The sequence below is a fragment of the Acanthaster planci genome, unplaced genomic scaffold (genome assembly GCF_054643075.1).
Source record: "Acanthaster planci isolate LZ-2023a unplaced genomic scaffold, COTS_SCS Contig67, whole genome shotgun sequence".
In the NCBI taxonomy this organism is placed as follows: domain Eukaryota; kingdom Metazoa; phylum Echinodermata; class Asteroidea; order Valvatida; family Acanthasteridae; genus Acanthaster; species Acanthaster planci.
The window spans coordinates 1-71,885 of record NW_028257689.1 but is presented as its reverse complement, the minus strand read 5'-3'; the positions used below and the strand labels follow the sequence as shown (position 1 = coordinate 71,885).

Below are 71,885 nucleotides of genomic sequence, written 5' to 3'. Positions count from 1 at the left end.
TAGAAATGTGTGGGTTGCTTGGCAGCGCGTGTGGGCAGGTTGGTAGCAGAACTTGCAACCAACCACAAGAGTCCTTGAGGAGGAGCAGATAAATTCAGTGGCCAGTGACCCTTCACTCCACTTGGCTACTGGACTCCACAGAGACTGTTCTGTTGTCTCTGTGATCTCTCCTTGCATTGAACCTGCCACAATTACATATTCGTCCCTGTCCTGCTCTAGGTGAGTTTGATGATACTTTTGTCTTACTTTTATGCCTAGATTGAAGTGTCTATTCTTCAACGCTTAGACCAAGTCGTCATAGGTCAATATCATATTGCGTTTCTGAATTGCAGTCATTGTAATTTTGGCTGAGAGTGCTCTGAAAGAGTAAAAGAATGTGCACGTCTTGATTCAAGCCAAAAGTCTATTTTAGAAGTTCTATCCATGTTGACATCTGTTTAAGGTTATGTTGTTTCCAGATACAAACACCATTTCTTTTGCGATATCTTCCACGATCCGTCCAAACATTCTGACTTCCTAGTCCCAGAATACTGAATGAATTTAACTTGCTGTATGAGTTTCCATTGATTTGGAAGTTTACCATTTCCATGTAAAAGATCTCTGGCGACTTGTCTAAATAAAGTAAAACTTAATTTAGAAAGACGTGATTCCTAGGATTACTTGTATAATACTATTTTACTTAGGTTTTTATGATATATTTCTTCTAGCATACATTGAATAATCACATTCCCTTGACTAAAGTGAAGAGAGGGATATTTCCCTCTTGTACAAGTTAAGTCTTTGAATTTGCAACATTCTTCTGTGATTTATTACTTGATAAGTTTCAATCATTTGACTTGATTCACTTTTATCTAGTTTTTACCATAGTTCCATATATTCAATAGTTAGTTTTTCTTTATTCTATTTCAGTTCTTATATCCGTGTGTTTAATCTTTTGATGCGTATTCCTTTTGCTTTAAATCGATTTGATTGCCCAGAACTTTGACATTTTAATGTTTAATCTTAATTAACTTTTACCTCCTGATTATGATTCACTCGTATTTCCCGGACTTAGACTTCCAAAGTTTGACCGCAACATTTGTAACCTTGTAATTCCTAAGACACCGGTCTTGGTATAGTGTCCTTGTAGCACCTTAGTCATTTCTGTGTAGACCAACCCACACACACAAATGAGGTACCCAGGTGGACGAAGGCATTGACCGACACTGGTAACCATGACAACCTTACACACAGTGTAGTGTTTTAAAGGGACTTTCACTTTTGGTAGTCCATACAACTGTTTTACTTAGTATAGTTAGTATTTTACTCCACTTGGCTACTGGACTCCACAGAGACTGTTCTGTTGTCTCTGTGATCTCTCCTTGCATTGAACCTGCCACAATTACATATTCGTCCCTGTCCTGCTCTAGGCAAAGACACCACTAGTACTGAGGCACCAAGGTAACCTCAGTGAGCCTATCGAGCTGTATGTACTGCTGGACAGGGAGTGACTTGAAGCGGAGTCGCATGCATTGTGTTCCCCACACCTGATTTACGCAAGCCGGGGAAGGAGAGACTGTGCAATCGAGTCCTACACACCATCTTCACATAGCCAACGGCCCTCAGAGTTCATCCAAACCCCCCTTGAACCGCAAGTCCTTCAACTGCAGGCTCCCCAGCTTAGTGCCAAGTGAAGCTAGGGCCAGTCATCCCCAACTTCAACGGAACTTCAAGCTACGCCCTTCATTTAGTTTTATTGTTAATTAATTTCTTGTGTAAACAGAATCCCTGGGTTTTCCTTGTTGTTTTTAAATATATGTATCCTTTAGATTTAGGATATCTGTATTTTTGTACAGCGTGTTAAAACCTTTCGCTAACTTAGCCGGAAACGCACTTATCTCCACTGGTTGGCTGACAATAAAATGGCGTAAACTAGTAAACAAATAAATAATGTAAGCAGGTGTCATAATTTTCATATTATGCCCGCTACACATGAATAATCAAACATTTAGCCAATCAGCTAAACACTTCTAAGAATGTAACTTCTATTAGTACACAAACGAATTCTAGTACTAGACCAGGCATACCTTAAATAACACACAGGCGAAATCGCTTGCATATATTTTTGCGAAATGGCTTCAGTTCAAATTATGATGAATGCAGGATTGCAGAGGTGCATTCAATTTCGCGCAAAAATGAATGTCAATATACAAAACCAGTAATATATCAATATCAGGAAATTGAACACTGACTCTATACGACTGAATGCATCCTCCTTAAAATAGAATTTTTATATGTTAAATAGAAACAGGGATTTGAATGTTCGTTCTATTTCGCTCGAAAACAAATGCTGGTATTACTAATTCATTTACACATTTTCTGAAATTGGCTGGAAAAACCTGTAATATGGCCAATGACAGTTTTTTTTATATGTCTTTTAAAATTGAGTCACATGAATTTAATCGTGTGTTTAATTAAAGAACAAGTCTGGGGGCTTTACCAGCTTCTCTACATTATTTCCATGGTGTTATGTGTGTGAAAACGGGGATGTTCAAAACTAAGGTGTGAAGAGACTTCTATAAATCTACATTTTATATTCAAAGTTACTATATTTTTATTCAAAGTGCTACTTTAAGTATTACAGTTTGGTAGTATTTCTCTGTAGTAATCTAAAGACTAACATATTCAGGGGGATCTTTATATTCCTGAATATCTCTAAAATCATCTATTTATTCTCTACGCCGTGGGATTAAATTTTTCGTTGTTACCTTTGACCAATTCTTTCTTATCAGTCTGACAGATCATACTCGTTCAAATGTTTTGGATAACATAATGAAGCACGCACTATAGTAGATCATTTGTAATGCACAGTAACTCTTCGTGTGGCTTAATCGGTGAAAGTTCGAATAAGAATTTCGGATCGTTTCTGTGCCCTTGAGGTGGTGGAACATGATCAAATAGAAATCTGATTCATACATGAATAAGAGCATGTAAAAAACCGTTTCATGTAAAAAAAAATTAAGTTGATTTTTTTTCGTATAATCGGATTGTTTTCAGATAATCTTGAGTGATAAAATACAAATGAAAACTTGTGATTTGACAAAGTATTATCTTACAGGGTTGAAATCGTCAATAAACGTGTCTGTTTAATCGTGTCTGTTTAAAAATCCTTTAGACTCGTGGTCGTGATAATTACTGCGATTTAGATTAGAAACAAAGCAGTACAACCTCATGTTTAAACATACAACCCAAAATGCTTCACAAATTGATCAACTGAATGATAAATTGTATTCGCTGTTTTGTTATTGTTTACATGTATTTAAACTTACAACTGTTTCTGTTTATACTTGTAATTCAGTTATTTTCCTTATGTTCTACTTTCCTTGTTTAGCCTACATTTGCTTTGTTCTTTTCCATTGAAAATGGGGGCCCGGCCTGGCCAAGTACTCCCAACTGTTTTCTGTCAGACGTCACCATTCATCACTTGTATTGTATAAAATCTCTCTTTACCTAAATAAATTATACACCTTTATTGAGATTAATGGAAATAAAGAAATATCAAGCACATTAAAGGCTTTAATTTTTGAAAAGTATCTCCCCGTTGTTGATAACACAATTGTTTTGTTTTAGGCACGCCAGGTTCCTGTGTAGTGTTTAAAATTGGCTTAGAAGCCTTTCTGATAGGTTCTTTTTTTTAAGCTTGAACTATAGAGGCGTTTGCAGCCGAAAACCGGCGCTCTATATTTACCAAGGACTTGGGCAGGCGTTCCTCAAACCCTGCAGTATGGAACTTTTTGGACACGATCAACGTTGGCTCCCGACCACCGTAACGCGCCATAATAGTGCACGGTTGATGGACACGTTATTCGGCACACTTTCATTTCTTGATTCTAATCACTTCACAAATAACTTGGGTTCTGACACTGCTGGCGGAAATTATCCTAACCCTGCGTTCTGGCCTGCAGGTTATCTTGTGTCTTGGTCTGTTGCTGTTTTTCGGAAAAGCCTTCTTCTCGCCAACTGAAATTTGTGGGAACGTTCGTCAGTGGTATACATGGGCCACCGTGCGTTTTATTTGTTGATTCACGAATTGCGCTTGCGCAGTTACATGCACACTATTTGCTTTATACGTGTGTTATGTGGTTAATTTAGCATCGCGTTAGGATTGGCCGTTAACATTGCAAGGGATCGTTAGGGCTATTAAAATCATTGAATGATGACAGACATGAAAACAGAAGTAGGCACCGGACAGGACCCAAAAAATGTCCAGGACCTGACACAGTTTGTAAGTAATTACTAATGGCTGATAAATTTTTTTTTCAGCGAGTTCATTTCCAGACTTCCTACGTTGGCATCATACTGCATCAGTTTCGTGATTGGCTGATTGGATGTGCCGGGCTGACCCACATGTACCCACACGAAGGGTTGTGGTAGCTCTCTTTTAATTACAGGTTGTCTCGTACCTGTTGCCCACCACCACGGCATGTCTTAAATGCCTGAAATCCAAACTGCAGGATTGTCACAAACTTTGAGTCCAAACATGCCAAATAATATCTCTCGAAATGAGAATCACTTGACAATTTTACTTAAACCAGCATATTCCTCAGAAGTTGGACTTCATATGAGCACCCTAAAGCTTCCCAAACCATATATTTTTTGATGTATGGCACCTTAAAAACAGGGCCTGTAATATTTAAGTGCTAACCATGGGCATGGGATTTGCATTGCCGAAAACATATGAAAATTATGAACAATAGGCCTTAATGTCTTGAAAATATGTTCATGGGCAAAGTGTCAGTCAGTGTGAGGAAGAGTTACTTACATTGATCACTCTTCATTTTCTCCCCAAAGGTACAGCAGTTGCTGCAGCAGATGCAAGACAACTTTCAGAACATGTCCGACAGAATCATCGGAAGAAATATCCTTTTTTTTTAATGTGACTGAAATCATATTTGCCACTTTCCCTAATACTGTATATGGTCTAGTGCAAGTACCTTTATGCTGTCATAACACCATGCTGGATTTAAAATGCCTTGTGCTTGGTATTTTCAAATTTTACGTAACTTGGTCATTTAGATGACATTCTTCCTTGACCACATTTTCACTAGATGAGATGGGTACACGGATTGATGACCTTGAAAAGAACATTGCTGAACTCATGATGCAGGCCGGGGTGGATGAACCACAGGACAGTAAACAAGGGGACAAATAAGGAGCATAGTTGTAAATAGGTGACTACTTCATGACTCTTAATGTAAATGGTAGATATCCCTCACATTAAGAACAGAGATACACTAAAATAAGCCAGTGCGGTATTTCAAAAAGCCAGGGTCTCTCGGGAACAAAGCATGCGTGCGGGTCAGCGTATGGCTGCACAGACAGGACAGACTGTTGCATGTCACCCGCACATGTAGCTGTTCCCGAATTTGCCTCGTACTGAGCATGCGCTGTTGGAATACTGAACTGACTCAATTTGCAAACATTTTTCCCATTTGCTATAAATTCCATTCAAAGTTTTCCCGTGTATTTTCATTATCAGGACATGCTCTGCTTTTACTGAGTATTTCTTTCCAGTGAATGAAAGAGTGTTTCATTGCTACCCAGATGGGATTTGAACCCCTCGACGTAGTGCTTTTTAGTGCAGATGTGCTAACTACAAGTGCACGTACTCATGCGGCTGATGGTTTGAATCCACATTATCCAGCTGCTTGTAGCCCTTATGGATTCTTCAATTCAAATTCAAATTCGGTTTATCATAAAACACCACCAAAGAAGAAGTCCAAGGACGTATACTCTTCAGTTTACATAAAAAGTCAGAAAATTACTTTTAAAACATAAAATTAAATTAATTTAATAAATGAATCATTGACGCATAATAAACGATTTTTGTCACATCTATGTACAGCTCCGGACATGTAGCCAATTATTCTAGTCTGAGGCACAACAAACCTGTTCATCATTGGCAGGCAAAATATGTCAAAAGTTTTAGTCAATGTAATTCTTGTAACCACTATTGGCAAATGCAGAGCTGCCAAACAGTATGATTTTATCGTATTTCATACGATTTTTCAGTGACAATACCACACTACAGTTTTTCTCAGTAAAATACGATTTACCAAAAAAAGAAAAGCTTTGTAGTTATTTTAGATTTTTACCTATTGTTTTGCTTGAAATTGATGTTTCCATCAGAAATGCCATACAACACACATGATGTGGTGTGCATCCACAAGGCCCTCTATTGTCCGTTGCTGCTTCATTTGTGCAGTTCATCTGTGCACCGTATGTAAACTTTAGATGTATAAGGAAAATCAGTCTGGAGCTCAGACTGTGCAATCGCGCTCTCTCGATCATTCCTATACGAATCAAGCTCCAAATTACGTAACAGTGAAGAGTAGGATTTGTTTTTGGAAAATAGGACTTTTAAGGTAAAAACGTAGGATTTTGGTCAAGTGAGGTTGGCAACTGTGCAAATGGCAATCTGTGGATCAAAATATTGCAGGATGCCATGATTTCAGGAGTTTGTTTTCCACAATTGTGTGAAACTTACATGCATATTAATAATACCTTTGAGTTAAAGATGCATGCTTATTTCAAGGTCAGAGATCATTTAAATAAGATTTGAAGCTTTGCATGGTTAAGGTATGTGAGCTGTAAGTTTGTGGGTACACCATGGAAACTATCTGGAGAAGACGTATGGTTCTGAGAAGAACCAGTGATTGCTAACTCAACCTTTCGGCCAAGGTGCTCTGGCTGCCCTCAGGAGAGTGTGTGGGCCTCAGTGGTGGGCTTGCGGTGACGTTTGAAACGTGATCACTCCTCACTGCAGACCTCAAACCCATCCTATTGCTGTGCTGTGTTGACGACACATTCGTCATGTGGACCCATGGTCCAGATCACCTCCTCGATATATCAACCAGCATCACCCCACCATTAAGTTCACCATGGAGCAAGAACAAGACAGGCAGCTCTCCTTCTTGGATGTCCACCTGTCCAGGAACCCTAACAGTACCCTCAACCACTGTGTCCACCACAAGCTCACACACACTGATCGATACCTACGCTAGAGATCCTTCCACCACCCAGCCATCAAGTCGTCCGTCAACCGCACCCTTTTCCGCAGAGTCTTTGAGATCTGTGACCAGAATACCTGCACCAAGAGCTCCAGCACATCAGATGGGACAACACAGAACTCATCGCCCCCATCCGGTACTGGCTTCCAAGAAGAATCCGGAAAGAAATTGAGATTTTCCGGCACAAAGACATCACTTTCAAGCTCATCGACATATGATGCCCGCTACTGACACCCAAGACATCTCCCACCCCCAGGCAGTAGGGTCCCCTATACCTGAAACCAAAACCAACTCACCCCAAAGGCTTTAGGGTCTTCTCTACCCAAAGCCAACACCCCCCCTGCTGAAGTCAGTCTTCTTTGTTCCCCCGCCCATCCCCTTGACAAATGTTCCTGTGGATCCACCCCAGGGGCGAACACTAATGCCGTCTTTGGCCTGCTCCAAATGCAGATTGGACTCTAAGCATGTTTAAAGTCTGTTGCTTGTTCGCAGAGTTTTTGGGTGGATGTGTGAGGAAGATGCTTTCAATATTTGTTTCTCTTTCTGTTTTTCTTTGACTAGGCTTAAGATGGCTTGCTGTGTGTAGATCGCTCTGGAAAAAGACCCAGGACAGTACAGAGAAACACTTAATAAAGATTCCTAGGGTGACCTACGCTCACTGGAGGACAGTTGCCATTTGCATCTCTTTTATCCTAGGGAAGTACATATTACATGTATTTCAGAGATGCAAATTTCATGCACCATATTCTGTGAACCTTAAAATGAGATTTGGGGCAGAACTTCACCGACTTCCCAAGGTATTTTCCTTTTGAATATTTACCCTCCGTTTCACCCAATTTTTAATCATGATCACGATTTGATGAAGATAGGGGAAAATTTCACTTCCGGATTTAGTTTCCTTGTACTGTAGTTCATTGAAGTCACAGTATAGAGTCCACAATGCATAGTCTTTATGGATATGTATGTGTTAAAGCACTGGGTACATGACTATGTATTGTAGTCAGATGTCCCGTGATCCCGACTTTCTAGTGCTCTCCCGACCTTTCTCAAGTTTCCATTCAATATGTACACCTGCCATTTGCAATTTTGAAACTGTCTTACAATGAATACAGACAGCTTCAAAAGGCACTGTCGTAAACGTGTGTTTTTTTTCAGGGCCGTTATAAACAAAATTGGACAAAATGGAGCAAATCCTGTCAACATCCGAATCATATTCTCTCGATTTAAACATGCATGCTAACACCACACCACACAGTGAAGACTGTGATGGTTCATTTATTTTTCATATCTGTCCCAGGGTCTCTTATTGTAAAGTTCCAATCACGAAGGTGTCTTTTATAACAAGTTACAAAAGAGAGCCCTCAATAAATATATGTATGTGTGTAGACACACCAGCCTGCTACTCCATGCACCTTTCAACAATTTTGTTTATTCGGTGGTTTACCCCTCCAGAAAATTGTACAAAGTAATGTTACGATACTGTATTTATATTCAAATAATCAAGCAGGAATTCTAAATTAACAAATGAAGGACGTAACACCGAGCTGTAATAAGAGAACGTTTTGATAATTGGCCAACGTGGCGGTATACATGTACATGCGTTTCAGAACATTTTAGTGTACATTTTACATGTACCAACAAATCTTACTTTCCTGTTAAATTTATGAATGGGGGAGGGAGAAGTTCAGGTACGGTAGTTGTATGCACACGAGTAGATTATGTAAAGAGGATAAAATACATGCGCAGATATTGCGCTCAGCAGCCATCTGGGAGTGTAATCCAGTGACGGTTAATGCACACATCGTCTGCCCATGCCTGCCCCTACTGAACAGAACCATTGCCCCTCGAGATGGCCACTGCGCGCAAAGTCTGTTGTAGATATAACATTTTATAATAGTTTCAATATGTAGCCGCATGATTTAGGTTACAAAGGAAGTAATTTACTGTATTTTTTTCTGCGCACTCCACCATCATTGACATTTTACTTGAACTTTCCAATATCGAAACTGTGACCTATGCAACATCAACGTTAAAAATAATGTAGGGATACAATTTTCCGAATGTCAAAACCCCGGTTCTTAAAAAAAAAACAGTTTGAAGTTACGACTCATTGTCTACATATGGATGAACTGAATAAATGGAGAAGAAAATTATACAAAATGGAATAGTGTTTTTGTTTGGTTTCAAACACACTTTACTGTTTAGTGTTTATATATTCACGCATTGCAAGTTGTGACATTTAAATGGACATTTTGCTCCATTTATCCGTCTTCTCATGGACCCTTACATTTGTATTTTTGTCGGTAATTTCTTTTGTTCTTGTGTACTGAAAACGTGGCGTGTCCAGCGCAGTTTCCAAATTGCGCCCATTATTCTGAACCAGACAACCTTTCCTGGGTTGATATTTCGACCAAACGTAAAATACTTCATTTTGCGAGACGTAAATATTCCTTTGAAATTCCTCCTTTTTGAGTAAATTCCAAAAACCTCTTTCTTGAAAGTTTTGTTGGAGTACAGTTCAAGTGCCCCGTAAGGACAACGAATGTCCCTTATGGGGTACCTGTTATTGTCCTGGTACCCCACAAGGGCACCATAAACGCACGCTGATAAGCACTCATGCGCTATGTGAATATTGCTATACAAAGGAAAGGCGATTAACACGTTTCATCAACGACCTCCAGTCCGCTAGTAGCCAAAGAGAAGAGGGGAGGCGGGGTCAGGGTACTCCTCGTGTAGTCGAAGCAGCTACTTTAGAAGGAAGTGGACAGTGGCGTATCCGGGGGGGGACGGCTGCCTTTTTTTTCTATTTTACAAAGAATAGTTCATTGGTAACAAAGTAATCAGTATATTTTCTTTATCATATATTAGTACTACAACCCCAAGAAGACATCACCATGAAATAAAGGTATGTCGCCACCGTGAGTAAGGCTTTTGACATCATGGTGAATTAGCCCGAATTAGCAGGTCTGTTGAAACAGAAAAATTTAAATTGACAGTTTTCAGCTTAATTCTTTACTGAAATAATTACAAATCATTAATTCAATTCATTATGGTTATAGCGGCAATTTAAATATTTATGAGATGAGTTGAGATAACTTATTGGCAACCAATAACGGTTGGAATAAAAAAATATAAGTTACAACAGCTAAAATACATATTCTTAAAAGGAAGGAATTCAACAAATAATTTACTTTAAAGCAGCAAATCATGCAATAAAATCAAAATCTTAATATAAAAACGTAAAGTAAGATGACATTAAAAACAAAACACACATTATTGCTACAGGCCTACAATCCTGGACAAATCTCGTTGGGCCTCCAATCCCAGACCCCATTCAATGTTAGGTCTATCACTGTATGCGCGCGGTCTGCACTCCGGCTGGACAAAACAACATTGACCAGGGAGTGGGGAGAGGGGCTGCAGAGCGGAGTGTACCACAAATTTTGGTCCATGATTGCAGATTGAGCATCGAAACCCACCAACATAGCAAAAATTACTTATTAGACACAGACCAAAGAATAAACAAACAACTGAAATTTGTGGATGGCAGTGTGGGCTCAGACAGGAAGAAAATTGAATTATGGAAAAATCAAAATGTATCATAGATATCGAAAAAAATAAAACAAGATTAAAACATGGGTCAAAGGTCAGAACAAATAACGCAATGAAGGTATAAAAATATTATATAACATGAAAACCTGGAAGCAAATCATGTATTTAAGATAGGTATGCTTAGTAAAAAGTATATAATAAGCTTATATCAGCTACAGGACTTACTCATGAAACACATAACTAATTCAACCCGCAAGACCTCAAACAGATAAAAGAAACTGCTGATTAAACCGGCACCAGGGAATAAATGAAGTGTTGAACCTGTTTGCGAAGGGAAGGGAAGATATACGACACTGATCCAACTTCCACACGCTGGACTCCGTCCAACAAAAAAAAATTGCCACCCAGCGCACTGGATGTGGCTCAAGGCCAATGTTTTCAAGTTTCTTGATGATAATGTGGTGGTTAATATTATTGAACGCTTTGGGACTAATCCAGGAGCACATGGCACCTCAAACAAAGGCACTGGTTTTGTCATTAGCTTCATACAACTAGTGAACCATTTTCAATCAGCGCATCTGTAGTGTAGATCCCAGAGATACATCACAAACTTGTTCTTATCAAGTCTTTCCCTGACACTTCGGATAACCCCATCTATAACGAAAGACTCGAAGAAATTGGCGGCAGTGGGGGTCCGTGATATTGGTCTAATATCATTCTCTACTGCTCAAGCTGGATGTTTCTTGGGCAGTGGGATTAGGTCTGTAGTTTTCCAGAGCAGCCAGCGCGGCGGAATAACCCGTTCTCTCACAGAGCTCATGGAAATGGCAGTCAAAGGAGCAGCCAGCAATCCCGTAGAATCCAAGCTGGAACTCAGTCTGACCCTGTGGCTTTGGTGACTTTAATCTTACCAAGGGTCTTTTTGTCATGTCTACACTAATGAATAAGTCATCAGGTAAAGGATCCGATATCTGAAATATTGGGTGAGATTCATCCAGGCGAGGCAAATCGCGGCTAACAGATACCGGTACGAGAAAAGTTGTTGACATTGTTAGCAAGTGCTAGGTTGCCATCACCAACCGTGTTAGCCAAGCCTTGCAATCCGCCGTCACTTCTTGTTGTTAATCTCATCAGTGATTTCTTGTGCTTCCACCTGTCCTTGGAGGAATTCTTATCCAGTATCCAATCTTGGACTGGTAAAAGTTCTGCCTCAAACGCGATGCAGCACGGTTCACCTTGATACGGAGGGTTTTTTGCCAAGACTTCGTGTCCTACCATCTTCGCCCACTGGCGTCTCCTAATTACCGATAAGTTCCTGAATGCGTCAGGAACCCGAGGTTTGTTGTTGTATCTAACACATGATTCAGTCAGTGAGTTTATGCTATGTTGGGGTAAGTAAATTTCCTGTATTGACGCCATCAGAAATTGCTTAACTGCTCTCCTGCCTAAAAGGTGTGATAATTGTAGGTATAGGGCGAACTCTTTGGACACCGGCCCTGAAGCCTTTGAGAGATGATCTCACGATTCAAACCAAGGGAATTCTTTGTTATACGGTGACAGGGCGTTTGTTGCTTACAGATTGACCAATGTGTCTCAGATGTAACAATAAATACCTTTTCATGGTTCAATGACTTCGGACGAAATGGAATTGATGTATGATTGAATTTTCAGATGGACAATATAGGAACTTTACACTTAACTTTATGTTCGCCCATAGAGTTCTGTAGTTCATCCTTTAATCGCAGGCAACTGAAACGATTATAAGTACAGCTAAAAACAGAAGATAAAACGATGAACATACACAGAGCTATTCCAAGGTGCTAACACGTGGCGCAAAGCTCCGCTCCAATTATATCGTTTAAGGGGAGCACGAATCTTGCATTTTATCGAACCTTTCTTAAGCTCAGATTTAATTAATTACACATTTAACTGAAATAAAATTTTTACTCTGAACTGAGAGGCATTATTTTCAATTAGTTCAGAAAGCATTTTTTCTAAAACAATAAATAACTTTTTAAAATCGAAAATTTTTACACTGTTACCGGTTACCCTTCTAAAATCGAAGGGGGCAAATTAAGTTATGTCACCTGTAAGGCCGTAAGGCCAAAGGTACCAAAATGGTGAAATGTATCTCACATAATGATCAACTGATCCAATTGATTTTTCTGAAATGTGCTATCCTCTATGCTTCCTCAATGAGAAGATGAAAAATAAATGATTCAGTTTTTCCATCATGAAAATCTACCCATGTTACCTTTCCAAAAGACTCGTGCCTTTATGTACACAATTTCCAATGAGAAAATTAAAAGAGAAAGATTTAAAATGGATGTTCACGCGCACTAATTAGGTTGACCGACGCTCGTGTCAGAAAGATTTTGGCTCTTGACTTCAGAAAGTCAGGTCAAAATATGTCATAGCAGAATCAGAGTTATCGAAGGTGTGGTCTGCTCAGGAGCTAGTGGACAAGTGTCTAGGCCTAAAGCAGTGCTGTGCTGCAACTAGAAAGTCTTCCGTATGGGGCGTAATGCAGCTCTGGGGAATTTGCAACAATACACTGAAATGGCTGGTATGTTGGAAAGCCCGGATGATCAATGAGGCAATGCAAGCAGTAAGCGAGGGCCGAGTGTGACGCTATTTATGGAAATAATGGCGACTGCTTGTGTGTGGACTTCGAGCCGGACCATTTTCTCAGAAATGGAGGCTCCTTTGGTCGGAACTGAACTTTGTTGGTTCTTAAATGACAGTGAAATGCACGCGTTACGGTCGCATCGCCACCGACAAATGAACACTCCCGACCAATATGGCTCTTTCAACCTATGAGGGGTAATTCTGCTCGAGGCGGATACTGTCCACCTGAACAGGACGTCAACCGGGGTATTTACGACTTCCGCTGAAAGAGGAGACTCTTGGCTTGATGCCTTTTATTTCATTGTTTTTCCGTCTGGCAATCCAGGACAATTTCCGAGTAACTGGTAACACAAGCAATCAAACGAGTTTGTGCCACTTTATAATCTAGCCACAAGACCTATTGTCATAACAAAACGCGAATTTCGCCTTCACAGTTTGATTTCAAAGGAGATGGTGAGGGCGGTAGAAACATGCTGAGGAGAAGTCTCTTTATCTTAGAAAGTGGTACAACCTCAATCGTGAGTGTTTGTGTTCACGCGACTATGTCTCTCGAAATACACAAGCAAATGACACGAAAAACAAAGCATCATCAATCCAAGAGTGTCCTACATAAAATACGTATAGTTAGCTATAAAAACTTTTTATTCGCTTGCACTATGTTTGACATAAAATACTTTAATAATACTAAATTGCGCCATTTCAGTTCTATATGATTGGAATATCCCGCAAAATTTAAAGTAAGAGCAGATTTTCAGTATTTAAGGTCTTGGTGACCTTTTTAGAGACAGCGAGACCGTTTTATAGCATGAAACCCAGCCAAACATTTCGGGTTACGATGACTAGACTCATGATGTAAGGTAGAATCAAATCGACTGGTAACCCTGCCACTGTTTCCATAGTATCCGTGTCTGTTCTGGAGTTAGACCGTCAAACAAGTAGTACGACCGTAACCAATGCTGCGTATTTTTAGGGGCGAGAAGTATCGTTGCTCCCTTAAATAAACTCCTACCGTTGAAGTAGTAAAAGTTCTTGATGCCTCTAGGTAAGATGCCAATGTCTTTCAACATGATACCCACGTATACATCCTCCCATGGAAAGAGAGGTGTACGTACAGACTGAAGATACAATCTATGTACCATATCAATAGACATAATATACCCGAGACCCACGCAATAGTCTGGGTACGTCGATTTGGAGTAGATATGTCTTGGCATGTAGAATTTCTCCCGTTTATCGCGGAGCGCAGGGTAGGACTTCGCCAAGCGACCCGTGACTAGAGCTCGTCGAGGCGCCGTGTGTAGGTACGCCAGTATCTTCGGTATGTTAACAATCATATCGTCGTCGGTTTTCATGACGTAGTGCGCGTTAGGACAGAACCGACTGGCCCACTTGAGCCCCATTACAGTCTTGATGGTCAGGTTGAGGTAAGAATCCAGGAATTTCTCCACAATCAGGTCGTCGTGCTTGTCCGCTTCCCTCTGCAGATCGCTCGGTACGCCTACGCTTTGTCCACCAATGAGGGTCGTTACTCCGAGAAGAAAACGGACCTTTACAACGGCTGACGCTGCTGTGCTGCCACGTGGAGCTCCCCAAGTTTCACGGATGACCTTCCGTCGCTCAGAGTTCTCCGGGTGAGATGTCACAAGTACCAGCAAATCAACTCGATCGCTGGTCTGGCAAGTGGTCGAATTGGGGTTGATCAGATATCTGTAGTCGTGGGGATCAATGTAAGACAGCCAAGGTGCGTAATCCAGGATTCCTCGCTTAGAATGTTTCGGGCTTGAGGCTGGGGGGACCCGGTGTCCGCGCGGTTTCATCACACCCTGTCTTTTCTTGGTGATCCAGATGACCTTCCCGTCATCTGTGTTTACTCTCGAGATACCTCGAAGTTTGGGGGAATCACCGGATGCTAATTCTGGTTTTTTCGGTAAAATACTTAACGTGTGACTTCATGTGTGATTTGAACGGCGTGTTCTCTATTTTAAATCTGAATCTGTTGTGGGGAATCAAACCTTCAAATAGGAACTCCCAGACAGCAATATACACTGGCAGTAAGAGCGCCACCGTAAATAAATATCAACAGCGTTTTCCGCACTGGAGCCCACCATTGTTTTTCAGAGTCCCGAAGACACTCTACGTATATCCAAGAACCGTTGCATCCCACTCAGTCGTGCATTACAATAGCGTTGTTTTCTACAGAAAATTTTAAGACTCGTTCTCTGCCACTCAGCCAACAGTATCATGTGGAAATCAATGAGTGACGTCAGTTTTAACGAATAGCAAGAAGTTGTGGGAAGCACTCAGATAATAGCCATCCGACATACTAAACATAGGTTTGAAGGTACCTCGTTCTTTGCCGCCATTGTTTTAGACGTGGACGCATGTAGCGTTATATTGGTACACCAATTGTCTCCTTCGTATTCCAAGTTATTGGGCAGATATCTTGCCTCCACTAAGTCTTGTCCCACTGAAAATTAAGAAAGGGGGTGGGAAGAAAACAAGCAAAACCGTGTGAAATGGAATCTTAGAACTGCTGGGGGCGGGCTGACAGTACGTCTACATAAAAAATAGGGCCTAGATAGGATTAATCACATTAGCCAATAAAGCGAACATAAACTTTCTCTTAGGGCGGATAAAGTTATTCCTGAGTTCTGTGATTTGCAAAAATGCTGGCTCTTTAACATATCTGTATGGCTTCCTGGTGTGACGTAACACTAGTTTTAAAAAAAGGAATAAAAAGTCGCCACAAGGAATCCAAAGATGAAATACATGTTTATTCCCAAGTCACTGGGTATTTCATATATGCTTACGCGAAACAAATGTGTCGGTTTGACTTCTGAATACTTGTAGCAGCTAAATAAAGTACACATTAATTCTGTGTGATGGCGGAAACCGAATCTAAACAATCTACGACGTATTCACGGGCCAAAACAAAAAGACGGTAAATGATCACAACGCAGTTTCAGCTTTAAAGGTAATGAAACAATGCAATGTAAGTTTCTCCAAGTGCGTTGAATAAAGAAAAAATAGATATTTAATTTCTTTGGCACCCTGTATGATTTTTTCGGCACCCTTTTAGTGAAATAGGTATCCCTGAGAGCAAATCCTTAAGCAATACAAAGCGCTGATATATTGGTATGTGCATCAGCAGTTTGAACTGTCTAAATTAATTTTTGGATACCGGATCAAGCCCTTTTTTGCCAATTTTCTGTAAAACATCTCAAAAACGGATTAAATTTGATCAAGACCAAAGGTCAGATCGGTTAAATCTTGAAGAGTATATACTTAATGTATATTAGAGTGTGTATTCCCAACTGCATTTAAACGGATGCCTTGGAGCATTTCATTGTATCTCGGCCATTTACTTTATTATGCTCTCTGTAGCTCAAACTTGATGTGAAAGGTCACGGGAGACAGGGCCCATGCTAAGCACAGGTGAAGTAAGTAGCCATCATATCAGTAAACACGCACTTGTCGTACATCCCATTACATAAGAAACTGATGTATCTCTGACAGTGCACGAGAAAGTGGAAAAGGTAAATTGCCTGATGACGCACACTCGATCAATCTGTGTATGCAGCTGGTCTTAATTCAAAGACCTGCCTGTTTATTCCGCGACACGAACCATCACCAGACGAACGCAGCTGCCACGATACACCTCAAAAGTATATTGTTCTACAGCCGCCAAAAATGCGTCGCGTCATCCTGTCGACCCGACGGTACGACACGACACCACGAGGGGACGCTAGTCGAGTCGTGCCGTCGCGTCGTGGCGCCGCCTCCTGTCTCGTTATTTTACCTACGTATAATGCATTGCGTCGTGTCCTGCTGCCTTGCCGTCGCGTCGTATACTGTCTCGTCACGCTCCTTTTACAAAGGGTTGAATGTTGTTTTTAAATCAAATAGTATCGATTCTTGCTCTTAATACCAAAAACACAAATGACGTACAGTTTTACCTCAACTAAATATAGCTATGTTCTCATTGTTGCCTTTGGTATCAATACTAGCGATTACCAGTTGCACTATTATTCAATTACATGTAACTTACGGTGAACACGATTATGGGTGGTCTGTGCCTTGTGACGGCAACCTATACGTGTATAATTTAAGGTATACTATTTTAAGTAACCATTTCTTTAAATGTAAGTGCTACCAAAATGTTCCCCGGGGCTGGTATGAATAGCCTCCTTTGCCGTAACGGTAAGCGGTACCTAATTCAATCGAAAACGAGTCTCGAGACCTAATGGGAATAATGTTGAACTGTCGACAAATGTCTACAAACTCTCGATTGTCAGAATTGTTGTCCAACGCACCAAAAACGTGGCCGCCCGTTAAAGGATATTTAAAGATTAAAGATATTTCTAACGATAAAATGCAAGTGAAAAACAAATAATGTATGTCTTAACCGACTCCACACGCTGTCGATGCAAAAATACACAGAAAAGTTTGATTAATTTTGATAAAGGATCTGTGGCCCAACGACAGATGGATTCACCGGTTTTATCGAGCGAAGCTTTGTTCGGTGACGTCAAGTTGGGAAAATCGGCAACGGACGTGTTGATTCACATGCTTTGCTTTTAATATGAACGTATACATGTATTTTGAAAACAGATATGATCGAGCGCGTGAGTGTCACTCTTTTTTATTTGACCCAAACTTACCAGACGTTCACATTGCACGACTTCATGGATAACTTGGACGGCCACAAATGTATCAGAGTAACGAGAGAAGCGAGTGGCGGTACAGTGATTGGAACTATACAGAGAAGAGTTTGATTCCAGGGTTTTAAATCGGTTAATTTTATTGTACCGATGAACTAAGTATAGGAAGGTGGCATAACCTTATTTAATAACTTGATAAACGATTTGAGATGGTCGTGCAAAAATGAAAACCTGAAAAAAAATCAGTAAATACAATAAAAAAAATTGGAAACGATTGACGATTGTCGTAGAAGAGCCTTGCATTTTACCCCAGAAAGATTCAGCGAAAACAATTCGGGCGATAGAACGAGAACAATCAGAAATGCGCAAACTGAACCCTGAGATACTCTTTTCGGGGTTTGGGATTTAACGGGAGAGTCATGGAACGCCTCCACACGCGAAATACCAGTCAAACTTTACAAAGATGGTAGGGTAGTACAGTTGTTCCACCTGGATTTCATAACATCGGTTTGTTTGAATTTATTTCAAGTTTTAAAAGATCACCAAGACACTGCAGTTTCAAAAATGGTGATAGACGTAGATTTTAAATTGAGATTGGGTCGAGAAGTATCGAACTTGCTCAATACCGAAAGAGAGGCTAGTTCCAAATGTTATGTTATAAAGGGAAAATTAGCATGAACGCTTTCGAGAAGACGGACAAGCTTACATTTTCAATGCGAAATGAGCAAAATGAATAAACAACAAAGGCGCGGGAGTTTTGGAAATCGTTCCGTTCTTTTAAAAACGTGTATGTTAAAAGAACAAGAATGGCAACGATACAGAACTAACCAAAAGGTATCGACCCCAAACGAGTGAAGACATCAAGTCCCAAATCTGGAAAGGGGAAAACACGAAAGAACCTAAAAAAAATTAAGAGGTTAAGTGCAATTCACTATGTAGTGGGTGGGGGGAGCGTCTGGCGCAGTTGGAATACACACTATTTTGGGTGTTCTTAGTGTTCCCGTGAGATACGTTTTGTTGTAAAGGTCACTAAACGATTAACAATTAAGTCAAAGAAGCATGATTCAATTCAAGTTTGACAGACACTGATGCTACAAGATGGGGTATTTCTGAAAATGAATTTGTTTTAATTAAGTCAGTGCAAAAGAAGTGTATTGAGCTCAAAGAAAAAAATAGATTCCGAAGGTAAACCAAGCGTCGAAAATTCAAAAACAATGTGGACTTGGAAAGGGTGATAGAAGAGAAAGCTAACATTATGGGCCAGAAATCTTTTTGACGAAGAAAAAAGATCTTATGAGAAAACTTAGCAACTGTGCGTCACTGAATCAGAGACTAATAAAAACAACCTGCTGTGTATATTCGTGTGATGTGACCGCGTTGTAGCTCTCCTTGAGTAAATGTAATAGTTTTCTATAAGTGAAACCTGGTTGTGGAAGGTTTTCTAAAATTTCGGTTGTGTATTTCTTGTCTTGTTTCATTACAAAACGCCGGTTGTACTTACCGTTTATATTTTCCATAATAAAATCAAAGTAGATAAAAAATCAATTCCACAATTTTATACAAAACAAATTCGCTTTCTATGATTATCAAACGGCTGTAATTTTGACAGTCTTTGATGTCTCTGTTTGGTTCTGGGATTGTAATTTCTATACCCAGCGATTCTTTGTACTCGTTTGAACAGTCGTGGTTGCACGCACTAAAAATGAAATCGTTAAAACAAAAAGAGGAGTGGTCCGCTATTTATGTCAGCGAAAATTATTTTTAAAAGTCTGTAGCTTACTATTTTTTTTCAATTTCTTTTTATCCTTTATGCTTTGAGGAATATTCTTTCTCTTTTTGTCGTTGTAGATTGTACATTTAAAAAGACGTCCATTTCATGACGTGAAACAGCTGAGTGCATGACATAAATTCTCAAGGCAAGCGCAAATTAAAAACATCGGGCGTGTGCAGTTCAAAATTTCCCCTCTGAAACATTCGTGGCAGTTAGTTATTGATCTTTACGGTGATAGTCTAAGCACACAGGTGATGCACATTAGTGGCCACTTGTAATGAAGCAGTGACCAAACCAATTCATGGGAATACTGCACAACGTGAAATTGGAATCAACAATCTCTACATTTATCTACCTTTACCACAGTACCCATGCCCTTTTTTTTACCAAAAAAGCCCAAAGTGTTTTTTGCTCGATATTTTAAAAGGATTTCTGTTATTCTCTTCCTCTGTTATCAGTCTGTTGCTTTTTCATTCAGAGAAATTGCTTGTTTTCTGTAAGACATCGCATCACGAAATTTGCTGTTTCTTTTTTTTTCATTCTCCCTCCCTACTTGTAACAGATGCAATTCTACGATACATGATTTTTCAGTATATGGTGTAGCTTCTTAATGGGACTCCCAAAGCTACGGTGCATTATGCTGTTAGGTTTTAACGAGAATAGACTAACTTATCACACCATTTTGGATACGACCACATCAAAACAATAAGAGTTTGGACGGAAGGAATATTTTACCCAGTATTGGTTTCCGCTTCAATTAAAAATTCCTCTATAAAGCTTGCTCTGCTCGGCTCATGTATCGACAGGAAAGTTCAGCTCTGAAATAGCTTGCCATCTCACTTTTCGAGATTTTCAGTACACGTAGTCCTACTTACCATTTCTCTAGCGTTTAGAAATCCTGTATTCGGTTGATGCTTCGACCACGCGGTGGTTGTTGTACACGATTGGTGTCTTTCACATCAGCTGACCAAAAAATCTATTCGTACAATGCTGTTACTGAAAGTTCCCGCAGGCATAATACAGGAATATCCGATAACTTGAAACACATGGACGCACACCCCCACGTGCTTGGAATAAAGTGCGCGGTGCAGGTGAAAACCCTATACCTGAGTGTTGGTCTCATTGATTAAAGCGGAGTCGTGCGCCCCATTTGAAGTCATACGCCCCTACTTTGTTATGGTGCATTCCAAATCGATCATTATTTTAACAATACCCAATTAGCTGGAGGTAGAAAAATAAAATTTTGCCAAACTGAGTATTCTAAATTGCAATTGTGCAACAGCAATGCTGAACATTTTATTCAGCTTAAAGTGTTCCCGGGCAATATATTGACATCGCTGATGGAGATAAATTTCACAAAGGAACGTAGCACTTTAGACCTTTTCCAGTGATATCACGATTGTGTTTGGTTTTCATACAGTTTTGACAACTGGCTATGTTCTCATATTCCCCATCTGTCCCTAGGCAGAGAGTGACTGTTGCAAGTTTGGACAATAACTCATGCTATAACTGCTGTTGCCGCGGTATTTGATTTTGTGTTCAAACTGAAAACCCAAATTTGTGGTCAATAAAAACATTCCCAAGGGAAGACTTGCTTATTGTGTACTAACACAACAACGAAGCACAAATAATAACGTATAGGAAAATTTCGGAAAGCAGTGTTCATTTCTTGATATGACTTAAAATTCCAGTATATTTTTGAGCCAAAAAATCAATGTCACTTTGAGATTGCCTGGTGTGACATCTCAGTTTTGCTCCTGAATATGAAAATTCACATGGAGATATTTAAACTCCTATTAGGCAAGACACAAAAAACAAGACAAACATGGCAATGAAGACGGCATGAAATTACAGCCCAGCGGACGGCCAATCATCCTTCCTACCAATGTCTAGGAAAATTGGTCACTCCACATAGAATTAAGGATGGGGAAATGATGTTGTCCCGAGCTCAATTCTCTGGTCCTATGAAAAGGGGCATGTGAAAATGTGAAAATGTGAAAAACATGTGAAAATGTCTATCCAGTTTTGAAACATTCTCCTCAGAGAACTCCCTGAAGGACATTTAGTATGTTATACAGGATTTAGGCAAAATATCAAAAAAGTGAGAATACATGTATTTTGGTTGCAATTTGTTCGGGGCCAAAGTACACAATGTCTGTACTTGTGGCATCACAGGGATGGGGGCTGCGGAGGTCCATTCACCCAGGTTCTTATATTTGAAACTGTGAAAACGTACATAATCCACACTTCGTACGAGCTAGATACAGTTAATTGGATTCGATCAGAGCCCCTAAAAGAGGTGTGCATCCCCGGTGCCCACTTAGAAAATCTCGGCCCAGTAAGCTACTGGCCTTTATTATCTTAGTGTAGTTCAACTAATCTTAGCTACGTAGCTTACTCAGGAGGATTTTGGCCCATATGCTGCGGAACAAAAGAGGGACCTTCTTTCACACCTTTGCAAGCACTGGCATGAAGTTTTTGTCTAGAACCAGGCAGTGAGAAGAGTTGTAATGACTGAGTCGATGACTTGACCCAGTCCGACTCGAGTCACAATTTTTGGCGACTCGACTCGGGTACCGACAGGTAAATGGCTCGAATCGAGTCTCCGCGACCAAATGATTTGACTCCACTTTCTCACAGAGATTCGACTCGAGTACAAGCTAATAAGACTCGAGTCTCAAAAAAATGTAAAGCGAAATATTAGTTGGCTCGATACTGTCACCCTGGTTTATTTTCAGTGTGTCTAAATGAAAATAAAAATACCAAAAACTGACTCATATGTAGTTGTGTTATTATTGTATTTTGTTCAAAACGTTTGACTCAAATTGACTCCAGCACGGTACTTGACTCGACTCGACTTCACAAAGTGACTCGACTTAATGACTCGACTCGACTCACAACGTTAAAATGACTCGACTCGAGTCAACACCAATTTAGGGAATCGTAACACCACTGCCATCAATCTATTTCTTCTGCCAGGTGGACGTGACGTGGATGTGGACGTGCCTGGTGGAAGTGTCGTTTAATCTCCTCTTCCTTACAACCTAAAATGGACAAGCAGAATGTCTTAAGTAATTGCAGCTTATAGGTTTTCATACAATTTTGACAACTGACTATTGTTCCAATATCCCCCATCTGTTCCAAGGCAGAGAGCAACTGTGCCAGTGAGTCCGTCCAACTGTTACAGATAACAGGCAGGATGCTTGAAACGATGGCAATTTTGTGCCTCACGTGGAATTTTGAAACTCGCAAAATCTATCCGTTAAGTTTCCTACTGGAAAGACATTATACCATGCAAAACACTTCGGATTGCTGCCAGTAAATTTTCTACATCTGTACAAATTGTACTGATAATGATGTGCAATTAAACTGATGAAAATATTCATATGAATCCATGAAATCTCGTTTTTACCAAGTTCTCATGACCAAGGGATTGTGCGTATACAAGCAATATCCGGAATCTTTTTATAACTAAGTTCGTTAGTAGGAGTCGACTGGAAATGCCGAGCATGAGCGGGAAAACTACTTTGACACGAAAGAGGAGGCTCTAGTATTTAGGCAAAGTCAAACGCTCCATGCTTCTGCCTGCTTAAATTAATGAGGGTACACATACAAGTTACACCACGCTACACAATTGATATACTGTAAGCCATTCACAGTAAATGCGCACTTTCTCTTGCCCATGCATGACCCTGCACAACAGAAGCATTGCCCCTAAATTTAAGATGGTCACTGCGCGCAAAGTTAATTGTAGATGTACATTTTACAGATAGTCTTCTTTAATATATAACAACACGATTAAGTTAAAAAAAGAAAGAAAATAATTTACTATATTTCGTTTTTCTGTTCACTCCATCATCACTGACATTTTACTAATACTTCCATTGTAATGAGCACATCCATTGATCAGTTTCAAACACACTTTACTATTTAGTGCATGTACAATGTATTCACCGGCAGTTGTGACATTTAAATGGTTATTTGCTCCATTTATCCGTCTCCTCATGGATCCATAAATTTGTAAACTTACAGCCCTCCTTTTAAGTACATGTAGACCATGCACTCTGGGCTTGATAGTGCTGTTAGTTTCATCTTGTATTTGGAGTTCCAGAGGTGTGCTAGAGAAGCTTAAGGTTGTACCACTTTCTAAGATAAAAATGACCCATCAGCATGTTTTAGTGCATAGCGTTGTCATCATCTTCTTTGAAATCAAGCGGTAAATGCAATAGGTCTAGTGACTAGACTAGAAAGTGGCACAAACTCAAAAAAAAATCTCGAAATAGATTTTTGGAATTAACCGAAAATGGAGATATTTCCAAGGTGAAATCATGTCTCGCAAATTGAAGTATTCATCGCATTTGGTCGAACTATCAACCCAGGAAAGGTAGTCTGGTTCAAATGGGAGCGTGTTGGAAACTACGCTTGACTCACAATTTTTTTAGTACACGAGAACAAATGAAATACCCGACACGAATACGACTACCATCAGTTGACATTTTATTCGCTTGCGCTATTTTTGGAAAACATAAAAATATTTTTTTTTAAATAAAACTAAGCTGCACTATTTCAGCTGTCCTAATAATCGGAGTATCCTCGTAATTTTTTTTAAAGAGCAGAATTTCAGAATTTAAAGTCTTACTGACTTTTTTGTATATACTATTTCGATCATGAAACACAGTCAAAAATGTCGGGTTACGATGACTCAAGATATTCGGTAGAATCAAATCGACTGGTAACCCTGCCACTTTTTCCATAGTATTCGTGTCTGTTCTGGGGTTAGACCGTCAAACACGTAGTATGACCGTAACCTATACAGAGTCTTTTTAGGGGCGACAAGTATCGTTGCTCCCTCGAATAAACTCGCACCGTTGAAGTAGTAAAAGTTCTTGATATCCTTTGGAATAATACCAATGTCTTTCAACATGATACCCACGTATACATCCTCCCAAGGAAAGAGAGGTGTGAGTAAAGACTGAAGATACAATCTGTGTACCATATCAATAGACATTATATACCCGAGACCCACGCAGTAGTCTGGGTAGGTCGATTTGGAGTAGATATGTTTTGGCATGTAGAATTTCTCCCATTTATCGCGGATCACGGGGTAGGACTTCGCCAAGCGACCCGTGATGAGAGCTCGTCGCGGTGCCGCGTGTAGGAAAGCCAGTATCTTCGGTACGTTGACGATGATGTCGTCGTCGGTTTTCATGACGTAGTGCGCGTCAGGGCAGAACCGACTGGCCCACTTGAGCCCCATTACAGTTTTGATGGTCAGGTTGAGGTAAGAATCTAGGAATTCTTCCATAATCAGGTCGTCGTGCTTGTCCGCTTCCCTCTGCAGATCACTCGGTACACCTACGCTTTGTCCACCAGTGAGGGCTGTTACTCCGAGAAGAAAACGGACCTTCACAACAGCTGACACTGCTGTGCTGCCACGCGGAGCTCCCCACGTTTCACAGATGACCTTCCGTCGCTCAGAGTTCTCCGGGTGAGATGTCACAAGTACCAGCAAGTCAACTCGATTGTTGGTCTGGCAAGTGGTCGAACTGGGGTTGATCAGATATCTGTAGTCATGGGGATCTATGTAAGACAGCCAAAGTGTGTAATCCAGGATTCCTCGCCTAGGAGATTTCGGGCTTGGGCTTGGGGGGACCCGGTGTCCGCGCGGTTTCTTCACGCCCTGTCTTTTCTTGGGGTGCTCGGTGACCTTCCCGTCATCTGAGTTCACTTTTGATATAAGTTGACGATTTAGGGAATCACCAGATGCCAGTACTGGTTTCTCGGTGAAATACTGCTTCTGCGCCATGACAGCCTTTGCTTTCAGCCTGCCTCTCGATCCATTCGTGTACCGATCAATGCATACTCGATGTAGTCCCTTGGAAGTCTTCAGGAACTTGCACGATTGCCAGTAGTTCACGTTCTTGTATTTCCCCTTCAGTACATTCTCAGTTGACTTAATGTGTGATCTGGACGACGTGTTCTCTATTGTTATATGGGTTTGCAATGTCTTGGAACCCGGATCTTTCGCAGCTGCTCTCTTGCGTTGTTGATGCGTTTCTGTGGCCAATTTCACTCCAGGCGAAAAACCTGAGGACTTATTTGAAGACTCAGACTGTTTTTTTAATGTGCTCATTATAATGAGCACATCTCATTGATCAGTTTCAAACACACTTACTATTTAGTGCATGTACAATGTATTCACTGGCAGTTGTGACGTTTAAATGGTAATTTTGCTCCAATTATTCGTCTCCTCATGGATCCATAAATTTGTAAACTTGTCCTCCTTTTAAGTACATGTAGACCATGCACTCTGGGCTTGATACTGCTGTTAGTTTCTTTTTGTATTTGGAGTTCCAGAGGTGTGCCAGAGAAGCACTCGCAACTAAGGTTGTACCACTTTCTAAGATAAAAATGACCCATCAGCATGTTTTAGTGCACAGCGTTGTCATCATCTTCTTTGAAATCAAGCGGTAAATGCAATAGGTCTAGTGACTAGACTAGAAAGTGGCACAAACTCAAATTTGATAGTTTGTGTTCACTAGTGAATTTTTCTGGTTTGCCAAAAGCAAATCAAATAAAAATCAGGCCATGGGCTTTCTCTTTAAACTGAAATCTTAAATACCGATGGTTTCAAAATACACATCTGGTTTCAGATGTGCAGTACACCAGTACGGGTTGGACCATTTGGGGACACATTTTATACGGTAACCACATATTTTCACTCTAGGCTATATTATATTCAACACAAAGTTCTCACCGTAACCAAATTGGCACGGATAAAATAGATTGGAGGCCAATGATAAAACTGATTAATCGTTCTTCCTTTTTGTAGCAATATTCACATGGCGCATGTGTACCAATCAGTGCGTGTTTATGGTGCCCTTTAAGGGTACCAGAATAACAGCAGGTACCCCATAAGGGACATTAGCTGTCACTGTGGGGCATTTACACACTATTCCCCCCTCAAAAAAAAAAAATCTCGAAATAGATTTTTTTGGAATTAACCGAAAATGGAGATATTTCCAAGGTAAAATCATGTCTCGCAAATTGAAGTATTCATCACATTTGGTCGAACTATCAACCCAGGAAAGGTAGTCTGGTTCAAATGGGAGCGTGTTGGAAACTACGCTTGACTCACAATTTTTTTTAGTACACGAGAACAAATGAAATACCCGACACGAATACGACTACCATCAGTTGACATTTTATTCGCTTGCGCTATTTTTGGAAAACATAAAAATATTTTTTAAAAATAAAACTAAGCTGCACTATTTCAGCTGTCCTAATAATCGGAGTATCCTCGTAATTTTTTTTAAGAGCAGAATTTCAGAATTTAAAGTCTTACTGACTTTTTTGTATATACTATTTCGATCATGAAACACAGTCAAAAATGTCGGGTTACGATGACTCAAGATATACGGTAGAATCAAATCGACTGGTAACCCTGCCACTTTTTCCATAGTATTCGTGTCTGTTCTGGGGTTAGACCGTCAAACACGTAGTATGACCGTAACCTATACAGAGTCTTTTTAGGGGCGACAAGTATCGTTGCTCCCTCGAATAAACTCCCACCGTTGAAGTAGTAAAAGTTCTTGATATCCTTTGGAATAATGCCAATGTCTTTCAACATGATACCCACGTATACATCCTCCCAAGGAAAGACAGGTGTAAGTAAAGACTGAAGATACAATTTGTGTACCATATCAATAGACATTATATACCCGAGACCCACGCAGTAGTCTGGGTAGGTCGATTTGGAGTAGATATGTTTTGGCATGTAGAATTTCTCCCATTTATCGCGGATCACGGGGGTAGGACTTCGCCAAGCGACCTGTGATAAGAGCTCGTCGCGGTGCCGCGTGTAGGAAAGCCAGTATCTTCGGTACGTTGACGATGATGTCGTCGTCGGTTTTCATGACGTAGCGCGCGTCAGGGCAGAACCGACTGGCCCACTTGAGCCCCATTACAGTCTTGATGGTCAGGTTGAGGTAAGAATCCAGGAATTCTTCCATAATCAGGTCGTCGTGCTTGTCCGCTTCCCTCTGCAGATCACTCGGTACACCTACGCTTTGTCCACCAGTGAGGGCTGTTACTCCGAGAAGAAAACGGACCTTCACAACAGCTGACACTGCTGTGCTGCCACGCGGAGCTCCCCACGTTTCACGGATGACCTTCCGTCGCTCAGAGTTCTCCGGGTGAGATGTCACAAGTACCAGCAAGTCAACTCGATTGCTGGTCTGGCAAGTGGTCGAACTGGGGTTGATCAGGTATCTGTAGTCATGGGGATCTATGTAAGACAGCCAAAGTGCATAATCCAGGATTCCTCGCCTAGGAGATTTCGGGCTTGGGCTTGGGGGGACCCGGTGTCCGCGCGGTTTCTTCACGCCCTGTCTTTTCTTGGGGTGCTCGGTGACCTTCCCGTCATCTGAGTTCACTTTTGATATAAGTTGACGATTTAGGGAATCACCAGATGCCAGTACTGGTTTCTCGGTGAAATACTGCTTCTGCGCCATGACAGCCTTTGCTGTCAGCCTGCCTCTCGATCCATTCGTGTACCGATCAATGCATACTCGATGTAGTCCCTTGGAAGTCTTCAGAACTTGCACGATTGCCAGTAGTTCACGTTCTTGTATTTCCCCTTCAGTACATTTTCAGTTGACTTAATGTGTGATCTGGACGGCGTGTTCTCTATTGTAATATGGGTTTGCAATGTCTTGGAACCCGGATCTTTCGCAGCTGCTCTCTTGCGTTGTTGATGCGTTTCTGTGGCCAATTTCACTCCAGGCGAAAAACCTGAGGACTTATTTGAGGACTCAGACTGTTTTGCCACTGGTCGCCTCAAATCTGCAAACTGAGCCCCTGCATTGTTATGAGTGGAGTGAGATCCTTTCGATGTTAATCTATTATGGGGAATCGAATCCACCATGAGGAACTTCCAGACCGCAAAGTACGCTGGCATTATGAGCGCCGCTGCAGTAATTAACAACAGCCTCAGGAACGTTGTCCGCACTGAGCCCATTATCCTAGCTCAGAGTCCCCGAGACTCACTTCCTACGTGCTCAAGAACCGTAGCATCTCACTTCGTCGCGTGCGCATGGTGAGGGTGAAAATTCGTTTCGTTGATTTCTGCAGAGTTTAACGGATAATTCCTGGACACCAGCCCACAGCACTGTAGAAGTCGTAAACTGGTTACACCATTGGTCCTCTTGCTACTCTTGCTAGTTACTGGGTTGATATCTTGCATCCTTGTTCACAGTACCTTGCACTGAAAACGAAGAAAGGGGAGTGAGAACAAAAGAAACAAAATTGTGTAAAAATGCAATCTTGAAATTTATGTAGGAAAGTACTAAATACACCCGAAAATAAAATAAAGTGGAATAATGAAGCAAATTAACTTTGGATGGACTGATCCATGAGTTCTGTGATTTGTGAGAATATTTTGCAAGAATGGCTGCCATGTATGAAGAGTTCTAACACACACTGGTTTGAAAAAACAAAGGAAAAACTCTCCATCGGGAATGCAAAGATGAAATACATGTACATGCTTATTCCCATACGAAAAGCCGTACTTCATTTGTGTAGATGTGAAACAAATCTGTTGGTTTTGACCTCAGGATATAGGCGGCTGCTGAACAAACACATCGATGTTGTGGAGAGGCGAAAACCAAATCCGCAATGTTTTCATTCAAACGACTTGTTTTCAAAAATACAAACAATGCTTCTAAATAAAGATCTCATTGAACAAACTGGAGAATATTTGTCTCGAGCAAACGAACTTTGGAAAATACATCTTGTAAAACAATGTTGGAAAAATATATTTTATATGTATCTTCGGAAAATGAACTTTAGAAACCTATACTGCACTTTTTGAAAATTTATACATGATGGCATTATATAGGGTGTCGTAAAATTCCTTCGTGTGTTGAATGGAGAAAAGATACCAGTGGCAATTTCCTAATTTTGTATGATTTTGTCGGCTCTTTTTCAGTGAATTGGGTATCAATGAGAGAAAATACGCGAGCAGTTTGAACTTTATAAATTACTTCTGGAACACTAGATTGGCCCAGTTTTAGCGATTGTTTGTAAAACATATCAAAAGAGAATTAAATTTGATGCAGATGGGATGAATCTCTGGGTCAGATCAGTTATATCCCATAAACAGTGTATGTACATGCAGTTGAGCTCTATGGTTCTTTCCCATGTCACGGGCACTTTCGAACGTTTCATATCTCAATCGATTACTTTATTCACGGTGGTGCTGTCTGTAGCTCAAACGTGAGCTACAAGTCAGAGGGTCAAGGGTGACAGGGCCCATGTGAAAGTGATTCACGTCACATAAACGCGCAGTTACTGTACACCCAATCATAGGAACTGCACAGGAAACTGACGTAATTTCAGACAGAGAGTGGAAACCGTAAATTGGTGACGCATAGGCCTACCCGATAGTCAGACGGTGAATGCAGTTAGTATTAGTTGTTGATCAGTAACAGTCTACGCAAACGGGTGATGCACACTAGTGGCCGGGTATGATGAAGCAAAGTGACTGAACCGATTCATAGGAAAACATTTTTACAAAGCAAAGCCAAAGATCGTTTGTTCGCTAGATTTTCTTGAGGACTTTTCTTATGCCCTCTTTATACTTCCCACTTTTGTTTTCTGCAAGGATGCCGCACAACAAAATTAAATGTTAACTTTAATTAAGTGATTTAATTAATTCAATGTTAAATTAAATTTGCTGTTTATTCATTCCCGACTGCAACTGATGTAATTATTGTACGGTACATTATGGTTCAGTAGTCGTATATGGTGTACCTTTCCAGTAGGACTTCTAAAGGTACAAGACATTATGTTGTGCTCTTGAAACTAACTATAACAAATGCCTTTCTCTGTATGTTCGCCGGCTTTTTTATGAGTAACGTGTGATTTACATTCGGCTTGTTGGTTCAAATTTAATCCACTGATTGATTTTGCCCTTTGCAGGCAACTCCACTTAATGAAGCACTGGCCGTTAGAGCGGCTGATAGAACATTTAACGCCGCACAGACTAATGTGTCATGACACTTAAGTTTAAATGCAACCATGTCAATTCAATTAGAGTCTGGACGGAAGGATACCTTTCCTCTGTATTAGTTTCCATTTCGGCTAACAAATTCCTTTGAAAAGCTCGCTCAGTCCAGTCGTAAGTATCGACGGTATAAAGTTCAGCTCTGAAATAACCTGCCATCATACTTTTAAGATTTTCAATACATGTACTTACCATTTTGCAGGGTTTTGAAGTCCACGATTCGGTTGATGAGTCCGACCGCGCGGTTGTTGTTTACATGCTTGGTGTCTGATCCCAAAAATTTGTTCGTACGACGCTGTTTCTAAAAGATAACGCAGACATGAACAAAACAGGAAAATTGAGTAACTTGCGGGCTTGAAACATACCGGGACACCGTACGTGTTTGGAATAAAGTGTGCGGTGAAAACCCTTAACCGCAGTGTGGGTCTCATTGATTAAAGCGGAGTCCTGCGCCCCCTTGGAGTATGAACTATTTATACGCCCCTGCTTTGTTATGGTGCATTCCGAATCGATCATATGACAATACATGTACCTAGTTTTACAGGGGGGTTGAAAATCGAATTCCGCCATACAGGGTATACTAAATTTCCATTGTGCGACATCAGTGTTGAACATCTTGTAATCTTTTGTTCAGCTGGAAGTTTTCCCGGGCATTGTGTTGGCATCACTAATGATGGGTCACACTTTACGTAGGAACGCGTGACGCTATAGGAGACGGCGATCCAGTAATTCATAACTATATCCCCAACAGCAGACCGACGTTGACCAAATGTCGGTAACGGTCGCCAAAGGTCTAAACACGTTGCCGTCGGTATCAGACGTTGGGCCTGCGTAATTGGCTGCTGATTTATAACTGCTTTACTTCTGTGTGCGTCACAACGTTGGTCGCCTCAATGTCTGTTTTGGGGTCAAAATGTGACGTCAGTCTTAACTTTTGTCTGAACAGGGTCAATATCTGAAACTCATAAAGATAAAAAGAGTGCTGAACTAAATGGCCATCCTGATGGTAATTACCTTGCAAAAGTTTTTCGAAGCCAGATGCACGATCTTAAAAGCTGGTTCACGCTATGATTTAATTCTGTCACAGCAATTCATTACCTGACCGAAAGTCCAGTTGACATCCGATTACACGTACTGTAGAATTCGTTAGGGTGTGATATGTCGATAAAAACCAGTATATTATATACATCAAAAATCGTCACTTGCTGCTGAGGACATTACACGACGATGTTCCATGAAAAGGACTTAATAAAACATTAAAAAACTTGTGCACTTTGGTTTACCATGTACCGTATGTTATTACTAACGTCCTTTGCAAATAGAAATGTGGGGTATATCCCCAGGAAAACCCCAACAGGAAATATTTTCAACTGTTTATGTTGCACTGTATGTTGGGAACAAGCGGTGCGGTGTCTCCATGTGAGACTACAGCATTCACAAGAAACGAACACTGGCTACGGCTCTTCACCACTGCCTCTTTTTGTTCAACATTCCAATCCGTAGTTGCACAAGACGAGACCGGAAGATGGCTTCCCCTGTCGTGTGCCATCCTATACAATCCAATGTGTTAACTAAATTAATACACAGGCAGCGCTGGGTGAACATACGTGATCCTGCAATATGTAACAGAACGAATTTGAATGTAATAACTTGTTACATGAACATGTAGACAAAAGAGTTATTTGTCAGCAAACGATCGGAAGCCCCAGAAATACCGTGACCACAGAAGTTAGGTTATTCCCTGTTCTCAAGAGAACGGCGGCATACGCTGGCTAAAACGTCAACGTGTAACACGGCCTTGACAAAGCTAGATGTGACGGTGAAAGAAAAACAAGCAAACGTCGAGCGAGGGTGGGCTGGAAGTGTGATAACCAATAAAAACCATCACCTTGACGTCAGCTAGACGTTTTCATGACAATTTTAACGTGAACCTAACGTCTACTTGACGTGTAAGTTGACGTGTAAGTTACACGTTATCTTGACACAGGCATATATCGACGTCTTTTCAATGTTTGCTTAGTCATCACTCGGCGTTATATGACCATGTTAATCCAACATTGGTCTGCTGTCGATAAGCAATAATAATCTTACTTGACAGTAAATTTCTTTCCAAAAATGATTCACAATGAAGGCAACTTTTTAAGAAATCTTTGAATAAAACTATGAGCATCCAAAACCCGCCAATAGGTAACTCCATGCAAAGATTGGAAGTTAAGCTGTTTGTTACAAGTTCAATCTTTATGGGAACTATGCACGGTATTCAGGTTTTACAACCAACGCACATTTCATGTTTAATTGTCATTTTGCATTCTTTTTTGAAAGATTTTGCCGTCGATTCTCCGCTGTACATGTGATTATAAAGATGATGTAAACAAAGGCTGGATATGCATTTTGATTCAGTACTTGGTCGGGACGATGGGATGTTTCTAATAACCACCTAGTTCGTGTTCTGCTGTAGCCGCTCTGTTGGTTCAACCGAGAGATTACACACGTGCGCGTGTAAGCCTGCGGGGTTAACTCTCCTGCGGCTGACTAGAATCCTCACCTACCGACCGCAACTCCATCTTGAGTGATCGTCGGCCCACTCCTGGCAAGTTAACCTCAACAACAACATTGTAGAAACCTCACCAACAACCTCGTTGGTCTTCGTCTCTTTTCCTACGTACCCCTCTGCCATCAACCTCATTGTTCATCACAAACGGGTCCGTGCAAGGGCAAAGCACTGGTGCTGGAGTTAACCTCACGCGAGATGTACTCCCCACTGATATTGCCTCCCTCTGATTCATCTCTGTCCTTAAGCCAATATTTGTACAATCCCATGCCTTCGATGAACATACGCTGAATTATCCTCCGACCTCCGGCAACTTCTGTTCTTTTACACGAGGTATATCCCTGCCCATAGGAGGAACCTCAAACTCAGCGGAGTGACGATCGCTCGCCCACTTTAACCACTCGCCTCCATTCTGAAGTGATTCAGGTCATTAGAGACAGACATCTTGTCATCGTGTACCTTGGAGCCGACCTCAATAGGCCTATCCTTACTCATCGTGCTGATGTTAACTCTGCGCTCGGAAATTTGACCCCGACCAAAGTTTCTACATAGGCCACTGGTCACTCGGTGACAGTGGTATGTGACAAGTGAACTGCTCGACCCAAACTCAACGATAGTTGCCGTCTTACGGCTAGGCGCAAGGTACATGTGCCCAATTCCGCGCGGTTCCTCAACAGAAACCACACCAAAGAACATGGCACACACGAAAATAACACTGACAACAGAGAAAACCCAGGTCAACATAACAGCGTGACGTTGTCACAATTAATCCTCAGAGTTTTAACTCCCAAAATTTGCGCCAAGAGTTTCCTTTGCACTGCTGCTCTCTATTACCAGATAAAACGGCACTAAATCAACCCTATAAAAGGGCTCCCACTCCTGACACCATTTGTGGCGGGGGTGCACGGGGCAGAGACATAAAAATGGGGTGAGAGGTCTTATTCTAGGACACAAATAGCAGCGCCAATTATCTAACAAAAGTTTTTAGTGGCCTTGCGTAGAGATGGACGGAGAAACGTACAACGAACGGTGGACTAAGCCTAAGAACATTTCGTTTGGTAATAGTTTACCGTCACCTAGGGAAGAAAGTATTATACAGTTAGAAGAGAAATTAGATACACATCTTCATAAACTTCACAGTAACACAGGGTTTTGAGGAAAATCAATGTGTTAGGTTTATTGCATTGACAAATTACCGAGGTATATCAGATACACAAGATTTACTTACACAACAGGAAACTCAATACTGTATGTCACACGTGGTGAACCTAACCACCAGACAAGCTCTTACATAAGCTCATCTAGTACCAAGAGATATCCTCACTACTAGCGAGCAACAACAGCCCTCACATAATCAACGCGGAGTTCGTTCGTGGTCCGAGTCAGGGTCGATTAACCCAAGGAATAATAAGCCTCACAAGGAATAATAAGCCTAACAAGGAAACAAGGCAGTTCGAGAGGAGGGTCGACATGCCTCAAACCGATTGCAGGCTCCATCCGTTCCAGGCCTAATGTCGACATTATCAAGCAATGCCTTTAAATCAGGGAAGAGGGGACCCCGCAAATTTCGTACAGTGGGAGTTCACAACCCCAAGCAAATGAAAAGATAATCCGATTTCGGATGATGTTATTCAATGGTGGGGGAAATGAAAATTCATAAGCTTTCACCGGAAGATCCCAAGAAAGAGTTGCCGGCCCTTGCAGAACCCAAAGAGAAAGAGATATTTTCTGTTCTCGAGTTTCCGGCGGGCATCCGGAGAGTTTTTAAACACATAAATCCATCTATTGCTGTTCAAGATGACAGGCACAGACCTTCACATGGCTGTGCTCTGACATCAGCTTTGTCTCGTCTCCGCTTATTTGAGGCAGTAGCCAACCCGAAGGTCCTAATGAAATAAACAAGGGCACGGTTTTGGATTTAACTCCATCAGGCCTAATTCTTTATGGCTCTGCCAGCCAGGGCCTCGTCACTACCTGTTAACGGGCCTTTGATGACGTCGTTAACAAGAAATTCAAAAAGGGAATCAACCTTTCATGGGCGAGCTCTTTGGCTCTTCGCAGATGACGGTAGTTGGGGAGACAAACAAAGCTAATAAGTTAGCCCCCGGGTTACCAGTTGTGATCGTTCATGTTCTTCCAAAGATAAACGCCTTTCACCTTAACAAACAGTGTACAGAGTGTCAAGGAGACGGAGATTTTTTACGCCTACAAGCTGACAAACAAGAGCTTTGCTGGCCAACATTCCTACAAGTCTTCAAGCTGGGAAAAGCGGGTAAGCAGTTCAATCCTTCAGGTGCAGGTGATTGTGGAGAAAGGAGCAATAACCGTTATTTCCATTATTTGTGGTACCTGAGAAAAGTCCTGTCATCAACCTCCCACTGTTAAATAGGCTCATTCCATATCAACACTTCAAAATACATGAAGAAAACATGACAGCAGTCAAACATCTGTTAATTCCGCAAAAGTTTCGAGAACATTTACCAAAATCTTCACACCAGCTGCATCGTCACTACGGGGAAATAGGGAATTTGCTGAATCTTTTATCTTAAGGACATCCAAATCAGGGGAAATTCAGGCTGGTATTGTTGGATATTACAAATCTCGATATCAACTTGCTTCAGGACTTGGGATTGACTCTAAGCAAGGGGAAAAACCCAAACTGACGTCGACACAGCAAGCCTTGTACTTTGGATGACATAAATTCAAAGAACTGGACTCTCTAAAACAGGACAAGGTAAACAAATCATCAGTCACTTCAAAAAGTTTTATAAGCGCACACAACCTCAGTCCAGTCTTATCATAGACTTAGTGACCGTACAAGCAATGTTCCCAGCTCCATTTTCTGTACACACCTTCAGTTTCCCACGGTTACAACGAGAAAGAAGTCATCCTGTCTTACAAGAAGAACAAGCTCTGGACTAGGACGCACAATACAGCCGTTTCACAATAGTGCGCCACCAAGAGTTTGCAACGCGTTGGCCAAATAACAATTCTACCCAAGGGACAAGATTTTCTCACGTTCACTCACAACAGAACTCTAATCCACTTACATGCAGATCATATGTTCTCAGCTGGAGAGATATTTTCCTTAAGCATGTTAAGGCGTCCACTGAGGACCAAGACGTCAGGTTCCGTGCTTGTTTTTCTTCTTGACTCGTGTGAAGTTTTTTTCAAATTTGGTCAATTTATTGCAATGGCAGTTTTAGTCCCTTTCAGCCTAGTTTAAGACCACTTGCCAAAACACTGATGAAAGACTCACTTTTGCTAAGAAGAGCTTCGGTGTCGTTGGGAAGTCTTCATTTTGGTCAGCGCAGTAAGAGCCCCGGAGGTGATTCATTACACACATTTCGTTCATCTGTCGTCATCCTTTGATATAGGCATTCGGTCTCCAATGTTTTTTTCTTCCGGCAGTCCATGGAAACTTTCGGCTCTTAAGAAGGATCGCAGACATAGTTAAAGGCTTCACACTAACCTTGAGGGAATGGAAAGGTTTGCTTGCAGGGATACTATGGCTGTAAGGACAAAATGCCTCTCTGGGTACAATGTTTGAGAAGGTACTATATCAAGTGAAACGTAGACTCAAGACAGAACTCTAATCCACCTACTTGCAGATCAAATGCTCTCAGCTGCATGGAAGATATCAAGGAAAACCTTTGTTCGGGGAGAATTTCATAGTCAGTGTCCTTAACCGTTATGCCATCTGCGGGAAGAGCAGCATGAATCGCTTGGAATCGACATGCCTATTGGCAAGCTGATTATGTTCAAGTCCCTTCAGCGATCTTGTACCAACACAATGAACCACCAAAGATGACTCAAAAGGATATTTAGGAAAGCAAAATATTAACAATCCCAGCGTGTTTTTGACCAAGAAAATCAATATCACTTTGCCAGGTGCAACATCAGAATTTTGCTCACTGATATGGAAATTAATATGAGCATAAAAACTCAATAAGGCAAGACAATAAAAGACAAACAGGCAATAAAGCTGGCATCATGGTACAGATTGGCGGGCGGCCAACCATCGTTCCTACAAAATTTTAGGAAAATTCCTCCCTCCATATGGAATTTAGAATGGGGACATTGCTGCCCCTCGAGCTTAGTCTTCTGCAGGATCAAAAACGAGGAATGGGACTACCCTGTTTGGAGACATTCTCCTCAGAGAACTCCCCGTTTAATGTTATATAGGAAACATGCACAATATCAAAACTGGTGAGAGAATACATGCATTTTTGTTTGAATTTGTTCAGGGCCATGGTATATAATGTTCGTACCTGTTGCATCACAGGGTTTGAGGGCCGCGGAGGTCTGTGCACCCCGGTCCTTCCATTTGAAACTCTGAATTCCACAAAATCCATACTTCCAACAAGCTAGACATTTTTAACTGGCTTTTATACATGTACGTGGATATCATCAGTGGCCCTTGAAAAATGTGTGCACCCCTAGTGCCCACTTTAAAAACAATCACCTCTTTTAAGCAACTGGCATTCAATCTTAGCATACTTAGGCTAATCTTTGCTGCTTTATTTACTCACGGAGTGGGCCTTTAACAGGAGGATTCTGGCAAATATGTTACAGAACCAATTAGGTAAACCTTCTTTCATGTCTTCATACGCACCAACACAGAGCTGCTTTTTGAACGATCGCTGCAATTATTAAAGACTTGAACCAGTCTGTGAGTCCGTCTGACTTTTGGAGGTTTGCTGGGTGCTTGAAACAATACCACATTCACATCCTATGCCGGTCTTCCTTCACTTGGAATCAACAGCCTTCATCATCTCTATTTCTGGTTAAAGAGATACACTTGCCCATTTAGACTGCGCACAAAGCCATACAGAAGCTCCACAAAACTTTCGATAACTGTATGATGTCCAAGAGCAAATCCAGTTTCACAATGGACTGACGCATGTATGCTGAAGGAAGCTCCCTGACTTGTCATTTTGGAAGGTAATGGTGTCAGTAAATTTACTGCGCTTGTAGAAACTGTAAAAATACCAATGTACAATTCGCTGGTGAAAATACTCATATGAATAAATGAAATCTCGTTTTTAACAAAGTTCTCAGGACCACAGGAACGTACAGGTACCATAAAATATCTGGCATCTTGTTACTGAGCTCGTAACAGTGGGAGTCGACTGGAAATGGAGCATACGCTGGGAAATTACTTTAACATGACAGAAAAGAGCTGGGGTGCTGGCAGAGTTGAACAATCCATGCTTCTGCCTGTTGAAGTTAATGAGGGTTCACAGACAAGTTACACCAAGACACACAGGAGTTGATATACTGTACCACATGGTTACCTACTGAAAGCTTAGTTTGAAAAGATGCACTGCAACCACAGGCAACTCACCTTCAAACTCTTCAAACCTGCCCCCCATCCAACAGTGTAACCACTGATTTATTACATACTTCACAGTTTTCCCACCCAAACGGCAAAAAATTGCTACGGCGACAGCGTATGGCGCATCTCTAAAATTCCAATTATCATTAAACTCCTTTACGTGAAAACGAAACACAGGACAGAAATATGCTTCCCTTAAAACACATTCTTCTTTGAGGAGAAATGCTCAAATGTGACTCAGAATTAAGTGTCATTGTCAATATACTGTGGACAATAGGAGACAACTTCAATCCACTCCTTTCCACTGCAAAGCTGCTTCGTTAGTAAAATAATAAAGGGATGACAAAATCTGAGGAATCAGATGGCTCCTCTCCCCCTAAAGAAATCATATGCAAGAAAATGACTGCTAAATGCACTTTTCAGTTGATGAAACACGTACACAGCCTTTGAACCCCCCTCTCCTAGCATACATTTCGTATGCTTATAAATAAGACGAATAAAAAAATGGACGACCCCTCAGTGAATGTTTGGCTGCACTCCATCCCAGCCTGCCATTCATGTCCTGATAGTCAACACGAGGCAATGGAGAGCGAAGTCATATTAAACACACCCGTGCCACACGGCACATGTTGTAGTTCAGTCTATTAAAAGGCCTTTCATAAGACTAGTCACATGTAACAGAGTGAACAATGACAAAGGAATGTCTTTGTCACAGTTCATTTGAATCGTTTGTGTCTTGGTTCAGGACTAGATGACTTGTTATTGACTTGCAGGGACTTGTGACAGACTCCACCACAACACAGATGCTGTTGCTGCAAACATGTCAGAAGCAGGTCTTAAGTTTTCCTTCCATTTCAATCCACATTATATTTCATGATTGCTCGGAGTCGGAAATCCTTCATTTTTCCAACAAGAACATCTTGTAGAGCGATTCCTCCTTTACGTTGGAGAAAGACGGCTGAAAATTTACTCTGACAATGGCATCGAAGCCCTCAGCCGTCATTGGCTCCTTGTACTTGTTCTTGTAGGAGTGAAAGACCATGTCACTGATGGTGGCGTGGTTCTTGCCAGAATCCGTCATCCGACGAAACTTGTTCATGGAAAAAACAAAGGCAAGAAATAAAAGAACAAAAACAAAGGGTCATGAATTGCTGTATGTCAGAAAACGACTAAAAGGCATGCAGTTTCACACTATTACCTGTCTGTCTCTCCATTGGCCAATTTGCACAATAAGGTGCTCAAATACGTTTATAATTGTTACCCTACCAAAACAATAACATCAACAAAGTACAATTTTCCAAAGTATTTCATATTGAAATAGAAGTGCATCTGTGTGCTTTTAGCTAAATTAAAGTATCTCTTAAACTGTGGAAGTGTAATGCGAAATGAATACCAGCTGATTTATCGCACAGTACAGTAAACTTTGGGGATTAGTTCAATGTTCGAGAGGAAAACTCTTCCTCTCCAAAAAATAAAACACACAAGGGATATCAGGTCTGTCAAGGCTGGTTTAACCGTGGTACCTGAAGGTGGCAATACATATGTACTATATAAACCAACTGGGCTTCAAAGCCTAACCTTTTCATTGTGTCTGGCATGATCTAAGCTGACATTGAGGACAAAACATCGGCAGTGGACCTTGGCTTTCTTAGCACATGCTGTGTACCTGAAACATCAACAAGGCAAAACACTGAAAGTGCTGCTTCAAGGAGGAACAATACCTGTTACGCATTAAGAGTCAGCCAAGTGTCATCGACACAGACTAGTATGACTCTGTCACAAGTCAGTGATATTTTACGCCAAGTGTTTGATTAATTTAAAGACACAAACTGTATGTTGCCAAGTTGGCCAAATTTCCTTATGTGCCCTTTTATGCAAAGTAAGGTGCGGTCCTGTATGGTTCACACCTGCATGGGTACACACCAGGCATGGGGACCTGAATAGTGTTTTATAGTGCCTGCTCACTGAGGCCTTGTCCAGCAGTGATAGCCTTAAATACTGGGGTGTGGTTCTGTGTGACACACACTGACAGGCCTGTGGTGCGATAGCACAAGTTTGAGCGATAGCTCTGAAGCCAGAATTGTATTAAGATTTTTAACCTTGTTAATGTGGATTGGAAATCCAGTGTTGGCGGTAGCCATAAGTTGGGAAAGTGATTTGCTGCCCCAAATTTTCAGGAGAAAAGTTTAAAGAGGAAAGGCAGGCTGTGACAAATTTTCAGTGTGCTGTAAGACCTCAGGAGCCAGTATATACTGGCTCTTTATTACGGAGTCGGAGCTCCCGTAAGTGGACCTCATTGAGTACCGAGACACGATCAAGCCAGGTCCTGCATTGGCTGGATAGGAACAGCAAGTCTGCCAGAGGGGGACACGGCTACTTACCTGCCTGTTGGTCTGCTAAGTCCAGCCCTGACTCACCTGCATCATCCTCGCTGAGGATCGGCTGAGAGTCATGTAACAGCGGCGCATCGGACAATTGACCAAATCTCCCTTTGAACTGTCCGAATTTGGGCTAGTGGTAACTATTAACCAGCCCACCAGCCTTTTAGTTTCTATGAAACCCATTTTTTTTTTAAACTGTTGATCTTCTGCATTTTGCTCCCCCTTCATTCAATTGTTTTTGTGGTTTCTATATTTGTAAATAAATTAGTTTTCATTGAATTTTGAAGTTAAATTATCTGCTTGAGTGTACTGCATAATTTACCGTGCACACATTGCGTGTCAGAGGGTAGGGGGACCCGGGCTTGTGACAGACTCCCAACAAGAACTACGACTGGAGGACATTTTGAGTCCCATATTTGGAATGACTTGGACTCAAGTTATAGAAAGCCCAAAGAGTTGTTTTGGATGGGGGACTGAAATAAAGTGAATTGAACTCTCTACTTTAAGTACACCGGAAGTCCAGTGTCCTAGTGGCAAAATGTGTCCCTGTGGCAAAAATGTGTCCCAGTGGCAAAATGTGTCCGAGTGGCAAAATGTGTCCCAGTGGAAAAAATGTGTCCTAGAGGCAAAATGTGTCCCAAGGGTAAAAATATGTCCTAGAGGGCTTGAGTCTTCAAAGACAGTTAACTCAGAAGACTTTGGATTAAATTTTTTTTATTTTTGATTCTAAAACTCTGTAACAAAAAAATCCCAACACTTACATGTACTGTATGGATAAGTAAACATTATGCAGAACAACTGTTGCAGCAACTGGGGTGGAAGCAGGAAAGTATTTCATGTCTCCTGCAATTCAGTTCATTTGTTTTTATACCAACTCAACAAGGTGACAAATGGTTTTTCAAATAGCACTGTGATGTGTAATTCAGTACATAAGGAAGATGATAATAGGTGGATCGTTGATAACGTGTCATGAATTATACAGTGCACAATAAACACTTCAGGTTCCATCCAATCCACAGGTAAATGGATCAATCAATGCTCAATCTACGGTCCCAACACATTTCAAACTTGAAGCTGATACAGGGAAATGAGGAGGTAATATTTTTCCATGATTTAGTCAGGTGATTGATTGATTTGGGGGATTTATTCAGCTGCAAATATCTGACATTTATGCAAATGGAAAAAAATGCCTTTACGGCATGGATGGAGTGTTCCATTCCATGATGCAAACCATGGAGGGAAGCTGTGCATGTACCCACCTCTGCCTGGACTCCGGGTCGGGGTTAGTGTTATCCACGACAACACTCTGACCTTTGACCAGGGCAGACTCTGTGGCCGCCACGCATTTCTGCCACGTTCCCATGGTGTCCTGGAAGCAAAAGAGAATGCCTGAATTAAATGGAGATACAGTACAACTGTTTTGTACAATATCACTTTGTGAGTAATGAAAAGTCAAAACACTGTTACCAATGCATCACACTTCTCTTGTCAAACATGCAACAGGGATATCAAAAATGATATTCTAAACAGTGTGCAGAGAAGCACTGGTGAGCAGCAAAGGTGGACAGGCAGAACTTAAGGCACGTCTCAGAGTGGTTTAAATGCAGCTAGAAATAACATATTATGTCTACCAAACATAGCTACCAGTATCAGCTGCAGCTACTTGCCACAGGTGCATACTATCTGCCTTGAGCAGAAGCACCCCCTCGTCGGTTGAAAAGAGCCATGTTGGTAGGGAATGTTCATTTTGTTGGATGCCACGCAACTTTAATGCGTGACATTTTATAATCATTTATGAACCAGCAAAGTGCAGTTCCCACCAAAGGAGCCTCTCTTGCTAGAAAAATTGCGCCCTCTCTCGGTCCAGCTTGGGGCTCATACTCCTACCAACAGCTCACCGAATTGGACTCTGTTTGGCTACAAATACCCTCTCTTTAAGGCTGTATCCGCAAGCTCTAGGCTTTCAGTGCATCGGAAATATGGGGGTAAGCCCTGGCAACAGAAGTAGCCACAGAAGAGTTCATATCAATGGCAACTACTATGGGTGACGACTAAATATTCACCCGTAAACTGATACCATTGTCACTTTTTTCTATGTTGAGCCTTTGAAAATTTGTTCAATTTTAACCGATGTGCAAAGGTGACATGGTCTTTACAAATAGCCACAATTAACAGGTTAAATTGCCATGTGCACCTAGACACACCTAAGAGTAACATTTATACCTCCTAATCCCCATTTACTTTGTGCACAGTCAGAAAAAAGTCTGTGGAGATAAACCGTACCTTAAACTTTGCCGCTGCGCACAGCCTGCTGTATACATTGCTCTGTGGCAATACCCCAGATTGTTGAAAAATGTGAGGTTCTGGAAAGAAATACTGCACAAATATTGCTCCAACGACCCGGAGCTGGTATTTGTGACATTTGGCTTTATATCAAAAGTTTGCGGCTTTTGCTTGGGTTTTCCCAACTCAAAGTATTTGGCATGTAATGCCATCTGCTAATATTTACCTCAGTCAGTCTTGTCCTTTTTGACATCATTTTATAAAAATTGGAGCACCATTTTCAACAGGCAACCTGACTAAAATTTAATTTGCGTATGTTTGGTCGCTTTTTATTGATCATTCACAGGAACATCTGCAGAGTTGTGGCACTGGCTCGAGAGGTTAAAGAGCAACTTAAAGGAAAACATGTTTTCTCTGATTTTATCTGTTCAAATAAATATGAAAGCATCCAAATCGAACGCAGTGTCATTTGTCTTCTGAGCTCAACTATAAGAAGCTGAAAAGGGCTTTTTTCAGTTCATTCCAAGATGCAAATTCTGAGCGTGCTGAATGTAGATTGCATCATCCTGAGAAAACAGAAAAAACGAGGGGAACCCTCGCCCTGTGTTCGTAGTGGATAAACCCTTGTGCATGCCAAAAAGTGCATGTAGCCATTGTTTGTAGCCATTGGAAATGGATAGTCGCTCAAGGGCGAGGAGATGCAGGAGACTAGTTTAAGCACCAAACAAGTGTACGAACAAAGACTACATGCTCAGTTCGGCTATGCGCAAGCACGTGCTGTTCGCCGTATAGTCTTTCTTCGTGCGTTGAGTGACTATCCATTTCGCCGTGGGCGCATTGATCAAAGGCTATACTCACCCTATTGATATGAATGTATTTATGGGGTAGCAGATGCCTCTTGACAAAGCTGCTCTTCCCAGCTGTGGGTAAAGTAAAAAAAAAAGACACAAGAAAATAGCTTGAGCACAATGCATCCATGTCATGCTACACAGTAATGCTGAGCAAACCCCACCCCAAACCAAAATCGACCTGACCTAAAACCATCTTTGGGCTGGATCGGGTTGGTTTTCCCACCATTTTAGTCGAGTCAATTTTGGTTTTGCATTTGAAAATTTTAGGTCAGGTTGGTTAAGTTCAGCTGAATAAGTTTAGGCACAAAATGTGGACAAATTACGGGATCAGTTATATTCTTTGATTTTTTTTCTTTTTTCCTATTGGTTCAGTTTTGGGTCAGTTCAGATCTGTTTAACCTTAATTTTTGTAGAGTCACATTGGGTTAGATTTAGGGAGCTCTGATCGATTTTGGGTGGGACTCAGCTTTTATCTACTGTCTAGCGTTTCGGATACAAGTATGTTTGGCCTGGCCATCTGAACGAGATGCAAAATACAGTATGACTTCACAGGAATCTGAATTAAAGATAATATGATATCAAGAAATCTCCACTGTTAAGCTCACTGAAGTTGACCTGTTTGGCTATGCCCACACTAAAGAAATATCACACAGAGGAATAAGATATTGCTCATTTGTCATGGGTCACACTTGCATGTTCATATCAGCTGGACTTGGAATAACAAATGCATCTGGGCTTCATGCATTCCCCATGGACGCATGGATTATTTCCAGCTGTAGCCACATCGAGAAATTTAAATGGAGCCTGCTGTTGGTTTAACTGGACGTCGGGTATCAGCAAAGCATCCCTTCTCATACTCACAGAGTCCACAGCCTGCTGGCGCCCATACTTTTGAATGGACACCTGCATAAGCGTCATGTGTCATGACAGAGGCAAACGGTGACAAAGATACAGAAACTTTTACTTATATGAAATACTTACCAGCAGGGAATCCTACCAGAACAATGACCTGAAACAGAAAGAAACAAACCAAAGAACAAATTCATACCGGTATACTCATACAGATATTAAGTAAATTTTCATAGGCTTTCATTAGCAATAAGGGTATAATGCAGCAGAAAGAAAACTTGATTCAGAGAGAATCAAATTTGATTCAAATTGGAACTTTCACGAGCACCCTTCCATGGAATAGGAATCACTTTGGTAAACTGTTCCATACTGTGAGTGGAACGGAACATTCCATCTGTCATCTCATGAAATTATTCTTTCCACTATAACAAATGTGAAACATCCATTGTTTGTTTAACACAATGCCTGAATTAATCCTAAATAAATGCATGCATTGCTTGAATAAATCGCCACTTTAATAAGTCCTTGCATCACCTACGTGTTAAGAACTTTCTTGTGACAGAGCAACAGAGCCTCCATTAACTGGTGGGATGAAGTTTTAGTGGCTGTCTGCACCATACATCAGGACTAATAATTCAGGGACACTTGATCAAAAATCCATTGAGCAGCAATTTTTTCAGGCACTACAAATAGTGCAATGAATCATGAAAATAATATCTTTTTCAGCGTTTCAAAATTGTTAACTGTGTTAATTTGTGGGTTGACTAGTGATCTCGGCCCAAAGACACTAGAGCTTGATAACTGGTCTTACGCAGCACGCTCTCTAATTACTGAATAATTAGACCCAGTGCACTTGCTGACACTAACATCTTGGAAATCTCGTAGGAGAGACTTAACTTCTTTATTTCCTCTCTAGGCTTTCATAGAGAACATCAGCAATTGCAGAACAGTTTACTGTCAGTCCGCAATGGTTGAAAACATATGTGCTGCGTGCAGCATTCAACTGTGAAGTATGGTGACCAAGCATGCTAATAAGATATACAATGCTAGATACCCCTCACACAACTACTTGTATCACACAGAAAGCCACCATTTGTTTGATAGTATGGATATTTACATGCATACCAATGGTCCAATTAACACAAAATGGCTACAACCTCATTAATGCTAGATTCTCAAGACGACAGTGCAAGCATGTTGCAAGAAAGAAAAGAAATGGGCACACAAATGTGACTATTGCTATTGATCACTGACGTCTTGGGCCAAGACTAAGTGACTGGTGGGTCTGAGTACGGGTCATCTTTTTCCCACAGCTTGAACAAATTTTAGTCACCGTAACTGTGACTCAAACTTAACTCTGCTCTCTTCACGGGTCTCTGTATTTTCATCATGACTCCAGTTAAGTTTTTTGGAGTTGAGTCCAAGTTGGAAATTTGAGCTGAGATTTGAAAATGGGTCAATCCACAAGATGGAAAGAAGTCTTAAGTTGTCACCTCACCTCCTGTGCATGGCCTTGTGCTGGGATCTGTGCATGATGTGGCACCAGCATGGGACCGGATGCTGATAACTTCCTCTGATAACAATTGAAAGAAAAAATTGTGTGGAAGGTCCAAATATGCACAAAAACAACACATAAAAGGTGCTGCAGTCAAATGATCAGTGGAATATTTACTACATATTAAAAGTCTGGTCTGGTAATCCACCTAGAGCAGAAGCACCCACTCATCCGTTGGAAAGAGCCATGCTGGTCGGGAGCGTTCGTTTGTTAGTAGTGACTCGCACGCAACGCATGCATCTCACAGTCATTCATGAACCAGGGAAGTGAAGTTCCTACCAAAGGAGCCTCCACTGCTTAGACAATTGCACCCTCTCTTGGTCCTGCTCAGGGCCTATAGGCAATCACACTCCCTTACAGGGCTTCATCTGGGATTGAAATATCCAAGCCAATGTTGAAAACTGCCTTTCCTCTCCAAGGGAAATTTCTGAAACTGACACCTCATGGTACTATCCTGGGCCACATTTCCACTCCAACCAGTTTTTTGGAACAAAAGATGAAGACTTGTTCACTGGCATTAAGGATTAATGTAAAAACTGGTGGCCTGTTAATTTTGGACAGGCAAAAGCTGCCTGTCCATATATATTTTTGCCTGTGCTCAGGACAGGGTATACGGGTGGCTACATTAGGCACTGCTTTTCTCAGACACATTCAGTTTGAAAGTCCCAGGTATATAATTCAACTGAAATATTGGATCGACAAAAATCACTCTTAAACATTCAACTGATGTTGCTGGTAATGGATGGCCTACAGCCTATGGTGAAGAACTTGACCGTGGTCTCCAAAGGCTTCACCAAAAAACAGCAAATGCAAACATGGTTAATGGCGAATTTTCAACTTGATGGGTGCAAGCCTCTGGCACGGCAGAAACTCCTTAGCCCCCCTGGTCAATGCCAGTGCTTCTCATTATTCAATGAACACTTTTATACGTCTATAACCGAAGAGCATGGTTACGTCTATAAGGAGTCGACTGCATGTGTTCACTCACTGGGTCAAACACTGGCAGATTGAAAGCATTCTTCCTCTGGCCCAAGAAAAACTCTTCAGGGGTGTAAAATGGCACGCCAACATTCAGTGCGAACTGTGGAACAGATAACAATTTTCAGTAATGTCAAGAATGAATAAAGTAAACACTTTCGTTTGAGATGAATCCATTACGGCCCAAGTCACAAAGTTTTAGTCCAAGGGGTGACCACAAGATCAGGAGTTTTTGGTCAGTATAATTCCACAACCAACTTGCCCCATGCAGAATAATATTTTCAGCTGAAAGACGATGACTTTTTAAAATGCAAGATACTACCACCACTATTGTCATTTGGGTCATTCCATAAGGTTGGGGCACAATTTGTGATGGTGTCCTTGTTACATGGGTAGCTTTTACCGCCTGTCATGATCTTTAGAGTAGGTCATTTAATCTGTAAAAATAACACACACCTCTGTATTCAGCCTTGCAAGATGTAAAACAATGTCAATTTGGAAACCACATGCAGGGATTAGCTGTTCATTTATACGGAACCCATGTAACAATTGACACTGTCACAAATTGTGCCCCAACCAAATGGAATGACCCATTAACAGACTTGAGGGCTCCGCACGGACTCAACATCCACAGAGAAGATGAGCTATGGAAGCTTTTCATGCTGAAGGTAGCAAGTTAGGTCACGAGGTTCGCGGCAGAACCCATGCAAGGACAATGCTAGCCCAATCCACAGAAAAGTTTCAGCCTGTGTGTGTGTGTACAAACTTGACCAGAGTCACTCAAGCATGGAAACAAGCACACACCTCATCCGCAAGCTTGGTCAAGCTAGAGACAAACTCACCAGTCTGTCACTGCAGGAGAAATCTTTCTTCTTCCCAGGTGCCCAGTCCACCGGGCGGCCTGCAGCATCTGTAGAAAAAAGTAAATTAATCCAAGTTTATGATCAATAACTTCATACTTTCACGCTGAATAAGGCCACACGACGTATGACGTACAACGATTCAACTGCGCACACAGCACTGAAATTACCTCCGATGTATTGAGAAGAACTTGTGCACACGTTGATATCATCGTTGGCATGGTTGCACAGATACCTCCACATGCCAGTAACTGGCTTGCGATACATTCCTTCTCCAGTGGCTATCAAAGCCTGGAAACGAGAGAATCAAGACAAGGCAAACGCCAAATTTCACAAATTTGTAACCATTTCTGCAAAATAATACAGGATTTTGGAATGTTCTTCTTTCATTTACGGTGGTGTGAATATATTACATACATAACTATGCATGTAATATATTCACACAACTCTATATAGACACCCTCAGGATGTGTTTTACTTTTTCCTTTGTTGATGGTGCTGCGTTTTTTTTCCTTTGACTTTGATTTTGCAAAATGTATCAACCTAATGAGCTCAAACAGAATAAACTTTTTTCACATCTTGTGAGCAACTCATAGGACATGCCTATTTAAAATCATGTTGAACACTCCCCCCGATTGCTTCATGACATGAACAGGTAAAGAATTATTTCTTATGATCACGTTTAACAACTCCGCATTTTTCCATTTGAGTGATGGTGATGACACGTTTGTAATACAAAGCATAAGAGTTACCCTGCCAATCCAACGCATGGTCCTGTACCCTTATCCAGTGTACAGAAATATCCCCGCCTGTTATGTATTGTGCATGGTTCACATGAAAGTTGTGAGGGTAAGGATGACATCATGTGGACACAAGAGGGCGCCCTTGCTCACTCTCTACTTAACAGTCCATGAACCCCGTATGCTTGAGATTACTTCTCACAGTTACATGTACAACTGCACGGAAGCTGACAATTAAAGTTAATTACAAAAATGATATTGCTATGGGCACACTAAGTAGTACACAAATATAACACGGTTTGAGAGTCGACGCCAGAAGTCAATTTTAGCTCCCCAATGTATGGAGTTCACAGACTACTGTCGTTCAAGAGGCAAGCCACCCAAAATAAACCAAAATGTATTTGTTTTACCATACCTCATACATATTTAGTTGCTACTGAAGAATTTCAGGAGTGAGGGAACGGCGAAATGTATGTGTGCCGCTTTCCGCTTACGTGTAGTTTACATAAAGCACACTCAGCTTGGGCAATGCTCACTCGTGTATACTTCAACTAGGCGACAGTCCCAATGAACTATTCAGTACGCTAGCGTATTTGACTTGGGCACAGGTCCTCATGAGTGTGCGTGTTATGCAACAGAAACGGTGATTGGCTGCTCATGATGGTGAATGGACCAATGAGAGTTCCGCTCTTGATCACATGTATGCATGAGGTATGGTAATACCCAATATTACTGGCTAAAGTGAATTCTGATGAGTTCATATACCTGTATTGGAACTCCTATTTTGCTCTGGACTCCAAGAACTTTTCTTTTGAAGTCTTCCATTTTCAGTTTCCCCTTCCCAATGCCAAGCTGTAAAAGTAGAAATTATGCAGAACTGTCTTCTTTGTTTTTAAATGTACATGATGTCACATTTAAGATGGATGCAAGGAGACTGCACCTTGAAGGATTCAACTTAAGATGACCTTGACGGTTACTCGTCATTGAAATATTAAATACTTAATCACGCTTTCTGCAGATATGCCAAGAATTTCATTTTGAAACCTGCCTGTCTGCTTCTGTATAAAACGACTGCTTTTTATTAGAAAAGAACACACATTAGATAATGAAGTGGCAGGAATTGGACATTAAAACATGTACACATTTACCCTAACTCACTAGGGTGTGTGCAAAATCATCGTAAAATTGGAGGATTCAGGGCTGTTAGGGTTAACTTAACGTAATGCGTGTATAATGTATGTGTGCATACATGACTTTTCTTTAGAAATGTTAAAATATCTGGCCCACACATTCAATGATGTTCATACTTAAGAGCAGAATAGTCTAATAATTTGATTTAATAGTGATGACCGCACAAAACAGAAAAAAAAAATTTTCATGTTAAGAAAGTTTTTTCTGTTAAGACTGTAAATACTCCCCAAAAGTCTGAAATAATATCAATTAATCATAATAACAAGAAACAAGTCAGAATTCACCAAAACAAACAATATCCTCCTTTCCTTTAAACTCCATTCTAGAGGTTTTGAAGACTATCAGAGAGTTGGTCAAGCCAGATACAATAGAATTAGTATCTTACAACAATAATGGAGTAAAACAGAAAGTAACAAAACGAATGCTTACCTGGTTGGTAAATAGCACAACCTGAACAGGAGAAATATGGCAAGGGAATACTTCTGTTATTATATGGAACACCAGTTTTCAATTTTCCAGTCTTTTTAATTTTCTTTTTCACCAATTTCAGTAGATTGTAAAAATTTTTCTTTAAAATTTAATATGCATTTTTGCTTTTAAAACTACAAGCACTGTTGATCAGTGTCAACTTATGAAAAGGTAATTACTTCCAAGAAACAAAATTCTTCTATGGTTTAAAGTAAACTCTGGACTTCAAACAACTCAAAACTTCAAGAGGAAGAAGGCCCGTAAGTACACTGAGCAGATTTTCTTACCTTGTAGCCTTCAGAATGTAAAGTCTTCAATTTCCGTGGCACTTCAGGATATAAAATTCTGCACAAGAAATACAGGACAAGTCATTATTTCATGAATCAGATACTTGAAATGATTTTAATTGAACATCTTGTTCAAGTAAAAGCCTTTATGTGCACTCAATGGTCATTGTACGATATGAAACAATTTTTTTTACCCACTTATCAATCTCTGTGAAAACTTTCACAATTTGACTTTCTTAAATCACTCTCAAAGTGCATTTTTTGGGGCACATACATTCTACGTATCACCTTTAATTATATTTTCTAATTTGAAGGCAAAACGAAATAGGAGAAAATGACCGTGAGAGGGACAAGTTTGAAGGGCCCTCATTTCATAGGGTATGTTAACTGCGCGTCTAGAAGGGTCATTTTACCTCCAATCGTCTGCACCCTTCGCAAACACTTTTCCAGATTTTGTAGTAATGATGGTTCCATCTAAGTCAAATCCCGCAATCTAGATATAGAGATATAGTGTACAGAAAAGGTGTAGAATGTTAGCATTTCCAGACAACTTTTCATGCTAACTAAACTGGAAATATTTTTACTTTATGTTTTTCGCACAGGAGATTTGTGCATAAGCATGGCACTGTGCTTACTTGAGTTCAATCCTGCAATGTTACTTAAATAGTTCGTGTACACAGAGGAAAACTATCAATTCAATTACATTTCATAATTTGCTCACTCCATCATTTAATTTGTTTTTCCCCGCTAAACAAACCAAATTGCATGTCACTGACAACCCTTGGATGACATGTTGTATTGAACAGCTTATTCGTAAACGCCAGCATTCTTTTTTGACGAACCCATCTCTTGGGCGTAAGTTGAGAAATTTGGTTAAAAGGGGAATTATAGCTGCCACGTCATCTTACCATGCAAATCGTATTAGAAATTTGCAGCATTCTAACCCTCGTCAGTGGCATGAATTTGTTAAAAAGGTTTTTAATTCAAGAAAACTGGGGCTCAACATTGACATTCCAAGAATTGATAGTGGCAATCTTTTGGAAAAGCTAATGCAATCAATGACAAGTTTGTGTCTTGGCCTGGTTAGATTCTTGGAACATACATGTACCCGAACTTCCAGCCTTTTTGCCAGCAGAAAAGCCCCCTTGTTTGTTCCCACAGAATGTTTGTGCTGTGCTCAGAAAACTGAAAGCTGGTAAATCTTGTGGGCCTGACCATTCCCCCCCCCCCACAGCTGGTTAAAGAATTTGGTTATGAATATAATGTTCCTTTCACTGATATCTTGAATAGCTCTCTTTGTGAGGGCATTGTTCCTGTGCAAAGGAGGGAAGCTATTGGGGTCCCAGTTCCTAAACAACACCTGCCCAGTATTGATAAACTTCACCCGATGTCCCTTACTTCAGTCTTTGCCAAAGTTGCTGAACAGTTTGTATCCAAATGGATCTTAGATTACGTCATTAATAAAACTGGTTAACTTAATGCATTTTTTATTTCAGGGTGCAGAAGTGAATGGCAACCAGGGAATGGTGGTCTTAACTGATTTTTCTAAAGCATTTGATCTAGTTGATCAGAACACCCTCACCCGAAATCATTGATATGGGTGTTTGTACATCCATTGCTCCCTGGCTGTGCCATTTCCTTCGGGGTAGGCACCAGAGAGTTCATTATAATACATGTAATATCCTTTCTGATTATCGGTCACTTAAACGTGGAATTCCCCAAAGTACTAAGTTTGGCCAAATCGGTTTCCCAATTCTCATCAACGATGCAGCACATGGTTCCTCCTCTACTTAATGGAAATATGTGGATGACTTCATGTTTGCGGAAAACTCACATTCTAGACAATCTAGCTATCTTTAACTGAATCTGGATTTATTTCATGAATGGGCAATTGGAAATAAGCTGAAATTGAATCCTACCAAATTTCATGCCCTTTGTGTGTGTTTTAAAAAGAATTCTCACGTGTAAAGTTTAGAAATTGGTGAAACATGACAATATGTCTCTGAAGCCAAAATCCTTGGCTTATGGGTTCAGAATGATCTTAAGTGGAATACCCACGTTGAAAATCTTTTACTGATATCCAGTAGAAAACTGTTTATGCTAAGATCACTGAAGCGGTTTAGATTTAGTAATGAGGAGTTACAAGTCATAGTGGTTACTTAAGACAGATACTGGAGTATGCCAATGTCATATGGCATTTAGGACTAACTGCTAATCAATGTACATGTACTAGTATTGAAAATATTCAGAAAAGATCTTGCAGGATAATATTAGGCAAAAACTATCTCTCGTACGATTTTGCCCTTCAACGGTTAAATCTCGACCCCTTGTACTCTAGGAGAGAGTTGCACTGCCTTAATTTTGCCATGGATCTCCTGAAGAATGATCATTGTAAATCTTTTATTTCCCCCATCAGGATCCGCAAAAATAATGATTAATGATACTGTTATTGTTACATGTAATTTGCCAGCAGCACTGAAGGTGCTGATTCATATTTCAAATACACACATGCGAAACCAACATTTAGTGATTTCCATGTTGGAACAAAACCTTTCTTTTTCAACAAAAGACAGGTTCTTGTTCCGAAGTATGAACAATTTCCAAACGTCGGAATTCCCTATGTTTTGTGGTACATTACAGGTATATGCTCCATTTATGCACGAAACTCATTTCCTTTTGACCGCTTAAAAAAGGGCAGATTTTATATTACTTTCATACATGTAGGTACATGTACCTCGAAAAGTTTGCTAATTTGTGTGAGTCAACAGCCCGTTGCATGGCTGGTTTTTAACTGATGATAAAAGTACCAACTGATTAGAAAAACTCTCCCAGTTTACTATGAAATTACTTCTATTTAATGGACCATAATTGTCCAGTCCATTATTGTTACCAGCATTTGACCAGGGACCTAGCCGGTTCAAAACATACTAGTTTCACTTTTAACACTGTCCCCACCCACCTTTATTCCCTTAAAACAGACAGGCATTCGTGCAACGGCTTAGTGCTATGTTTATCTATTAATCTGATGTGAAACAGCAACCCTTTCATACACATGTACATTGAATGATGAATGTACTAATCATACCCTTTTCAATATAAAAACAGTTGAAGGCAATGAGTAGATTCAAAGTTGAAAAGAGGAGGAGTTTCATGTACAAACGTCCGAGCTCAACAGGAATAAATCAGTAGTCTACATGTACATCATGTGTTCGAAACCATTCGTGATCAACAACGCTCAAATGAATGTTAACAAAGGACAAAGCACTTGGGGTTAGGAATCTGCATACAATTAAGGAAGTGTGCCAGGAAGCCGTGCGCATCATACAGATATGACATACGGAAGGGTGGGGGGTGACGGCTGCCCAGTGTTATAAGCTGGCAAGAACCAGACCTTGTCGCTGGCCTGCACTCCTCGGCTTGTGTACACCACCAATTTCCCCCGGTCCTCCCAGGCAGAATCAGTGGCAGGCCTGCCTAATTGGCTCCCTGCTCCAGCCGATGCAGCGGGGGGCGCATCCGTTTCGACCGTGGCAGGAAGCTGACTGTCGGGCTTGCTTGTGTCTGGGCAATTTGCCGACCGCTTCTCCAGATACCGTTTGGCATTCTGCTGAAGGGATGTCAGTTTGGCCTTTATGGACATCGACTCGGGGTCCTGGACATCATCATCATCATCACTACTGTTGCTAATTGCTCCGCCATAGTTCTTCTGAGATGTCACCTTCCTTCTTACAGCGTTACCTTTGTCTCTGTAGTGCCTATCACTGTCATCCCCTGATATAAGCTTTTTATAGTCATTCCTGTTATTCAAAGCTGTTCTGTTTGCATAGGAGACGCCGTCCTTGCAACTATCTTGTCTGTCACTCCCAACAACTCTTACATGATAGTTTTTCTTTTGAGATGTGTTTGTCGAAGGGGCTTGGTTGACGGCGTCACTGTCATCACTATCACTTACAACTCTGTGGTAATTTTTTCCTTTGCGGCCACTTCTTTCAGAGGGTGTGTCACTGGTGATGTTCAAGTTTTCAGTCGTGCTCTTGGATGAATCATCATCAGAGTCTTCACTGTCGCTGACTGTCCCTCCGTAGTTTCTCTTTGAGGTTGCTTTAGAAGGACCATCCATCTTTGGTTTCTTCTGACTGCTGGTTTCTGGGTAGGGTTCATCTTCGGAAATCCTTCGTTTGGATGTCTTCTTTTGGAAGAAGTCTGTGATGTCCCCTTTGGCTCGCTTGCTGTCGCTTCCTGTAGGCTTGGCCTTAATACTTTCTGGGGCCGGCTGGGCCAGGAACACAACTTGGTATTCATACTTGTCGTTGAGAAGTTGGAATCTGTCACCGTCTAGAATGGTCGTTTCTTGGTCCTTCATCAAGGCTGTACCAGCAATTAGGGATGGATGTGAACCAAGCTGTTGACAGAAATGAAACTTTATCTGTGAGCACAACGGCACACTCTGAGCAAAGGCTGGGTGATTTCATGAAATTGACAGAACTTTCAATTGTTTTTTACTTGTTACACAACTGACGAGCCACTTGCATCTCCAAAAGTCACACCTATCTTGATATCTGGATGATACACTTGACCTCTTCAAATCTTGCCTCTTTCCATCTGAATCAGGTAGCTTTCAAATGCGTTTAGGCCTTATAATCACGTGCACTCACACCATTCCAAAACATGTTCAGGCTATTCCCAAATGCATTCAGGCTGTTCTCAAATGCACCCAAAAAATGAACCCACCCAAATGCCATTCCATTCTCAGAAACTTAGGTTCATTTCAAAATATTTTCAAGCCATTCTCAAATGCGTTCAGGCCATTTTTTAAATGTGTTCAAGCTATGATTTCTAGCCAGTGCTTCACTCTTTGCCAACCACCATATTTATCGGGCCTAAATTCAAACTGTGAGATGGCAAAACACCTTCAAGACTTGCTCTGGGTTTTTTCTCTTCAGTTTGGGGAGGACAAGCAATTTTAAAAAAATATGAGCAATTAAAAAATTCTCTCTCCGTTTTTCAGTGCAGATTCCAAACTCATTCTCACCTGTTTCAGATGCAAAACTCTTCCTTCAATGTTTGCCTTTACCTCAACTAAAAGAGAAAAAGGGACACATCATATTACCAAATGACCCATTCTACTGCAACACGACTTGCCTGCCTAATTAACAGACTGCGGCTTCAACAAGAGGAGAGGTCAAAGTTTCAATTGTTTTTTGGCGCAGTTTAAAGCTCCCTTCAAATTAAAACCATACAGGGGACCACAACAGTCATCCCAAGAAATTCTGACAGTCTTCTAAAAATACAGCACGGCATTGCAGACCGTGCAAATTCACCCGTGGCTGGGGTTGCCGAAACCTCCAAGGAAGTAGTCCGTCAATTTCCAATGCCGAGGGGACCCAGCATCACCCGACCACCAGAAATCTGCCGTGTCATGTTTGTTTTACAAATTAGCCCATTACTAACGATTGGAGACCGGTCATTACTCTGATACCATCAGTCAGCGATCCAGGCGGCGCTGAATCAGGTCCGTTCTTCAGGCAGCGGTTGCTCTCGAGCCACAAGTTTTCAATTCTTCAGCCCGGTTTTCCTTCCCCTGCTCATTACACTGTATGTACATGTACATCTGTTGCACCCAAGACTGCACGAGAAATTACAATTCAAACTGCGGGCGCGGGGTATCATACTGGAGAACTTTATGTTGGCAAATGTGCAAAAGGAAGGGAAAATATTTACACATACTGGTACATGGTAATGTATGTGTGTACAGTGCTCTAAGTCACATGCCCTCATCATTCTTATGAAGATGATTCAAACACAAAAACATACCTCTAAAAAAATCTGCTCAAGCATTCCATTCTACCAACAGTGTAATATTCATTAAACGTACACGTACAATGTATCTAGTTCAACGTTTGGAATACAGTGTGTCCAGGTTCATTTCCTTCATGGTTCTGTGGTCAAGCTACTGTACATTAGCACAAGTATGTGTATCTCCACTGTGTGTCCTCCAATCACAGCGCTTTCCTCACCTTGCTGCCGTGACAGCTTCTTGTCCATAATTCCCGTGATTGGACATCGCCCCAGCACGACTGCCTCCTGGTTTGTCAAGATGACTGGTGGCAGACTGGCCCTTGCGTCAGTGCAGATTAGACGGCAGATCTCCTTGCCTGCCATATTGTTTGCCCTGAGCTTGCGAAAAAAAAAAGAAGCACAGCCGATAACTGTCCGCTGGGAAGTGGTTCGTGGAGTTTTCGACACCTGAGCTGTCAATAGCAGCCAAACCTAAGTGAACTTACCATTAATGGAAAATGACTGCTTTCACATATTATCATCACGTCAACACCTTTTGAATAACGTTTAACTATACCCACATTCAGAGACTAAGGTCTTGCTCACATCCAAGTAAAGGACGATTCACAGTCCATGCAAATGCAAAAGCCAAGTATATTTGATGAGTCTAAACATTTACAGTAAAGTTCGCATCACTTAAAATGTGTTCAAGTTTGGCAAATTTGCAGCACCAACACGAGTTCACTTTCCCGTCGAGTATGAACAAGCCTCTGGGCAAGATTCAGAGTGCGGTTGCTTGAGAAATCTGCTGTTATATGGTAATATGAGAGGTTGCAAGTTCAATCCAACACATGGACAATGGATTTTTTTACAACAGTACAAGACACAGTTTGACTTTACTGCAATGGTACATTGTGTGACTATTTTCTGGGATACTGATATTTCACAGTCGCAATTCTGACATACATGTACTCAAACCACTTGCCATATCATCACTCAGTGCAACATATGAACAAATATCCTGCTGACAACTAGTCTTTTCCGATAGTTCACATATGTTTCGGTGAGCCAAGAAAAATGACAGATTGTACCTGACAGCCTGTCAGTTTGAAAAATGGTAGATAATAGCACGACGCTAATGCTGGACAACTTCTGCGTCTAAACTCAGCCTCTGCATACTCAAGAGACATCGGACTAAAACCTTTCAATAAATTTGAAATATTCATACACTCATCTTTCAGCGATGAGCTGCTGACATGTCAGGTGCAATTCCTACTAAAAAAATATTCCCCATCTTGACGAAATTGATCCCGACAGGGGAAAATTATAAGTCAATTAGGTTTTATTAGATGTGGACAAACTTTCAATTTCCTGAAAATTATGCCCCCTTTTGGCCCGCTGGCCAGATTTAATTCCAACTTCCAGACCTTTCTGTGTTTCCCCCCAAGGAAACCCTCAGACTGGCTAATGAGCCGTCTGCCTTAGATTAGGGGAGATTTAGCATATCGCAAAGCGCCAATTACATCAACGTCTATTCCCCCCCCCCATATGATCAATATCGGGGGGGGGTCTTGCTACGAATAGCTGCTCCAATCTTCCTTGGGTCTCCCCCAATCTCAGTCTGACATTCAGTAAGATGAATGATCTCAATCTACTCTGAGTCAAAGACACAGGCCTCTCAAACCACCAGCGGAGCAATGCTACTCTGTAGTGTTTTCCTGAATCCCCCCTTCCCCAATTTTATTCAAAAAAAAAAAGAAAATACACTGGATGTAATCAATGAGGTACCGTTACATGCTAAGGGTGTGATGTTTACACACAAAAAAATTCAGTAAAATGCTTAATGATTGTCCAAAATATTCAAACAGAACCCATTTTTTCCAGGTTTGACAATGGATTGACATGATCCAGTGTTCATTTTAAAACGTGCCGAATAAATGTATTCCTCCTAATTGCTTTTCCAAATCCATCTACTTTTTTGGAAAAATTGCTAATTTTGAATGTCCCCAAACATCAATCTAAATTCATAAATTGGGCCCATCACGAGTATTGTTGATGATACAAACTACTCAAAAAAGTTCAGGACCACTTTTTATTTAGTATCTTTTTTAAATGAGATATTTCACTGCTGAAAATGTGCATTTGATGTTTTGAAACAGTTTTTCTAATCTTGTATTCCAATGAGAGGATACCATGGATAAAAAACAAAAAATGAAAGAACTACATGTAGACCACACTCATTGCTTGGAAAAAAATTACAAATTAAGAAAAAAGTGGCCCTTAACTTTTTTTGAGTAGTATTCATGTACATGTATAACATCAAGGAAGGCAGCCTCTGTAGTGTTGGCTAAACATTGAAACAGTACAGAGAAGTTCTTAAAATCCTTTATCAAATTAAATGTAGATTCCTACTCTTATTGCATTGCGGACCTGTACATTTTTAAGAGCATATTAAGTGGCACGGCAAAACGGCATCTTAGCTTCAAATTGCACATTTTGGGTTGGCTGGGGCCACTTCATAATTGGCCAAATCCGGTTCGTAAGTGTGACGTCACTTCAGTTTGAACCACGCCCACTGCACATGCACTACACATAGAGTTACATGTACCTGCATTGGTCATCGTTTACATGGGACCATGGAACCGGAAGTTAACGCACAACTTCAGCGATCGTCCAAAAGGAGCCTGCAAATCGTGGCACGTCCACCTTAGTGACAAAGTCACTTACGAACCGGATAGCCAAAATGAATGCATAGGGGTGTTGCCAGGTTGCATACATGTGTAATTCAAACTGCAAATTCACAGAAGTCGAACAACTTTTAACTCTTGTGAGTTTCACCTCAAATTATTGGTAACATCACATTTGCTTTGCCTGTGAGTGCAGGCATGTCATATAGTGTGGACATGTCATATAGTGTGGACCTCTGCACAAAAGAGGTCCACATAATGTAGAGTGCTATGGCATTGTGTGGACTCGCACACGTCCACACAATGTTTTCTCCTCTCTAAATAACAGTTTCAGAGGCATTTCTGGGTCAAGGTTATCTGTGGCAAATGAAGACGAACAGTTCAGGAAATCCTCATCAAAAATCCAGCTCGAAGGAGTATGCCCAATGGGAGAAAAAGGAACATTTTCCCAAAGTTAACTTAACCACAGGAGAACAAAGGAATGTCCACACTTCGCATGTGAAGCAAGTTTGGGCGTCCACACATGTATTTATGGTGTTTAGCTTTGCTGAGCACCTGACAAGCCTACATGCACATGCACATGTATATCAGAGGAAGGCACTGTACATTTTGACGCAATACAAACTGCATGTATTTACATGTACTTGGTGCCTAGTAAACATGGTAAATGACCCTCTGATTGATTCTTTGAGCAGCTCCCTCCAGACAATAATACTCAAGTTTATTGGTTGCAGCCTTGAAGGCACGATAGCAGAGACTCAGCACAAGAGTTGTCAGATTGTGAAGTTTCATTATAATACGAAAGGGCAGACCACATGTCACGAGAAAACCAACTCTGTAAAATTTACATGTACATGTATGTGATCTGACACTTCAAGACGGGGGTAATTTTGTTCTTACAACTGTACATGTACGTGCGTATGTGTGATCTCCTTTTTTGGGTTTACTTTGTTGGTGTACAACTGGTCCCCATTTCCAAATACAAGTACATGAGGTCAGGTCTTTATATAATGTGAAATAACGTTTTTTTTTTAGACTACCGGTAGACTACATGTATGTAGCTTTCAATGCACCATGGTGGTCTAATAAAAAAACGGGAGCCTTTCAACCACAAATTCATCCGTTTGATCCCCTGTGGAAGTTGTGGGAATGAATTTTTTTTGCCTCTTCCTCCACACTGTCATTTATTTCTTTAAGTGTCTTCAATTATGGGCAACCGCAAGCTCTTTCAGCTACAAACTGTCAACCTATGGTCGGTTTTGACTAGTAACCTATGGGAAAATCGACCAGTGGTTAACAAATTGTTGATCAAACTTGAAGTCGGCCTGCTTCTCTAGTTTCAAAAGATTTTGTTTTCAAGGGAAACCTGAGGACTCTTTCCCAGCTGCTGACACGCATGCATTGTATCTGCTGGATCTTCAGCCTTGCAATCTTCCGGGAACAGACCACAACTTCACGGCACTTCTTACCGTTAAAGTTATTTGCTAACTTTAGTACAAAAATTTGCTCAACAGTGTAAATTTATTTCACAGCAAACATTTCGCAGCTGCTGTGCTTTGCACTAAACTTGCAGGGGCACGCAGAGAGATTTCCAATTCTTTTGTTACGTCACTAACTTGAGCCAATTTTTTCTCCGAGGTTAGCGTGCCTTTTGCTGTGCTTACTGCACTAGACTGAAAAACGTGTAAGCAGAGCCTGTGCTATCAGATAATTGTGTGCTTTTTGGGCCCAGCACAAACCAAGATTAATTTGTTAATATCTTGGACTTGGTTAAATATTTTGGAAATTGACAACCACCATTCTAATGATGTCCACTTTCTTATGACACCAGTAAATCCAATTTACTGATTCAGCCCTAGCTAGTTTGTAAGTAAAGAGCTCGCATTTTTCATATAAAATCTGTCAGCACAAAAAAAAATAGTACTGGCCTATTTTTGCAGACAGCATGACGTCATTACAGACTTTAAACACAATGGGGCAAAATTACCCTCACCGCCATGCAGAAATGCATTGAAGTTCCCTGACCCTCTGCGAGAATTCCCAACTTGGAAGATCTTGTAATCTGTCACAGCCACACAGTGCAGCGCAGTTACACAGAAGAGACGGTCGTATTTACAACTGGTCGAACCGAGATGCAGAGCAAGCTTGGCCATTGGCCAGGCAAATGCATGCGCAATGTGATAAACACAAACAGCACATGAATGGTGCGATCATCGTTGGGTGGAAGTGAGAGATTGGTGAGTAAAAAATTTTGTTTTTCCAAAAAAATATTCGGTCTCATTCTCTCGGTCGGAGGTTGTTCCATTAACTGCACTCACATCTGGCAGGGGGTAACCCTCTATTTCCTTTGTATAGGGATTTGCATGCTTTCCTCATGCATGTCTTGTTTTGCTGCAGTCTTTATCCTTCCTCCACGCATTCTTCGGCATAGTGTAAAAGATATTTGTAGTGCATGAAAAGTGAAATTTCAGGCATAGTGGCCTATTTTCATGTACATGTAGGCCTACCAGTACATGTAAAAGTTGAGAATGAAATCAATAATTCTGATTTTCCCCAAAGACCTCAGCACTACCTTTTCCCCTTTCGAGTCCCAAGTGTCATGAGTTTGGCCACACACTGACCAATCAGAGAGAAGAACCAGAACTGGTTGATGTCATTTTCACCATGAAAATGTTCTGAAATCCCAGAGGGCCTAGTAAATCGCCATGAGCTTTTTAAAGTTTGCTTTCACGGGAAAATTTGATTGGGAAGCATTGTTCAAACTGTGGATTCACCTCTCAACTTGGATTTTTAAAAAATCCATACCGTTAATGTAAACTACATTGGTTGGAAGTCACACGGAGTTTAACGGGGTCAGTCATGTCAGTGACTTTGACTTTTCCAAGTACATACATGTACATGTACATGCATGCAGGCCTATCGCCGTATCGGATTGTTTGGCGGGCTGGGCACACGTGATCGGGCTTCCACCTAACATGCCTAAGCCTAGGCTTAATCGTGGCGGTTTTAGACTGTTATCTTACCTACACTCTCTTCCAGCCTGCCCTTATACAGATATGCAGACGTTTTGGGGTAGGCCTACAGACTTTTTTAAGGTTTAAACTTTAAAAAAAGTCTCGGTCGGGCTGGTCATTACACAGTGGGAACACATGGTCAGATGGTATACAGCAGGTACACCGTACAGCTGCAGCTGTAGCTGTATGAACATACACTTCACTACAGCGCCCTCTATAAATTTGAGGTTACAATGAAGCGTATTCAGACAAGTGAGTTTGTTTCTGCATTCAATTGGGGACCCTGAACAATAGAGGACAATAAGGTCCCCGATTGACAGAAGGTCCCCGATTGACAACTGTGTACAAAACATATGGGTGGTCTTCTAAAAAAGTTAAAGTACAAACAAAAAAGGAACAGTAGGGGGTCCCCAGTTGCAGGCAAATACACACTTGTGTGTGAGGCTGCATCAGAATCTGTGTTTAGAGCTACGTATGGAGGGTCAAAAGTGGACAACCCCATTTTCTCATTTTCTGCGAGTTGATTTTCGGGATTTTGGACTTAAAGCATTTTCAAAAAACGCAATTTTCTGCTGGGAGAAATTTGGATGTTACTTTAACAAGTCTTCGTGGCACGTCAAAAGTGGACAACAAAATACTTCAATTTCCCACTGACAAAATTACTGTCATGCTCCCAAAGTGGACAACCCCATTTTCTCATTTTCCACTAGTAGGTTTTTCGGTTTGGGGAATTTGCGTGAAGCATTTTCAAAAACTCAATTTTTCTGCCAGCAAAAATTGGAAATTTACTCAAAGAAGTCTTCGTAACGCGTCAAAAGTGGACAACTCAGTAAAAACTTCAAATTTCCGCAAGCAAATTTTATTTGATGCTCCCAAAAAAGGACAAGACCAACTTCTGCTAGTACTTGTAGATGTTCGGGTTTGGGGAAGTTGTACTGTACCACCCTTTTTTATTTTACTTTGCCGACGGCAGGGTGGTCCAAAAGTGGACAAGTTAAAAACTGGAAGGATATCTTTCTCCCTATACGTTGAAATAGAACAGTCTTGGGAAGATTGGCATCACCCAACCCTGAAAAAAAAATAATAATATGGACGAAAGTTGCGAAGTAGTTGCCACAGTGACGGTCTTTTGTGTAGTGCAGCAAACGTGCGGAGCCGTGTGTTGACGGGCATCAGGCGTCATTGGGACATTCCTTTGCTGTGATTGACCTTTTCCATGCAACTTAAAAAGATCGGACCCTCTTCACGCCAAGGATGTGAATTTCATGGGATTTATCGGAGGGGAGTATTATTCTAAGGGAAATTATTGAAAATAATATGTCCAAGACTGACAAAAATTGTGAAATGATTATAGTGGAAGTTACTCAGAGTGGCAAAAGTGAACAACCAATTTTTTGATATTCAGATATAAGATTTATTATACCATCCACCGTTCATTTCACAGTACATGTATCTGATGACTGCTCCGAGCCGTCAATTGCAAGTTTGTGTTTTCATTGCGTTAATATCTCTTCACATTGTCACTTTGAATCATTTGTCTTCATATCAATGACCCAGGCCTCCACTATAACTTCCCACTTGCATTGATGACTTGAACAAAGATTTGAATAATAAGATATTAAATTAAATCATATCAGTGACCGACTGGTGTACTAGCTGAAAGATTTATTTTCTTCGTGGCTATCCTTTTTTGTCATTGGAATTATTGGCTGAATACGTGTTTTGGAATTTGTGGGATGGCAAAATTATATCAGCAAGTTCAAGTTTTTGAAACTCTTGGTTCACTTGATCAAACAGCACTTAACTTCTTCTCTTGACATGACTTTGTCAATTACAACATTTTTTCGTTCTACAAAAAAAAATAATTATTGTACTGGACATGGACAAATGGTTTATTACAGCTACCATAGTTTAGGGGACATATCACCATGCGCTAATTTATTTAAAATGGAAATTTCGGACGGCAAGTCGCCATCGTCATTCTAATTACACAGTGCGCCGGGAGGTCGGAAGTTGGCGGTGCCATAAAGGACTGTCAGGCTTTGGGCAGTCCCTCTCCTATTTGCAAGTTTCTCAACAGGAATCACCCACATTTTTTCCCGAGCTGTGACGCCATCCGTCAGATGCACACAATTGACCCTCTACCGTCAATTTTGGCTCCCATCTTCCCAAGACTGCTCCATTCTGAGAGTAGGGAGCACAACGGTCGTTTCAGTTTTCCACTAGTCCACTTTTGGACCACCCTGCCGTCGGCAAAGTGAAGTCCAAATTTCTGCTAGCAGAAAATTGGGTTTTATGAAAAGGGGTGGTGCAACTTCCCAAAACTCGAACATCTACTAGCAGAAAATGAGAAAATGGGGTTGTCCTTTTTGGGGAGCATCAAATAAAATTTGCTAGAGGGAATTTGTAGTTTTTAGTTGTCCACTTTTGACGCACCACGAAGAGTCGTTGAAAGTAAAATCCAAATTTCTCCTAGCGGAATATTGCGTTTTTTGAAAATGCTTTAGGCAAAATCCCGAAAATCTACTCGCAGAAAATGAGAAAATGGGGTTGTCCACTTTTGACGCTCCATAGCTAGGTCTAGGTCTTCGCTCCATTGGAAATGCGTGGAGACGCGTAGACAATAGACCTAGCCGTAGCTCTGGAAGCCCGTTTCGGACACGGCCTAAGCCAATGGTTGCAACCATAGGCCCCCATTATTATTGACCCATACAAAATCTTTCAGACAAAACCAGTGTTGTAACTGCATCGAAAGAGGACCTTACTTTTTGTTTCATTAAAACATAATTGACTGTGGGTTTTTTCAAAGTTTTTAGAAGTATTATGTACATGTACCGTTTCGATCATCGATCGGACGCCACAATAATTTCCTGAAAATCGCTTGAGGTGAGATTTGCAGTGTTGTCACGTGTTCCATTGTCTCGCCATTGAAATTGTTTTAGTATAATTTTGTAACATAACCTGTGTATGCTTTTCCTAATGAAACTTATGTTTGTATTTTACTTAGACATGCATTCATACTGTAATTTTGTGTAGGTTTGGCATCCCAAGAACAGATAAATGAAATCAGCTTGAGAATTTGTTTCGAAAGAATATTCTCTCAACACCTCTGGCCCTTCTGCCAAAATGGCTTCACGTACATGTACATGTATTAGGGATTTGCGTCATATGGGGACTTCACAGGCCCCACTTTTCTGACATTTCTGCATCCACCCCTTTGCAAATAAGGTGCAGTGATGCCTTATTACAAACTCTGCTTCTTTTAAAAGTAAATAAATATACACGTAGCTTGAGAATCGTGTTATTGCCCCTCGATGCATTACCTCGCCCCTAGACGCATAAACCCGCCCCTACTTGACAAGCATCCATCGCCGGCGCCGGGCCGTGCCCCACGTGACCACACTCTCTAAAATGGTCCTTTAGACTAAGTTGGTGGGCACTGTCAGGTTATTCTCAGCTCTAGTCTTATGCCCTGCCGACTCTCAACCGTGAGCGACAGCAGCAGCAGCGGAGGCGACTGAGATTCATCATTGTAAAAAAAAAAAAGTATCACGAAAAGTTCACAAGCAGCCGCAGGTTCAGTGAACTCCTCAAAATTGATCCCAGTGTCGAGTTCAGACAAGACAGATACGTCAATGGCACAGGCGACGCCCTATACACAAAACTGCATGTATCCTAACGCCAGAATCCCGAAAGGAGAGGGTATCACTAGGGTACGTCCCAAACAGTAGGTCTAGACCTTGATTTTTTTCCCCTATCTTCAAAAAACACGCCAAGGGCTATTAAAATTTCTTGGAGCTGGGTAATTTATTGATCGGATCACCCTCGTATGGAATAATGCGCCTGAAATAAGTCTGTCTGAAAACAAAAGAACGATAATGATGAAGGCAGTGACGCATTGCCTTTTCTGCCAAATGGAACCGTCCGAGATCACTTTGATTCCTGGATTGTGTCACCGAGGTGGCAGTCTGTCCAGTTTGATCAGTCACTGTCAACCAGTTCACCGACCTCTCGTTCGCTCTGATGAATACCGATTCTGTGAGCGGTGCCTGTTCCAGATGGAAACATTATTTTTGTAATCCCGAGACGGGCAAAATCACTTCAGTCATCCCGTCAGGCGGTCAACAGGAGACCCGACAGGCTTGTGAAAAATTGCAGGTCAAATCTTAGGATAAAAATACCCGCCAAAGGATTTTTACTCGTCATTTACATGGAGATGTTCAAGTCGTATATCATTCAGGCTGTTCAAGCTCCAAAAATGAAATGCAGAGTAAAGTTAATACAGGTTAAAAACTACTTAAACAGCACACGATTACATAAAGCAACAAAATTAATAGAATAAAAGAAACCCCAAAATCGTATAGGGAAAAATTAACCGTGACATGCTAGCTTTTTCTTATTATAATACGTTGAAATGACGGGTCGTTTTCAATATTGCTCGTCTACATGTACAGTGCTATTTTCTACATGAAAAAGTCTCCATTACGTAACCACCTCGACGTACTTCAGTCAGAAAAACCCGACTTAACCTAATTAGGATTCCTCGAAGCTGGCGGCCTAAAAGAAATTAAACTTGACCATAAACCATGCCGCCTGATATAAATTCTGTTCATAACGATCATCGGACAACTCGTCATCATTTTTCTTAGACGCTCTCGAGGGGCGGGGCAGGGTGAACATTGTACGCTTGTGAAAATGACAAACACGACACTAAAAAACTCGGGTCCATAGAACTAGAACCAAAATTTACCATACAACTAACTACGGTTTAGAGCGCCCTCTTTGTTAAATCATGAAGTTGCATTTGTTGCCACTGAGGTGGTTCGGTTGCAGGTTGGAGAAAATGTAGAATTTTCAAGTACTCCAAATCTCGAGGGGAGATTTTTGGGAAAGTTATCGAGGCCGAGTGACCGCATCGTGCACTTTTCATAGTTTTCTTTGTTCCTTGAATGTGAAATGGGCTGATTTTGAGGAAATAATTTTCAGACCATTCCGGGTACCCTTCAATTTTCTTGGAAATGCCTTGGAAATTTACGGGATTTTATAAAAAGGGAATGTACGTATTTGTTTATGGTTTAACGTGGCGATCGATCAGGCCGATGTCCTTTGCGTTTCGATTACGTATTTAGGATAAAGGTCGAGTTGTTCCTGGCAACAAGCGTGACCGTATAGTCGCAAGGTCCCTTATTTCGCCACCATTGTGAAAACTAATCATACTTGACAATAGGTGACGAAATTAGGGACCAGCTGGCGACTGTACTATACCGTCACGCACGTTAGTATTAAGGAAAAACAATGAAACGGTCATTTGAAAGGTGACGAAAATGGGCTGTTTTCTCTTAAAACATATGCTGGTAGATTAACTTACATTAAATTACATTTCTTTTCCAAATTAAAGTGACGTATGCTGTTAAATTTTAATCTTATAGCCTGGCACTGTTTCAACATGGTATAATGTCAACAGCAGGTGAGCTAAAAGTGTCACTCGCATTCGGACAAAGTTTTGATTCTTTTTCAAAATTGGTTCATTTAAAAAAGCTTCTGTCACTTTTTTACAAGTTTGTTCTACCCCCCATTTATAACCTTATTTTAAATTGACTAAAACTGCAATACCAATAGGAATCAAAGCTAATGAAGAAACAGGAAAATAGCTACACAACTTGTGTAAATCTGACGTGCTCTTTCAGAATAAATAACAACACAGACAGTAGAAACCCAGCAGTGTCAAATAGCACATTAGAAGCTAAATTTAATTGGACATGTATTGTAACCGATAATGACAATGACCTTACACAACACAAGTTAAATACAGCTGAGAAAGAAAGCATGTTTGTTTTCTATTTATATTAAATATTATCAAAAGCATGTTAACCCACAGCTGCTTTGCAAAATTCTTTATTTCTTCCTTTAAGAACAACCTGTAACAATATATCCACATTCTATTTACACAGCATTAAATTTCTGCAACAGAAACAAATGAATCGACAATGTCATACATCTGTAATATCTTTTTCAATGTTTACACCAAAATGCTGTATAATCCATATACAGCTTTCGTAACAATAATTATTGCCCTTTAACATTATATTCTCAGAGACTGACTTCCAAAAAATCTCCACCCAGCAAATGTCCCAAATTCATGTACATGTAAATATTTACTAACTACACAATTAAAATGACAACATCTGCAGTTACTGGATAAGCACACTGATCAAAGACTTCGGCATTTTCTCTCCCCTACTCCCACTGACACTTGTTGAATTTAGGAGCCGGAACAATGAAGCACAACACAATTAAATAGGGAATGGTGAACAATTTTATTCACAATTGTCAAACCTGTTCAAATTTGAATTTCTCTGTATTAATCCTCCAGGTGTGTGATCCTTCAAAGCCCTTCATGTATACAAAGGCATAGCCACTGGGGGCCAGGGGGGCACGTGCCACCCACAAATTCCGGGCACACCCCCCCAAGAAAGAAAGAAAAAAGTAACGATATTGAACAAGGCTAACAAAAACTTGCCCAAAAAAACCACACCACTGAAAGCTGGTGCCCCATTTGTGCCCCCCCCACTTGTAAAATCCTGGCTACACCACTGCATGTGTAGCATCTTTGCTTTTGGTTAAGAGAGTTGTTGTGGTGCCCACATGCCAACAACTCTGTACAGTGTGTCTCTTCCCAGAAATGGAGCTCGTGTTCAAAGGTGATATTCCTTTTTTTTCTTGCAGTAACGGTCAGAAATCGTTGATTTGGTGACATACTAAAGCTCACAGTGTTTTTTTCTATTTATGCTGGGAAATGCATTTGAAGGTCATCTTGCATTGCAAAGATATCTTTAATTACATGACAACATATTTTTCTTTGTTCTGTCTGATGAAATATTTCTGTTTATCTTGAAAGTGTACACCAGCACAGAATTAAGATTCTAAATTATCACACAACTATTTTGGTTCTTTACTTCTTTTGAATTTCTTTCTAGTGATGAAACTGATGCTTATTTCAGAGGGCAATGGTTATTGAATTGTGCAGCTTTCAGAGGTCAGTGAGTTTGTCTCAGAGAGGACAACTTAAGTTGACTTTGTGCAATTGACCTCAGTCAATTTGTAGCAAAGTGTTGAATGTCTACTTTCTAACATTCATTACTTTGAACCATTTCAGGATCTGTTTCTTGGAAAATAATAAGGGTTTTACAAATGTAACATAAAACAGAACCCTATCCAGTTCAGTATTCTCATTCTGTAGGCCTTTCCAATGATCTAATGTGTTTGGAGGGTGTTAAATGGAATAAACACAGCATTTTGTTTGCTGTGGTAAATCCCATTGGACGGAACAAAACAGCAGTTGTTTTACGAGCTTACCTCCACAAGGTATCATCAGATATAAATGAAGTCTCCAGTTTTGATAAGATCACATTCTAAGCTTCAATTGATAACCAAATGAAACCACTTTCTGACAATCATTTTGTGAGTAAATAAATGTTACTTTGGGGTGCAGCATTTTTGAGACATCCTGTAGATTGAGATCTGTAGCGTCTTGCTCTCAGTTTTGTGATAACACTATGAAGGCGAGTAATAATGCATTGGCCCCCCTTTCTGTCTTCCACTGCACTCCATGTGTGCTCTTTGTTTCAGAGTTCATGCAGCTACACTGGTTGAGGGAAAACCCCAAGCTAATTGAAAGATGGTCAAGTCTTGGACATATTTTTCTTTACCACAATTACAGAGAGGATGAGGGTGCTAGGAGCGATTAAATCATCTCACAGATGATGTATGCTTAACATGACAGGTCAAAAAAATAATTTGATGTACAACTGCAATTGAGTTTTTACCACGGAGTGTCCAAAAACGGAAGACAAAATGCCTTCCTCAGTGGTGACACACTGCATCTCTTCTGAGCCTGAAACCGCTCTCACCAACCCCTCCCCCAATTCTGGTCAAGGCATACCTGAGTGAATGTACCCTATTCCGTGACTGCCCATTACGCTTGGTGCTAGAAACCAAGAAGTCAGCTTACAAACACTGCACACCAGACTAAAGGTTGACACAAGTTTCACCCTTAGTAAAAACATACTTCATACTATTACTCTGCAGTGGCATTATTGTAATCAAGATCAACCATTTACCCATAAGAGCCACAAACTGAATTGGGTGAATGAAATGCCAGCATCTAAAACCATAGTGTTTCAATAAGTAAAGTCAAACATCAACATTTAATGTTGGTTACTGCATCGTCAAATACTTTGTAATACTTTTGGTAAAAAAAAAAAACAATTTAAATAAATAAAACTACTGGGCGATAGTAAAACTTTTATCAATAACAGGTACCTCAGAGGACAGTCCATAATTACAAGCACAACATATTCTTACAAAAGGCACAGTCTACAAACAGATCAGTACACTGTGGCATGAAGTTAATCCCAGAGTTCATGCATTCAAGTAAGTGCAGACTTGAACTGTCACAGTATCATTATATACGGATCACTACATACAAAGCATTTACAGTTGATAGGTTGCTGGTCCAACAATTCCCAATTCCTGACCAAAAAGATCTCTTGCAGAAATATTTCCCGATGCGAAGAGACTGTGATAAAAGAGTATGCTCATTTCATTTTCATTTTTTGGCTATTCTTATAAATAGCTTAAAAACAGCATGCATAATAAATAGGCTGTGAAGCTGGGACTGCATGCAGGAACATTCAGGAAGTCTCACAGAGCCTTTCATCTAGGAGGACCAATAGGGCCTTGAGCTGGACCAAGAAAGGGTGCTATTTTCTTTGCAACAGAGGCTCCTTTTGTCAGAACCGGGTTAACAAACGACTAGGAAATACACCTGTGATATGGTTGCATCGCTACCATCAAAGTAAAAATTCCCGACCAACATGGTTCTTTTCAACCGATGAGGGGGTGCTTCTGCTTGAGGCGGACAGGCCTTGAAATGAACCACACATGAGCCATCTTAAAAACAAAAGATCTGATAACTACAGCACTAAGAGTAAACAAACCAACTGTGCCATTTATTTGCCCAAACTGTGTTCTCACTCTGATTTTGGACTGAGGGATGAACAAGTACTTAGCTGGTCTTCAACATTACACAGGCCAAATCACAAATTTCGCATGATTTTGTTCCCCAATGTTACTTAATTTTTTCAACACCCCTCTAACCATGTTATGGTATGTTTCTCGTGTGAGCAGTCGCAAACAATCTCCTTATATGGAGAATGGCACAGGCATGGTGTGTGCTGTGCGAGGTGGCCCACAGCCAGCCAGTGTTTTATCAACTGTGCAAGACTGGCCACGTGACAGGCTCTCAACCAATCAGGAATGGCAAAACTGTCTAAGGTATCAATGAAT

The 71,885-nt window shown here is 40.9% G+C and overlaps 5 protein-coding genes across 7 annotated transcripts; 1 reads left to right on the top strand and 4 right to left on the bottom strand.

Annotated features, from left to right (window-relative positions):
- The first annotated feature begins 4,086 nt into the window (after positions 1-4,086).
- Positions 4,087-9,214, top strand: LOC147795341 (uncharacterized). Of its 2 annotated transcripts, none has more exons than XM_087132038.1 (4): positions 4,087-4,264; positions 4,831-4,897; positions 5,085-5,240; positions 7,611-9,214. In XM_087132038.1, the coding sequence occupies exons 1-3, from the start codon at positions 4,193-4,195 to the stop codon at positions 5,189-5,191; spliced, it is 246 nt and encodes an 81-aa protein (XP_086988164.1). In that variant the 5' UTR covers positions 4,087-4,192; the 3' UTR covers positions 5,192-5,240; positions 7,611-9,214. The 2 variants fall into 2 exon arrangements, with proteins under 2 accessions (XP_086988164.1, XP_086988163.1); XM_087132037.1 differs by having other exon boundaries at positions 4,092-4,264; positions 5,085-5,210.
- A 3,426-nt stretch (positions 9,215-12,640) lies between these two features.
- LOC110984780 (beta-1,3-galactosyltransferase 1-like) lies at positions 12,641-15,138 on the bottom strand. The gene has a single exon (XM_087132034.1). It carries the CDS (start codon positions 15,044-15,046, stop codon positions 14,093-14,095), a length of 954 nt encoding a protein of 317 aa, XP_086988160.1. The 5' UTR covers positions 15,047-15,138; the 3' UTR covers positions 12,641-14,092.
- Positions 15,139-23,761: 8,623 nt separating this feature from the next.
- On the bottom strand, positions 23,762-27,089 carry LOC147795340 (beta-1,3-galactosyltransferase 1-like). Its single transcript, XM_087132039.1, has one exon. It carries the CDS (start codon positions 25,792-25,794, stop codon positions 24,382-24,384), a length of 1,413 nt encoding a protein of 470 aa, XP_086988165.1. The 5' UTR covers positions 25,795-27,089; the 3' UTR covers positions 23,762-24,381.
- Positions 27,090-27,308: 219 nt separating this feature from the next.
- On the bottom strand, positions 27,309-28,250 carry LOC147795339 (beta-1,3-galactosyltransferase 5-like). The gene has a single exon (XM_087132040.1). It carries the CDS (start codon positions 28,172-28,174, stop codon positions 27,455-27,457), a length of 720 nt encoding a protein of 239 aa, XP_086988166.1. The 5' UTR covers positions 28,175-28,250; the 3' UTR covers positions 27,309-27,454.
- A 9,159-nt stretch (positions 28,251-37,409) lies between these two features.
- Positions 37,410-62,704, bottom strand: LOC147795338 (uncharacterized protein F21D5.5-like). 2 transcript variants are annotated; one of them, XM_087132036.1, is made up of 17 exons: positions 62,547-62,704; positions 57,076-57,235; positions 56,091-56,137; positions 54,450-55,460; positions 51,472-51,551; positions 51,059-51,116; positions 50,733-50,753; positions 49,878-49,964; positions 48,543-48,663; positions 48,355-48,422; positions 47,523-47,615; positions 46,478-46,552; positions 45,112-45,139; positions 44,138-44,199; positions 42,256-42,365; positions 40,194-40,281; positions 37,410-39,705 (listed from the first exon to the last, which is right to left on the bottom strand). In XM_087132036.1, exons 2-17 carry the CDS (start codon positions 57,218-57,220, stop codon positions 39,514-39,516), a joined length of 2,286 nt encoding a protein of 761 aa, XP_086988162.1. In that variant the 5' UTR covers positions 57,221-57,235; positions 62,547-62,704; the 3' UTR covers positions 37,410-39,513. The 2 variants fall into 2 exon arrangements, with proteins under 2 accessions (XP_086988162.1, XP_086988161.1); XM_087132035.1 differs by having other exon boundaries at positions 57,076-57,230.
- Positions 62,705-71,885: the final 9,181 nt, after the last annotated feature.

Coding starts and splice junctions, on each gene's coding strand:
- LOC147795341 (XM_087132038.1), top strand. CDS start 4,193: ATGATGACAGACATGAAAACAGAAGTAGGCACCGGACAGGACCCAAAA. Junction 4,265..4,830: donor TCCAGGACCTGACACAGTTT/GTAAGTAATTAC, acceptor TTCTCCCCAAAG/GTACAGCAGTTGCTGCAGCA. Junction 4,898..5,084: donor CGACAGAATCATCGGAAGAA/ATATCCTTTTTT, acceptor CCACATTTTCAC/TAGATGAGATGGGTACACGG.
- LOC110984780 (XM_087132034.1), bottom strand. CDS start 15,046: ATGAAACCGCGCGGACACCGGGTCCCCCCAGCCTCAAGCCCGAAACAT.
- LOC147795340 (XM_087132039.1), bottom strand. CDS start 25,794: ATGAGCACATTAAAAAAACAGTCTGAGTCTTCAAATAAGTCCTCAGGT.
- LOC147795339 (XM_087132040.1), bottom strand. CDS start 28,174: ATGGCGCAGAAGCAGTATTTCACCGAGAAACCAGTACTGGCATCTGGT.
- LOC147795338 (XM_087132036.1), bottom strand. CDS start 57,220: ATGGCAGGCAAGGAGATCTGCCGTCTAATCTGCACTGACGCAAGGGCC. Junction 51,117..51,471: donor AAGGGTGCAGACGATTGGAG/GTAAAATGACCC, acceptor TTTCTTGTGCAG/AATTTTATATCCTGAAGTGC. Junction 42,366..44,137: donor AATACATTCATATCAATAGG/GTGAGTATAGCC, acceptor TTTTGCTTCCAG/GACACCATGGGAACGTGGCA.